The following is a 72089-nucleotide window of genomic DNA, read 5'->3' as shown; positions in this document are numbered from 1 at the left end:
TGATAATTTTGATAATGATGATGACTGGTAATTGATGGTGGGCACAAGCTCTGTCTTTCATTTTTAGTCTATCTCTAGGAGGGGTGACTACATTGGGGGAGGAAGGTAGTCAGTGGGCAGTATGGGCATAGCAATCACCCGTGACCCCTGCCATCACAGGGGGGCCCAGAGGCTTTGGGGGCCCCTCCTCCCCCTTCTCCTCAACCCCAACTGCAGCCAATTAGCGGAAAAAATCCTCCCTGTTCGATCACAAAAACAGTGTGCAGGAGCATGTGTATTTTTCCCTGCTTCCAGACGCTGCTTAACAACACTCTCTGCTGTCATTCGCCGGCTCCCGATCACGTAACCTGCATGTGGTTTGGGGACAAGGGGGGCCCCATGCTATCATTTTTGCAGGAGGGCCTTGTTAACTCTAGTTATGCACCTGGTGGGCAGCTAGAGGTTGCTTAGTAGGATATAAGGATTTAGGAAGTGGTTCAGCAACTTTTTGTAGCAAAAAATTGTTGTGCATAATTACGTTTGAAGAGGATCTGTAATGTAAAAAGATCTCACTGGGGGATACTTACCTGGGGAGGGGGAAGCCTCCGGATCCTAACGAGGCTTCCCCTGTCCTCCGGTGTCACGGCAAGCCAGCACTGTGTCCCCCACGATGTCAATTACCTACCGCGATCCTGTGCAGGCGCAGTAGCGGCTCTGCGATCGGGTAAGGCGGAAATAGCCAAACCCGATCATATCTGCTCTACTGCACAGGTGCGAGTACTTTGCGCCTGCCCTGTAAAGCGGATACAATCGGGCTCAGCTATTTCCACTTTACCCAAACGAAGAGCTGCTAGTGCTCCTGCGCAAGATCTCGGAGAGGTAAATAAATCAGCTCTTGTCAAGCTTGTCGGGGGAGGTTTCGGGGGAGCCAGCGCTGGATTCCCCCAAGCTACAGAGGTCGGGGAAGCCTCATTGGGACCCTGAGGCTTCCCCCCCCCCCTCCCGAGATAAGTATCCCCTAGAGGGGTTTTTACTTTAGAGCCTCTTTAAAATAAAATATTTGATACATTTTAAGGACAACTGAAGTCAGCAGAATAATGGAGGCTGCCATATTTATTTCCTGTTAAACAATACCAGTTGCCTGGCAGAACTGCTAACCAGAAGCAAGCATGCAGCCAATCTAGTCAGATCTGATAACGATGTCAGAAACACCTGATCTGCTGCATGCTTGTACAGGGGCTATGGCTAAAAGTATTAGAGGCAGAGGATCAGCAGGACAGCCAGGAAACTGGTATTGTTTAAAAGGAAATAAATATGGCAGCCTACACATCCCTCCCGTTACAGTTGTCCTTTAAAATAGCTTTTTTTGAGCTTGGAACAGGAATCTACCTGCAGCAATATAGAGTACTGTGACCGCTAACTGGGTCCTTGTAGTTGTTCGATAGCCATACACTGGAAGATCACGGCCAGATCTTATCAATCCGTGTCTGCGCTCAGCTGAGCAGCTCTGGAGGAGGTAAAGGTAGCGCAAATCACTTGTCTTACACCGCTGGCACGCAGTCTGTCCCCAACACATGGTCATTTTTTCAGCGTCCCTGCTCAAACTGCGCCACATAGTAACCATTGCACCATTCATGTAGTCGGCCATTTTGCTGCTCTGTAATGTGAATGCACATAGTTGTTGAATGTCTCCATGTCGCACAGCACTTGCTCACTCCCGTCCTTCATCCGCTCGCGCTCCCCGCATGGTTTGCTCCACGTTCCCCTTTAGCCTGGAGGTGCGACGTTACAGGGGGGTGTTGCATCTCCGCGGCCTTATACATAGAAGCCATATATACTGTGAATTTTATACAAGGATCCACAACAGTGTGCTGGCTACTTCCCACCCAGAAATTCTAAGCAGGAGGGAGTTGTATTTATTTGTATTTTTGTCCATTGGTGAATGTAAATCTTAAATAAATTCTCTTTACTGCAAGTGCACACTTTCGTTTCATTATTGTTTTTTTTCAGAGATGACAAATCTTTCCTTCCAGAGTTAATCCACCCAATTGCATAGATCATTGCATTTGTCGTAGATCAAAAGGATCTAATATCTAGGTCACCCCGAGTCCACCTCAAAACCTTTGGAGACAGAGCCTTCTGTCATTCTGCCTCTACACTTTGGAACTCCCTGCCACACCCAATCAGGACATCTCCATCCCTGGATGCATTTAAGTTCAAACTAAAAAGCCACCTGTTTAGCATCGCATTAACGAACATCTGACTATTTCCTCTCTTTTGTAAGGGCTTGTTCACACTAGGGGCGTTTTGGGTTTTTTTTTTAAGCACCGGCGATTTTGAAAATCGCTCTAAAAGTACTTGTGCAATGATTCCCTATGAGAGTGTTCACATCTGAGCGGTTTGATTCCGATCTGCTCACCAAAGCGCTGCCTGTACCATTTTTGGGGTGATTTGCCTCAATGGAAGTTATAGGGAAATCGCAAAATGCTTGAAAAAGCGCTTGGTATAGCGATTTGCCCAGTGGTTTTAAGAATAAATACAGTATTTATTCTTTTCCAGGTGAAAGAGTTCACTTGCGTCAGGAAGTGAAAGAAAATCGCTCTGCAAAAGTGCTTAGAATAGCCCTTTACAAAAAATCGCAACACGCAGGTAAGCTGTGGGAGGCGCTAAAAATAATCACGCCCAAAATCGCAAAACGCTGGCGTCAGCAATTTTTAGATGTGAACAAAGCCGAACACAGTCCAGCCACCACTATGTGCTTTGAGTCCTATGGGAGAAGAGCACTATTACAGTATTGTATTATTAATGAATCATATTGTCTTGTTTTCATATTGTGGGCTCAATTCAGTTTTGTTATGCTGGACTAGAGAAGGTCATTGAGATGCACAGTGATCATTTTGATTTGTCTAATTCTGATCTGCATACAATATGCATGCAAGACAGTTATTAGCATCTCATTATCATTGGGAAGTTTTGATTTACAATCAACATGTCAAGCTTGCCATACACTGGCAGATTGCCAAGGCTGGATTTAGGCCAAGGGCACCAAAGCAGCAGGCTAAACTGGTGCAGCATTTGCAAGCTTGCAAATGCTGCAATGCAGGGAGATAAGGCGAGTGCCTGACCGCTGTACTCTGCTGCTAGCAGCCTGTGCAGCAGCCATGTTACTCTGTGTACACTTGCATTGTATCTAGTGGCTATGGACTTGGGCAGCATTAACGACAGAATGGAAGAGGAAGCTTCTGCACAGTGGAGAAATGAGTGACGCTATTGGCTGCTGCGGTGGGAAGATGAAGACGAGTTGGCTGCCTATAATGAAAGGGGGGAGGGAGAGATTAAGGGATTCATCTGGCTACCTATACTGGAGGGAAAGGGGGAGGGGTCATCTGTCTACCTATACTGGGGGGGGGGGGGGGAGGGGAAGCACATCAGACTACCTATACTAGAGGGAAGGGGGGATGGGGACTTCTCGCTACCTATACTGAAGGGGAGCGGCTGGTGACAGTGGCCTTGGGCGGTAAAGAATACAAATCCGGCCCTGCAGATTGCCACTACAGCTTCTGCTCCATGGTGTCGCCAGCCTAGAAGTTAGAGGTGCTTCTGTAGAGAACTCAGCCCTGAACTTTCACCCCAGGGATCCAGTTTCTGCTTATTCGACTGGTGTAGGTTGGATACATTTAGAGGCACTCTGCTGGAATGGTGGACTGTAAGAGCTTCTGGACCATCCAGATCCCCCACTTCATACTGGCAATACACTTCAGTCTGCAATCTACAGTCCCTTCAGGGCAGATCAGTTTCCAATGGTGCATGCACACACACAATGGCTGTCGCTTGTAGGGATCAGGACTGAGGGCTTGTTCACACTAAGCGATTTCGCTCTTTTTTTAGCACTGGCCGATTTTAAAAATCGCGTTAAAAGCGCTAGTGCAATGGTCGCTTATGTGAGTATTGTCACATAAGCGATGAGCTTTCTATCCAATCGCAAACGCGGCTCCTGCTCCATTTTCTGAGCGTTTGCAATTCAATAGCAAGTATAGGGAAATCACTAAGCGCTTGAAAAAGCACTTTGAATTGCGATTTCCTGAGTACCTTACTGAATAAATACATTTCTGGGTCAAAGAGTTCATTTCCTGACTAACGTCAGACTAACCAGCAAGGTTATGGTGACCCAGAACTCATTGGAGTGTGTAAGGGACTACAATGGTCCTAAAAGCCCCCTTACTAAGATGTTAAGAAAAACAAAAGTTTGCTTTCTTAAAACAGAAAGAATTTGCGATAATTCAGGTTGGAGTGGGCTTGAGATGTCTCCCAAGTCATCACTGCTGAATGTATGCAAATTAACCATTGTTACCCTTAGAAGCTAAACACACCTCCAGAACCGCTGGAATGCAATGATGTGTCAGCTTGTTAATTTGTACAGAGCCATAATAATCCAACATGCATACAGACTGTTTCATGGTTAATTTGCATACATTCAGCAGTGATGACTTGGGAGACATCTCAAACTCACTCCAACCTGAATTATCGCAAATTCTTTCTGTTTTAACCACTTGAGGACCGCCCCCAGCCGATGGGCGGCGGCAAAGTCCGGGCCCAAACGACCGCAATACGCCCATCGGCGGGGGCGGCTGCGGGAGTGGCTAAAAGGCGATCGCGTCATTCGTGACGCGATCAGCCGCCGGGGACTGGCTCCGCCCACCGCTCGTAGTAACCCGCCGGCCGTTCGGAAGCGCCGGCGGGTTACTAGCACCCGGATCGCCGCTGCACATATGTATAATAGGCTTTGTAATGTATACAAAGCCTATTATACTGGCTGCCTCCTGCCCTGGTGGTCCCAGTGTCCGAGGGACCACCAGGGCAGGCTGCAGCCACCCTAGTCTGCACCCAAGCACACTGATTTCCCCCCCCCCCTGCCCCCTGATCGCCCACAGCACCCCTCAGACCCCCCCCTGCCCACCCCCCAGACCACTGTTTGCACCCAGTCACCCCCCTAATCACCCATTAATCACTCCCTGTCACTATCTGTCAACGCTATTTTTTTTTTATCCCCCCCCTGCCCACTGCCCCCTCCTGATCACCCCCCACCCCTCAGATTCTCCCCAGACCCCCCCCCCCCGTGTACTATATGCATCTATCCCCCCTAATCACCTGTCAATCACCCGTCAATCACCCGTCAATCACCCCCTGTCACTGCCACCCATCAATCAGCCCCTAACCTGCCCCTTGCGGGCAATCTGATCACCCCCCCACACCAATAGATCGCCCGCAGATCCGACATCAGATCACCTCCCAAATCCATTGTTTACATCTATTCTCTCCTCTAAACACCCACTAATTACCCATCAATCACCCATCAATCACCCCCTATCACCACCTGTCACTGTTACCCATCAGATTAGACCCTAATCTACCCCTTGCGGGCACCCAATCACCCGCCCACACGCTCAGATTGCCCTCAGACCCCCCCTTATCAATTCGCCAGTGCAATATTTACATCTGTTATTCCCTGTAATAACCCACTGATCACCTGTCAATCACCTATCAATCACCCCCTGTCACTGCCACCCATCAATCACCCCCTGTCACTGCCACCCATCAATCAGCCCCTAACCTGCCCCTTGCGGGCAATCTGATCACCCACCCACACCAATAGATCGCCCGCAGATCCGACATCAGATCACCTCCCAAGTGCAGTGTATACATCTCTTCTCTCCTCTAAACACTCACTAATTACCCATCAATCACCCCCTATCACCACCTGTCACTGTTACCCATCAGATTAGACCCTAATCTGCCCCTTGCGGGCACCCAATCACCCGCCCACACGCTCAGATTGCCCTCAGACCCCCCCTTATCAATTCGCCAGTGCAATATTTACATCTGTTATTCCCTGCAATAACCCACTGATCACCTGTCAATCACCTATCAATCACCCCCTGTCACTGCCACCCATCAATCACCCCCTGTCACTGCCACCCATCAATCACCCCCTGTCACTGCCACCCATCAATCAGCCCCAAACCTGCCCCTTGCGGGCAATCTGATCACCCACCCACACCAATAGATCGCCCGCAGATCCGACATCAGATCACCTCCCAAGAGCAGTGTTTACATCTCTTCTCTCCTCTAAACACCCACTAATTACCCATCAATCACCCCCTATCACCACCTGTCACGGTTACCCATCAGATTAGACCCTAATCTGCCCCTTGCGGGCACCCAATCACCCGCCCACACCTCAGAACGTCCTCAGACCCCAGCCCTGATCACCTCGCTAGTGCATTGCTTGCATCTATTTCCTAAATCTAATCACACCTTGAGACACCCATCAATCACCTCCTGTCACCCCCTAGCACACCTACCCATCAGATCAGGCCCTAATTTGCCCTGTGTGGGCTCCTGATCACTCGGCCAAACCCTCAGATCCCCCTCAGACCCCCTTCCGATCACCTCCCCAGTGCATTGATTGCATCTATTTTCCCCTCTAACCGCCCCCTGAGACACCCATCAATCACCTCCTGTCACCCCCCTAGCACTCCTATCCATCAGATCAGGCCCAAAACATCCTGTCATCTAAGAGGCCACCCTGCTTATGACCGGTTCCACAAAATTTGCCCCCTCATAGACCACCTGTCATCAAAATTTGCAGATGCTTATACCCAGGGCCGGATTTCTGGCAAGGCCACATAGGCCATGGCCTAGGGCACCAGAAGTTTAGGGGCGGCTCAGTGAGTGGCAGTAATGCTGTTCTATGCAGCCATCTCTATCTACAAGGACAGCTTTAACCTTTGAACTCTCTGTCCTGTACTTGTGCTGTCCCTGCAAGATATGTAAGCTCTATCCTCATGGTGACACATTGGGTCCATCATCAACGAGATGGCAAGCATACCATAAAAGTTCAAAACATAACATATAATCTATACGCATACTACTAAAATAGCTATTGTCTGTGACACCAATGATGGAAAGTAAGTTGAATTCTCGTTGGGGCACACAGAGCTAACAACCATACAGACGATATAGTTGGCCTTGGGCGGTAAAAAGTACAAATCCGGCCCTGCTTATACCCCTGAACAGTCATTTTGAGAAATTTGGTTTCCAGACTACTCACAGTTTTGGGCCCGTAAAATGCCAGGGCAGTATAGGAACCCCACAAGTGACCCCATTTTAGAAAGAAGACACCCCAAGGTATTCTGTTAGGTGTATGATGAGTTTATAGAAGATTTTATTTTTTGTCAAAAGTTAGCGGAAATTGGATTTTTATTGTTTTTTTCACAAAGTGTCATTTTTCACTAACTTGTGACAAAAAATAAAATCTTCTATGAACTCACCATACCCCTAACGGAATACCTTGGGGTGTCTTCTTTCTAAAATGGGGTCACTTGTGGGGTTCCTATACTGCCCTGGCATTTTAGGGGCCCTAAACCGTGAGGAGTAGTCTAGAAAACAAATGCCTCAAAATGACCTGTGAATAGGACGTTGGGCCCCTTAGCGCACCTAGGCTGCAAAAAAGTGTCACACATGTGGTATCGCCATACTCAGGAGAAGTAGTATAATGTGTTTTGTGGTGTATTTTTACACATACCCATGCTGGGTGGGAGAAATCTCTCTGTAAATGGACAATTGTGTGTAAAAAAAATCAAAAATGTGTCATTTACAGAGATATTTCTCCCACCCAGCATGGTTATATGTAAAAATACACCACAAAACACATTATACTACTTCTTCTGAGTACGTCGATACCACATATGTGACACTTTTTTGCAGCCTAACTGTGCTAAGGGGCCCAAAGTCCAATGAGTACCTTTAGGATTTCACAGGTCATTTTGAGACATTTGGGTTCAAGACTACTCCTCACGGTTTAGGGCCCCTAAAATGCCAGGGCAGTATAGGAACCCCACAAATGACCCCATTTTAGAAAGAAGACACCCCAAGGTATTCCGTTAGGAGTATGGTGAGTTCATAGAAGATTTTATTTTTTGTCACAAGTTAGCGGAAAATGACACTTTGTGAAAAAAAACAATTAAAATCAATTTCCGCTAACTTGTGACAAAAAAAAAAATCTTCTATGAACTCACCATTCTCCTAACGGAATACCTTGGGGTGTCTTCTTTCTAAAATGGGGTAATTTGTGGGGTTCCTATACTGTCCTGGCATTTTAGGGGCCCTAAACCGTGAGGAGTAGTCTTGAAACGAAATTTCTCAAAATGACCTGTGAAATCCTAAAGGTACTCATTGAACTTTGGGCCCCTTAGCGCAGTTAGGGTGCAAAAAAGTGCCACACATGTGGTATCGCCGTACTCAGGAGAAGTAGTATAATGTGTTTTGGGGTGTATTTTTACACATACCCATGCTGAGTGGGAGAAATATCTCTATAAATAGACAATTGTGTGTAAAAAAAATTAAACAATTGTCATTTACGGAGATATTTCTCCCACCCAGCATGGGTATGTGTAAAAATACACCCCAAAACACATTATACTACTTCTCCTGAGTACGGCAATACCACATGTGTGGCACTTTTTTGCAGCCTAACTGCGCTAAGGGGCCAAAAGTCCAATGAGCATCTTTAGGCTTTACAGGGGTGCTTACAATTAGGCACCCCCCAAAATGCCAGGACAGTGAACACACCCCACAAATGACCCCATTTTGGAAAGTAGACACTTCAAGGTATTCAGAGAGGAGCATAGTGAGTCTGTGGCAGATTTCATTTTTTTTTGTCGCAAGTTAGAAGAAATGGAAACTTTTTTTTTTTCTTTTTTTTGTCAGAAAGTGTCATTTTCCGCTAACTTGTGACAAAAAATAAAATCTTCTATGAACTCACCATGCCTCTCACTGAATACTTTGGGATGTCTTCTTTCCAAAATGGGGTCATTTGGGGGGTATTTGTACTATCCTGGAATTTTAGCCCCTCATGAAACCTGACAGGTGCGCAGAAAAGTCAGAGATGCTTGAAAATGGGAAAATTCACTTTTGGCACCATAGTTTGTAAACGCTATAACGTTTACCCAATCCAATAAATATACACTGAATGTTTTTTTTTTATCAAAGACATGTAGCAGAATAACTTTCGCGCTCAAATGTATAGGAAATTTTACTTTATTTGAAAAATGTCAGCACAGCAAGTTAAAAAAGTCATTTTTTTGCCAAAATTCATGTCTTTTTTGATGAATATAATAAAAACTAAAACTCGCAGCAGCAATCAAATAGCAGCAAAAGAAAGCTGTATTAGTGACAAGAAAAGGAGGTAAAATTCATTTAGGTGGTAGGTTGTATGACCGAGCAATAAACCGTGAAAGCTGCAGTGGTCTGAATGGAGAAAAAGGCTCTGGTCCTTAAGGGGCGAAAAGACTGTGGTCCTGAAGTGGTTAAGAAAGCAAACTTTTGTTTTTCTTAACATCTTAGTAAGGGGGCTTTTAGGACCATTGTAGTCCCTTACACACTCCGATGAGTTCTGGGTCACCATGAGCTTGCTGGTTAGTCTGTCCCTCTCAGTGTTACAAGCCCTACTGCATAGAGCCAAATTAATCCATGTCATGCACTGATGAGGATCAAACAATCCAAAACAGTCTGTATGCATGTTGGATTATTATGGCTCTGTACAAATTAACAAGCTGACACATCATTGCATTCCAGCGGTTCTGGAGGTGTGTTTAGCTTCTAAGGGCTACAATGGTTAATTTGCATATATTCAGCAGTGTTGCTCTGGGAGACATCTCAAACTCACTCCAACCTGAATTATCGCAAATTCTTTCTGTTTTAAGAAAGCAAACTTTTGTTTTTCTTGACTAATGTCAGGTAGTGAAAAAAAAAAAATGGCTCCACTAAAGCGCCTTTTTTATAAGCGAAAATCACTCGGAAAGAGCTTGTAAAAGCACTTAAAAAAACCCCTGTAAATCGATCAGCGCTTAAAATAGCACTGGTGATTTATAATGTGAACAAGGCCTGAGGGAGGCTTAAGTCAAACAAAAAAATGATTTTAACTTACTTGGGCTTCTTGCAGCCCCCTGCAGTCATCCTGTGCCCAAGAGGTTGGTCTGAGTTCCTCCAGCAAGCAGCGGCGACCCCAGCAAATCTGGCTGGTTGCCGTCAGTCAGCGGCTACTGCACATGCGCAGGCCCCCGAGCGACACACGTCCTGATCTCGCGGCCGGAAGTGCTCTGCGCATTCACAGTAGCGGTTTTCACATACTGTGCATAACGCTTCCGGCTGCAGAAATGTGGTGAGGAGGTGCGTGGCCAGTCTGCATTGCTGGGGTCGCCCCTGCTTACTGGAGGGACTTGGATCAACGTCGTGGGCACAATACAACTCCAGGGGCCTGTGAGATGCCCAAGGTAAGTTAAACTATTTTTTTATGTACCTTAAGATTTCCTTTAAGCCTGGTACACGCATCCAATTTTCATTGGCCAATCACTGGCCAATTTTACCACTTCCATATAGTATGAGAGCTGACCTTCACAATCTGTTCATAATATTCAAACTCTGTTGGCCCTCATACTTCATGTAGGTGTTAAAATTTGCAAGCAATTTCCCAGTCAAGATTGGATGTGTGTATGTGCCCTTTGGCCAGTGTTCCCCAACCCAGTCCTTAAGTACCACCAACTTGAGGTGGTGGTACCTGTTTTGCAGGAATCCACAGAGGTATTTAATTAGCTCTGCTGAGACACTCATTTAACAGTTGAGTGCTGCACCTTGCTCTGTGTACTGTTTCTTTGGTGTGGGTATGACAATGCACACAATGGTCTCTGACTCAGCGGCACCTGTACACATGATTGATTACCGTTGTTGTGAAATATGCGCTCCCTAAGGATTTGCCTTTAAAGCGGCACAATGACAGTCTACCGATTGGATCATTAAAGGACCGATATCTCGAAAATCGTAAAATTTAAAATACATGTAAACACATACAAATAAGAAGTACATTTCTTACAGAGTAAAATGAGCCATAAATGACTTTTCCCCTATGTTACTGTCACTTACAGCAGGTAGTAGAAATCTGACATTACCAACAGGTTTTGGACTAGTCCATCTCTCCATGGGGGATTCTCAGCATGGCCTTTATTCTTTATAAAGACGCTCCTTGAAAAAGATTTATAAAAAGATGCTGGCCAGCCTCCCAGCTTGCTGCACGCTTTTTTCTTTGAGCAGTTGGACGGAGCAACTGCTTTTCGCTAAGTGTTTTTTAAACTAAACCAAACCACGAGAATCCCCAATGAGGAGATGGGCTAGTCCAAAACCTGTCGGTTCTGTCAGATTTCTACTACCTGCTATAAGTGACAGCAACATAGTAGAGAAGTAATTTTTGGCTCATTTTACTCTGGGAGAAACATACTTCTTATTTGTATGTGTTTAAATGCATTTTAAATTTTACGATTTTAGCTATAGTGGTCCTTTAAAGGGAACCTTAACTGTAAAAAAAAGTTTTACTTACCTGGGGCATCTACCAGCCCCTGCAGCCATCCTGTGCCCTCGCAGTCACTCATGGCTCTTCTGGTCCCCCGCTGCCAGCTAGTTTCGTTTTTGCCGACTGGGAGTTGGTCGGCCGCCATGCGTACATTTTTACGCATTCCTGCTAGTGCAGGAAGCTATTGCAGACATCAACAAGTACATTTTTACGCGTTACGGTGGTAATGCGTAAAATTTTACAAACGCGTAAAAATGTACTTGTTGATGTCTGCAATAGCTTTCTGCACCAGCATGGATGCGTAAAAACGTACGCATTGCGGCCGGCCGACTCCCAGTTGGCAAAAACAAAACTAGCTGGCAGCGGGGGACCAGAGGAGCCATGAGTGACTGTGAGGGCACAGGATGGCTTCAGGGGTCTGGTAGATGCCCTAGGTAAGTGAAAATCATTTTTTTCCCCTTTAAGCAGAAGCGTTAAACTAAAGCAAATTAGAATAACGTGATCCATTACTGTGAACAGGCCCATAGAATTGTATGGGCAGTGAGTTGACCCGTCCCACCCAGGTTTCCGCTTCTTTAGTATGCTCCCCCTAGGCCGGAGATTCCGATCCATCTACACCAGGACCACAAGACACAGGAACAGTTTCTTCCCCTCAGCCGTGAATTATCTGAACTCTTAGATCCCTCCTCATCCTACCACGACAAGTGGTGTCTAGTAGCACCCAGCCTGACCGCATGGCTGCACACTTCATATATACGTGTTCAAATGTGTTCAAACGCTGTAACTACCCTTTATATTGTCTGTCTGCTTACATATATGTATCGTTATGTCCTGCTTGTTCTCACCTAGCCCTGTACTTGCCAAACCCAATTCCGGGCACGGCCCAGTCGTGCTTGGCGAAATAAAAGATTCTGAATAAAAGATTCTGATTCTGACATGCAGATTTATTCTGCAACACAACTGATGCAGTGTGAACTAGTCCTGAAATGCGTAACTAGCCACGCACGAGCTGTTTGAATGAAGCGATTGTTTGAACAGATTAGCCAGGACGAATCAGTCTACACGGACGATAATTGCTACCTTTTACTATCGTTGGAGTATATATATATATATATATATATATATATATATATACACACATATATATATATACACATACACATACATATATATATGTACATGGTTCTGGCCCAACATATCGTTCCTTTTAGGCAATGGCAGTTGAGCGTATGCACATCCATGGCCACGAGGGACACACATAGCTGGGTTATGCGTAGCATGTACAGAGCTTCATTCAGAACTTATGTTATCAATCTGCATTGATGTCCAGATGCTTAGAAATCATGCTGGTAAGTTCAATGTGCTGGATGAGAGATTGGGAAAGATTCATACATTACATTGTAGCTTTGCTCTACTAATCTGTACAGTCTGCCAATAAATGGTTTTCATCTATTTTTCATACTTCACATTTGCAAAGTTATTTCCTCCAACATTTCCCGACTCCCTGGTTAGAATCCCAGACAGGTCAACATCTGCAAGCAGTTTGTATGTTCTCCGCGTGTCCCCTAGATCAGTGTTCCCCAACCCTGTCCTCAAGGCCCACCAACAGTGCATGTTCTGTGGAAATCCAGAGGTAGCTAAACAGCTCTGCTGAGAAATTAATTGCCCCACCTGTGAATGTTTGTGGTTTCCTGCAAAACATGTACTGTTGGTGGGCCTTGAGGACAGGGTTGGGGAACTCTGCCCTAGATTACAATACACATATAGTGAGCTCCTCTGTGAGACAGTTAATGACAAGACAATATATGCTGTAAATCGCTGCAGAAGATGTTGCTGCTATATAAACAATAATAATTTCTGACCATGCTGTGTGCTGTGCCTTTTAGTTGCAAAGTTTGCCTGCTGTTTTTTTTATTATTACAGATTGGCCAGCTAGGAGTACATTTGAAATCGGCTCTGGTAGACTTGGGCTCAGGATACAGCTGTTATATGGCTGATCCTGCTTCTGCACAAGTCCGGGCCGTGTTCATTACTATTCCCCCTCCAGGCCGCCATTGATAATGGGGAATGATATAATTCGGTTTCCAGCGATTGCTGGAGGCCAAATTATTGTGATTTTTAAGCAACCTCGGCTCCGTCTTCTGACGGCGCCGACGTTACTCTCTGAGCGCCGCTATAGACCGATTCCCATTATAGTCTATGGTGGCTCCGGCTGCGGCCAAATCTACCAGCGCCGAAAAGTACTGCTCCGGCCAGCTAGCTTAGGGTGCTCCAGAACTCTTAGGACTGTGTAAAGGGGTAAAACGGATGAAAAAGCCTCCTTACTAAAATGCTATGGAAAACAGATGTTTGCCTTCTTAAAACAGAAGGTATTTCCAATTATTCAGATTGGAGTGAGCATATGACATGTCCCACAATGCATCACTGCTGAATATGCAAATCATCTTTGTTGTCCTGATGGCTAAACACACCTCCATAACCTCTGGAATGCAATGATGTGTCAGCTTGTTAATATTACAGGGCCACAATAATTTTACATGCATTCAGACTGGTTGATCCTCATCAGTGCATGGCATGGATTAAAGGACACCTGTAAGATCTTAAAACCAGGAGTTTAACCTACCTAGGGATTCTACCGGCCATTTGCAGACATCCTTTGCCCGTGCAGGGACAAACTGATCCTCCGCCTCCCGGTTGTGGCTCACTTTTGTTTTCTTGGTCGGCGGCCCTGCGCCTGTGTAGCCCTGGCCACGTGCGTCCTCACTCCTGTTAACATCCTGTGCAGGCACAGTACAAGGCTTTCTCGTACAGCGGCTGCCCTGGATGCTCCTGGCGATGTGAGCCGGAGCGAGGAAGCATGCGGCCAAGACCGTTGACTCGTAAATTGGTGGTAACGAAAGTGAGCTGCGGCAGGGTACCAGAGGATCAGTTTGTCCAGGCGCGGGCACAGGATGTTTACAGTGGTCTGGTAGAAGCCCCAAGGTAAGTTATTTAAAGTTTTTTTTTTTATTACACACAAGTGTCCTTTTATGTGGCACTATTGTGGTAGAACTTTCAACACCAAGTTCAGATTGCCCAGCAAGCTCATTGTGAATGTGAAACAGAACTCCTAGGAATGTGTAAGTGGCTACAAAGGACCAAAAATGTTTTCATTATGTGAAGCATGATGGTCCTAGGAATGTGTAAGTGGCTACAAAGGACCAAAAATGTTTTCATTATGTGAAGCATGATGGGAGTTGTGGTCTCCGAAGAATGACCTCACTCTTCTGTTTGGTTTTCACACTGCCGCGAAGCATCATGGGAAATACAGTCCCACTACGGCTGCAGCAAAGCCTGAGCGATCACCCAGCGCACCATATATGGATTGAGGGGGCGCGGCCAGCAATATCGCTTCTTCCCCGCCCCTACAATGCGCACACAGCTGTCGACGTCACATCACAGCCAGTGGGCGTCTCCCATCTCGCGAGATCTACTCGTTCCTTCCTTCCTCCAATCCCCCGCGCTTTTTTACGTCACGTGTTTCCCGAGGCGGGGCGGAAGTGCATTGTAGGGAGTGTGGTTCCGGTGCGCAGAAGCGGTCCGGGGGTTCCGGAGAGGACTACAACTCCCAGTTTAACGGTCTCCCTTAGCTCCGGCTACGCGCCCTCAGCGATCCCCTCCCCCCCGGAATAACCGTCGGAGCAGCCCGATCATGAGGGACAAACAGAAGAGGCGGAGGGAGCGCACGTGGGCCGAGGCCGCCAAAATGGTACCAAGAGCGAGGGGGGAGGAGGAGGAGACCACAGACTGAGGATATGGGAGATATATAGCAGAATAGGGGAGGCTGGAGGGGTGTGAGGAGAGACAGCGTGTCATACAAGAGGGGGGAGGGTACAAGGTGCACAATAAGGGGGAGCTGGGATATGAGGGGATACATGGTGAAGAAAATGAGGAGGTATGTGGTGCAGAATGAGAGTAGGATAAACTGCAAAACTAGGGGAGTGAGGCAAATGAGGGGATAAATAGTGCAAAAGGAGGGATATGAGGGGATAAATGGTGTAACATTAGGGGAAGGATGTAAATGAGGGAATAAACTGCAAAATTAGAGGGTGGTGTATGAGGGGATAAACAGTGTAAGATGAGGAGGGATATGAGGGGATAAACAGTGTAAAATGAGGGGGGGAAGGATATTAGGGGATAAACAGTGCAAAATAAGGGGGAGGAAGGATATTAGGGGATAACCCGTACAAAATGAGGGGGGAGGAGGGATATGAGGGAATAAACAGTGCAAAATGAGGGGGAGGAGGGATATGAGGGGATAAACAGTGCAAAATAAGGGGGAGGAAGGATATTAGGGGATAAACAGTGCAAAATGAGGGGGAGGAGGGATATGAGGGGATAAACAGTGCAAAATGAGGGTGAGGAGGGATATGACGGGATAAACAATGCAAAATGAGGGGGAGGAGGGATGTTAGGGGATAAACAGTGCAAAATGTGGGGAAAAAACAGTGAGGGGGATACGACCCTTAATGGTGCAGTATGAGGGGGGATATATGGTGCAAATGATGGAAACAATAGTGCAGTGTGGGGGAAAAAAATGGAATATACTAGTGCAAACGGGGGGGTTGGGAGAGGGTTGAAGGTAAACAGAGTGCAACATGAGTGGGGAAGGGATAGAAGCATGAGTCAAACTTGGACAAATCACTGGCATTTTTCTGCAGCGTGAAAATGCAACTGATGCTTTCCTCTGGGGCCGCTGCATATTCAGGAGCCAACTGCGATTCTGTAGAGCTGTGTTTAAAAATCCAACCTGCATTGCTTTTCTGCACACAACATGATAATCAGTGGCTACTGTAGTAAAAACACAAATGTGCATATGTGGAAAAATACTTGCAAGAAATTGTCTGTATTCTCTTTTGTGATCCCTCCCAAAATGTGCAAAATGAGTGGGTTGGGTGGGATACAAAGGAAGGTGAGTGGGGAATTTTTTCTTTTTTTGGGGGGGGGGCGGCACATGGAGTGCATATGTAGTGTTTGGGAGGAAACTGGAGTGCCTGTGGGAAACCCGTGCAGACACGGGGAGTATATACAAACTCCGTGCAGATAATGCCCTGGCTGGGATTTGAACCAGGAACTGTGCACTGCAAGGCAAGAGCGCTAACCACTACGTTGCTGTACTGCCCAGCAATTTGAGAAAGTAGGAGATGTAGTGGAATTTGAGATAAGTGTAATTTGGGATCAAGGAAGAATGAGGGGATACATAGTGGAATTTGAGAGGGTGGAGGGATATGGCAGGATAGATGGATGTGACAGCTTGTACAGTAGTGTGAAGAGGGGGGGGGGGGGATATATTGTAGTTTGAAAGGGAGGAGCATATGAGGGGATATACTGTATAATAATAATAATGTACGAGTGCTGTAGCATACCTCCCCCCTTGACCCTGTCCCATCTGACTTACTCCATCCTCACTTTCTGGATTTGGCCCCAGTCCTTACTGCCCTGTTTAACCTTAGCCTATCCACAGGCACTTTCCTATCAGACTTCAAACAGGCCACTGTACTACTCCTGCTCAAGAAACACTCCCTCGACCCCTCATTACCTTCCAACTACCACCCTATCTCCCTCCTCCCCTTTGTCTCAAAACTCCTTGAGCATCTGGTTCACAAACGCCCGACCCGGTACCTCAATGCCAACACTCTGCTAGACCCACTGCAATCTGGATTTTGACCTGCCCACTCAATTGATACAGCTCTCACCAAAGTGGTTAATGACCTCGCCTTAGCTAAAGCTGAAGGCAAATACTCCATTCTCCTCCTCCTTGACCTTTCAGCAGCTTTTGACACAGTGGACCATCCCCTATTCCTCCAGTCACTCCAGTCTATGGGCATTCATGACCTCGCCCTAGCCTGGCTCTCATCCTACCTCTCCAACTGCACCTTCACAACCTCCTTCAATGAGTCCTTATCTACCCCTAACCACCTCTCGGGAGGAGTCCCCCATGGCTCGGTCCTTGGCCCCCTACTGTTCTCCCTATACACATCCTCCATTGGCAAGTTTATCTCCTCCATGGGTTTTAACTATCATCTGTATGCAGATGACACCCAGATCTACCTCCACACCCCTGATCTATCCACCACTACTGTGGACAAGGTCTCCTCCTGGAACTAAACCTGGACAAAACGGAATTTATGATCTTCCCTCCCTGGCCATCCTTGTCCCTCCCAGATGTGAATGTCACTGTTAACCACACTACCATTCACCCTAACTCTCAAGACCGCTGTCTGGGTGTCACGCTGGACTCCGCACTCTCCTTCACCCCCCCACATCCAAAACCTCACAGTCCTGCAACTTCCACCTCTGTAAGATCTGCTATTTCCTGACCTCTCACCACCAAACTCCTCATCCATCATTTCCCGCCTTGACTACTGCAACGCCCTTCTGTCTGGTCTCCCTATGACCTGAATTGCCCCGCTGCAGTCCGTCATGAATGTGGCAGCCAGAATTATCCACTCCTCCCATCGCTCCACCACAGCAGCTCCCCTCTGTGAATACCTCCACTGGCTTGTTATCCAGTCCAGAATTCGATTCAAGATACTGTCTGGCCTATAAATCTGTCCACAAAACCTGCCCAATCTACATTTCCAATTTTAGCCAGGGGTACACTCCTAGCCGTTCACTTCGCTCCTCCAATGAACTTCGCCTGACTGCCTCCCGCATCGCCCAATCCCATGCATGCCTCCAGGACTTCTCAAGAGCTTCTCCAACACTATAGAACTCCCTACCTCTCCCCATTAGGGTTTTCGCCTCCAACATCGAGGCCCTCAAAACCCACCTTTTTACTCTGCCCCCCCCCCCCCCCCACTAGTGCTCTAAACCCGCAGCTGAACTCTGGTCCCCTACCTTTTGTGTCCCCTCGTCTCCCTCTAGATTGTAAGCCTTGAGGCAGGGCCCGCCCCCTTATGTTTCCTACCTGTTTATGCACCTCCGTTACCGTACACACATTCTACGGATCTGAGTGAACTCGACTAGCCTAATCTCCATGCTCCCATCCAGTGTCTAAGCATTACCTTGTACTTATGCTGTGCTGTGTGATCTGGTTTCCATGTATTCCTGTATTATTGCTGTATGTCACCCCTAAATATTGTCTGTAACCTTAACTAATGTCCAGCACTGCGTGATATGTTGGCGATTTGTAAATAAAATATGAGCGTGTGGGAAATCAGGGTATCTGTATAGTGTGTTATATTGGATGGTGTATGGACATGAGAGGTTACTGTATATAGTATAATGAGATTTAGAGGCTGGAGATAATATTTTTAGAGTTACATTTAACATTTAAAAAAAAAAAAAAATACATGATAAATACAACTGAACTGTGATAGTGTGTTCCTTTTGTATATGGTGAAGATGCATGCCGTTAAGCATTGGATGTAAACAAAATGTAAAAGATATAGTATGTGACCTGATGAATCCCCTTAAAGGAGTTATCAGGCAATTAAAAAAAAAAAGCTTTACTCACCTGGGGCTTTCTCCAGCCAAATGTCCCACACTGACCTCTCCGCCGGTCTCCGTACATGGTGCGGAGGTCGTCCTCACTGTGCCTGCGCAAACCGCCGCTGTCAATCAAGCCCACATTGTACGTGGCTTACTACGCCTGTGTACAACGTGGGTTTGACTGCGGCGGTTCGCGCAGGCACAGTGAGAACCACCTCCGCGCCGTGTGTGGAGAACGGCGGAGAGTGGAGCGGTCGGCGTGGGACAGTCGGCTGCAAGGGGCTGGAGAAAGCCCCTTGTGAGTAAAGCTTTATTTTTTAATTGCCTGATGACTCCTTTAACCTTCCCTGTACTGAGCAGTGTAGTGTACTAGCTTGTGCACAATTTTCAATAAAATTTACCTGTAAAAACAAACAAAACACAACTAAACCCTATCATACTCATACACCCCACCCTTGCACCCCTGTGTTCCCTAATCCCAATACTTCTATACAACGCAGATACTGTAAACCAAAATATTGTTTGCGTTTAGAAATGTGAATAAGGCTTAAATTCACAGTGCATTAAAGAGAAACTAACAAAGGATTGAACTTCATCCCTAGAACAAGCTGATACCCCCTTTCCCACGAGAAATCTTGACCTATCTGGGGGCTCTGTATGGCAGATATTGGGCTCTATTCACAATCTATTCTATTCTCTCTATTCTATTCACACATCTCATAAATGACTTATCACTTACTCACTCAAAGTAAGTTGTCCCTGATTAACTTCGATATTACTTTTCTTACCTTAATTATATTATTGCTCTATGGGGGCTTAAAAAAGTAACATAGATAAGGGGAAAACAGTTGAAAAAAGCTTTGTGAATCTTGCCCATTGTGGTGAAACCTCTCCCACAGTGATGTCAGGACCATGATGCTGACATTACACTGTGGGAGCCTTGTTGCATTGTGGAAAATCACAGCTGTTTCCAACTGCCCAAAATGCATCATCTCTTTCCACTGACATCACCTGCCAAGCAGTAAGAGCGTCGCCATGTGATACAGTAAATGTCAGCATGTAATTCAGGGAAAGGAAAGATTTTACAATGGGCAAACACTAAAGAATTTATAAATGATTGTAAAAATTAAGCACTTTTGGCATTTTCACTGCAGTTCCTCTTTAACCATTTAAGCCTTTTGGACGTAGCTCCAACGTCCAAAAGGCTGCTGTGCGCTTCTGCGGCCTATCCCGCAAGCTCCCGTGCAGCCTCCTGTTAGCCCGGAGATCAATGAATGGAAATGCAGTTCCCATTCATTGATCTAAGTCCCCGTTAGAACGATTGTGGCTTCTCATAGAAGCCGTTGGTCTTTCTAAGTTCCATGTCCCCTCTTCACTTCCTGTAAGCGTGCATGTTACGCTTACAGGGCGCATACAAAGACAGAGACCATCTTGTGACCAAATAGTAAATCTACATCTACTACTCTCCTTCATACTGCTGGGGGCCGGAGTATACATAAAATGATGTCTTTGCGTGCCAGACAGTGAAGCATACCCAGGTGACAACCTGAAGTCCAATTGGACAGCAGTGTCACATGATGTGGAATTTGATTGGAAACCAGCAAAATTACTGCTTTCTGGCTTCCATGTGGATGGGTGGGCCAGCACTGCTATTCTATATGTGGATTACCAATATTTGAAGATGTAGCTGACCAGGTCTATAAGTAATACATTTTGTGTGTGGAGGGCGGGTAAAAAAACCTCAGGGGGCCGCATTCGGTCCGTGGGCCTTAGTTTGAGGACAACTGCCCTAGACTTATCTGGAACCTCTCAATCCCACTTGCCCAGGCTGGCAGCTAAGTGGGAAAGACTGACATGCTGTGGATGAGATTCAGCATTTGGCTCAAAGCTCTCACAAGACCCAACTCTGCGTAATCCGCAGTGTTCGGATGGGATTGTAGTGCTGATTCTCCTGGTAAGTTCACTGGTGAACCTCCTGATGGTTACTGGTGACGTCAAACTGTGGCAGCCAATCGCTTATGCATTTTGGGAGGTCTGAGCTGGCTGCAGGGGGATCTATAAAGCCTGGTACACACCTCCAGCTTTCATTGGCCAATCACTGACCAGTTTTACCACAGCCATGTAGTATGAGAGCTTACCTGCACAATCTGTTCAAAATCTGGCCCTCATACTACATGAAGGTGGTAAATTTGGCCAATCAAAATTGAAGTGTGTACTAGGCTGTAAAGTAGTGCTTTAACCACTTGCCGACTGCCCACTACCAATTGGCGGCAGCAAAGTGGCACCCCCAGGACCGCGTAATTTCCGATCGCCGGCACCTGGGGGACTGATCAGCCAGGGATGCGCGCGCATCCGCCGGCATTAGGCTCCGCTCACCCGCGACATCAACCTGCCGGCCGATTAGCAGCGTCAGTGGGTGGTTAACCCCCCGATCTGCCTCATACAAAGTGTATAATACACTTTGTAATATATACAAAGTGTATTATACAGGCTGCCTCCTCCCCTGGTGGTCCCAGTGATCAAGCGACCACCAGGGGAGGAGGCAGCCCTACTTGTAGTCACACAAGCACACTGATCCTGCCCCCTGATTGCCCACAGCACCCCTCAGACAACCCCCCCCCCCCACCCCTGATCACCCCCTCAGACCACTGTTTGCACCCAATCACCCATCAATCACCCCCTGACACTATCTGTCAACGCTATATTTTAGATTAGGTCCTAAACTGCCCCCCCTGGGGCTCCTGATCACCCCCTCGCCCCCCTTGTACTGTATACATCTATTCTCCCCTGTAATCACCCACTGATCACCTGTCACTGCCACCCATCAGATAAGACCCTAACCTGCCCCTTGCGGGCACCTGATCACCCGCCCACACCCTCAGATCGCCCGCAGACCCGACCTCAGATCACTTCCCAAGTGCATTGTTTACATCTGTTCTCCCCTCTAATCACCCACTGATCGCCCATCAATCACCCCGTCACCACCTGTCACTGCTACCCATCAGATCAGACCCTCATCTGCCCCTTGCAGGCACCCAATCACCCTCCTATACCCTCAGATCGCCCTCAGACCCCCCTAATCACCTCCCAGTGCATTGATTGCATCTATTCCCCCCTCTAATTACACCCTGAGACACCCATCAATCACCTCCTGTCACCCCCTTGCACACCTGCCCATCAGATCAGGCCCTAATTTGCCCTTGTGGGCTCCTGATCACTCGGCCAAACCCTCAGATCCCCCTCAGACCCCCTTCTGATCACCTCCCCAGTGCATTGATTGCATCTATTCTCCCCTCCAATCACCCCCTGAGACACCCATCAATCACCTCCTGTCACCCCCTAGCACTCCTACCCATCAGATCAGGCCCTAATCTGCCTCTTGCAAGCTTCTGATCACCCGGCCAAACCCTCACCCGCCCCACTGCAGTGACAGATATTTTTCTTTTTCTGGTCACTGCAAAAAACTCTGTACAATAACTGTCACTGGACCGCAGGAACAGACTCAAGGGCAGCAGAGTGGTGCTAGCGCTGATCCGAGTTTTCTTGATGAGGCATGCACCAGCAGCTTAGCATCTCCTGGACCTAGCACCAGTACTACCATAGACCCTGGTGAAGTGGCGAGCACCAGCGTGGTAATAGAAACTGGTTCGGTGGCACGTGCATTAAGACCCGAGTCGCAGCCACCAGCAAAATGGACCCGTACTACCCATAGTCTCCCAAAGGTGTTGGCAAATCCCAATTGGCAATCCCCTGGTTCCTCCGCACCCGTATTGCCCCCTTTCACCGCCCAGTCTGGAGTCCAGGTGGAGACAGATAATCTAGGATCGGCCCTAGACTTTTCATCTGTTCTGCTAACTTGTGACAAAAAATAAAATCTATGAACTCACCATACTCCTAACGGAATACCTTGGGGTGTTGTCTTTCTAAAATGGGGTCACTTGTGGGGTTCCTATACTGCCCTGGCATTTTAGGGGCCCTAAACCGTGAGGAGTAGTCTGGAAAGCAAATGCCTCAAAATGACCTGTGAAATCCTAAAGGTACTCATAGGACTTTGGGCCCCTTAGCGCACCTAGGCTGCAAAAAAGTCACACACATGGTATCGCCGTACTCGGTAGAATAATGTGTTTTGGGGTGTATTTTTACACATACCCATGCTGAGTGGGAGAAATATCTCTGTAAATGGATAATTGTGTGCAAAAAACAAAAAGAAATTAAAAAAATCTCATTTACAGAGCTATTTCTCCCACCCAGCATGGGTACGTGTAAAAATACACCCCAAAACACATTATACTATTTCTCCTGAGTACGGCGATACCACATGTGTGGCACTTTTTTGCGGCCTCGGTGTGCTAAGGGACCCAAAGTCCTATGAGCACCTTTAGGCTTTACAGGGGTGCTTACAATTTAGCACCCCCCAAAATGCCAGGACAGTAAACGCACCCCACAAATGACCCCATTTTAGAAAGTAGACACCTCAAAGTATTCAGAGAGGGGCATGGTGAGTCCATGGCATATTTCATTTTTTTTGGGACACAAGTTAGCAGAAATGGAAACCTTTTTTTTTTTTTTTTTCTTTTTTTGTCAGTGTCATTTTCCGCTAACTTGTGACGAAAATAAAATCTTCTATGAACTCACACATGCCTCTTAGTGAATACTTTGGGATATCTTCTTTCCAAAATGGGGTCATTTGGGGGGTATTTAGGGCCTTTTTCCACTAGCAGTCGCTAGCGTTCACGCTGAACGCTAGCGATTGCTGAATCGCAAAGCTAAAAAAATTACCAGCGATTTCCCGACGTTTGTGGCCGCGATTTTGCTATGCTATGCACTGCATAGCAAAATCGCGGCAAATATCGCGCCGCGATCGCGCTTCAGGCAAAAACTAATCGCTGTAGTGGAAATACCCTACCGCGATTTCTATGTTATTTAGCAAACCCTAGCGATTGTAAAATCGCTAGCGGTTTGCGAATTTGCGATTCCGCTAGCTCTAACGCGCTAGTGGAAAAGGGCCCTTATACTATCCTGGAATTTTAGCACCTCATGAAACAGGACACGTGCTCAGAAAAGTCAGAAATGCTTAAAACTGGGGAAATTCACTTTTTGCATCATAGTTTATAAACTCTATAACATTTACCAAAACAAAAAAAAAATCCAATAAGTTTCTGTTTATTGATCAGACATGTAGCACAATAAATTTAGACAAAAATGTATATAGAAATTTTACTTCTAAAAAAAGTCAAACGCTCAGTGGGAAGGAGCCCTGTTTTCCTATGAGAGTGTTCACATGTGAGTGTTTCGATTTCTTTGAAATCGCAAATGCGCTACATGTACCATTTCGTGAGCGCTTTGGCTCAATGAAAGATATAGGGAAATTCCAAAGTGCTTGAAAAAGCTCTTTGTATAGCGATTTCCCGAGCGCTTTTATGAATAAATACGTTGTATTTATTCTTTTTCGGGCCAAAGAGTTCACTTCCTGACTGATGTCCGGAAGTGAAAGTCTCAATCACTCAACCAAAGCACTTAGAAAAGAGCTTGGCTAAGCACGTGGAAATGTGCTTTTAAAAAGCTCAATAAATCGCTTAGCGCTTTCGATACCGCTGGCGATTTATAATGTGAACACGGCCTTATGCTGGGAATACACGATTCGTTTCTGCTGTGGTTCTCCTCTCGATCGTTTTTGCCGTTTGATTCCACAGCTGATTCTCTTCCGCTCACTCGTTTTTCTTCTTTTTCCATTCACTTCTATCAGAAATCGAGTGGCAGAAGAATCGAAAGGGAGATTGGACATGTCGGAAATTATCTATCGAACCATCTAATCACCTAAAAAAGGAACCTTGTATTCCCAGCATTAGGGCCAGTTTAGACGGACATCTGAATCAGCCACCCCCGGGGCAGTCCTACATCTCGTTACAAATGTTTTTTTGCAAGCATGCAGAAAAGCATTTGCTGCCGCTTCCTGGCATGTGGCGTTTTTGCGTGCTTGAGCACAATACAGATCTCTGGTTTGCGATAAACAAATGACATTGGCGTTGATTCATGTTTGAATTCAGTGACTGTACAGTGGTCTACTTATTCGATTGTTAGCCGATCCAAAAGTGTCTAACTAGCCACGCGAGTTGTTTGAATGGAGTTATTGTTTGTGATTTTATAAATATTTTACACCATTTGTCCTGAACCCCTGGATTTAGAGGAGGGGCAGCTGCAGGCTTTTTGAAATGGAGTTTTATAGTCAGTCTGAATGTGTTTTTAGCAGGGCTGTGGAGTCGGTCCAAAAATCCACCGACTCCGACTCCTCAGTTTAGGATTCCACTGACTCCGACACCACGACTCCGACTCCTCTAATTTGCATATTACAATTTTGTTGATTAAAAGTATGTAACATGAAATTCGTCTCTTAACTGCCAACGCTTAGGAATTTTACAAAACAACTGAAGTGAGAAGGATATGTAGACTACTATATTTATCCCCTTTAGACTAAAACTAGTCCTTGGTAAGAGTACTTGTAAAAGGTACAAACCGGAACAAAGAACATCTATCAGGCCCTAGGCAATGTAAGTGTGGGTACATGTAAGAATGATGTGCAGGTACTCTGCAGGGGAATGAGGAGATTGTAAACAGACAACACCTCTGTGTTCAATGTGCACAGCATTCTCAGTGGATTCCCTGCAGCTCTGTGGGGAGTGCATATGTAGAGTATAGTACTACTGTGTAACAAAGTAAACCTGAGACAGATGAAATTAGTTTTATACATACCTGGGGCTTACTCCAGCCGCCTTCAGGATAATCAGTCCCTCGTTGTCCTCCCCCACCACCTGGATCTTCTGCTATGAATCCAGGTACTTGAGCCAGTCAGGCGTAGTGCGCATGCACACACTCCGCCGCCAGGAGCATACTACACCTGTGCAGCAGTATTGCGCAGGTGCAGAATGTTCCTGGCCGTGGGAGCGGCATGCGGCCAGACAGCGCTGACTGGCTGAATTACCAGGACTCCTAGCAGAAGATCCGGGTGGTGGAGGACAGTGAGGGCCCTGATTAGCCTGAAGGGGGCTGGAGGAAGCCCCAGGTATGTATAAAACTTTACTTTTCATCCATCTCAGTTACCCTTTAATTTGTAGTCACCAAACCAAAATTTTAATAACATATCAAATTATTTGATTTCATCAGCAAAGGGAGTGCATACATTTGCATAAATCAGCATCAATGCAGAATTATTTCCATCTCGTTGACCATCTCTATTAGTGACACAGCTACACATCAGGCTTTATTCTTACAGCATAGATGTTATTTAGTATATATAAGAGGTTCCTGTGTACACATCATATATACAGTCACAATCAGATATGTATATCTGTCCTTAAAAATATGGGGACTGCTTTTTTTGAAGCAGTACAAGTAACTAATTTTGATTGGTTTATTTCATTTTTGTGGACTAAGCACAGCTATTACTGTATATATACTGTGTATATATACATTATTTTTAATGACTATTATCTGAGAAATAGAACATTTTATCATATTTTCTATTTTAATTACAGTTACAAATTCATTAGGAGTCGGAGTCGGTGCATTTTTTCCCGACTCCGACTCCAGGCACCCAAAATTGCACGACTCCGACTCCACAGCCCTGGTTTTAGTACTGTTGTTTAAAGAAAACCTGTAATATATTTAAAAAAAAACCTCTGGGGGTACTTACCTCGGGAGGGGGAAGCTTCTGGATCCTAATAAGATGTCCAGGCAATCCAGCGCAGCAACTCCCTAAACACAGGGCTGTGGAGTCGGAGCCATTTTTGGGTACCTGGAGTCGGGAAAAAAAATGCTCTGATGCCTAATGAATTCAAACTAATTAAAATAGAAAATATGATAAAATGTTCTATTTCTCAGATAATAGTCATCATAAATTAAATATACAGTAATAGCTGTGCTTAGCCCACAAAAATGAAATCAAAAATAGTTGTGCTGCTTCAAAAAAGCAGTCACTGTATGTTTAAAGTCAGATATACATATCTGACTGTATATACTGTATGATGTGTACACAAGAATCTTTTTATAGATACTAAATAACATCTATGCTGTACTAATAAAGCCTGATGTGTAGCTGTGTCACTAATAGAGATGGTCAATGAGATGCAAATAATTCTGCGTTGATGGTGGTTTATGCAAATTTATGGACTCCTTTTGCACATGAAATAATTTGATGCGTCATTAAATTTTAATTTTGGTTACTACGAATTAAAGAGTACTTGAGATAGATGAGTTTTATACATACCTCCAGCCCCTTTCGGCTAATCAGTCCCTCGCTGTCCTCCTCCACCTCCTGGATCTTCTGCTGAGTCCAGGTACTTCAGCGCACTACGCCCGACTGGCTCAAGTACCTGGACCCATAGCACAAGAGCCAGGTGGTGGAGGACAGCGAGGGACTCATTATCCTGAATGGGGCTTGAGGAAGCTCCAAGTATGTATAAAACTTTCATCTGTCTCAGGTTTACTTTGTTACACAGTAGTACTATACTCTACATATGCACTCCCCACAGAGCTGCAGGGAATCCACTGAGAATGTTGTGCACATTGAACACAGAGGTGTTGTCTATCACCCATAAACCTGGTTCAGATTTTACATGAATGTGTAATAGAGGAAGAATCCCCTCATTCCCCTGCAGAGTACCTGCACATCGCTCTTACATGTACCCACAGTTACATTGCCTAGGGCCTGAAAGATGTTTTTGTTTCTGTCTGTACCTTCTACAAGTACTCTTACCAAGGACTAGTTTTAGGCCTCGTTCACGTCTATGCCGTACGATCGCACACCATCTGCGCTGCAACCCGCTGCACTGCTGATCCCATCCATTGACAGTAAATGTGTCGGCTCTACGCTTGCGGGCAGAATGCATGCAGCAGTACGTAAGCGCATCATAGCGCATTGTACTGTTGCGCAGTGCATTTGATGTAAACAGCAGAAGGGCTGTCTATACCCTTCTGTCGTTCTTGCATGTTACCACGTCATACGCGCTTCCAAATGCGCACGGAAGCGCTTATGATAACGAGGCCTAAGTCTGATTAAAAGTATTAGAGGCAGAAGATCAGCTGGACAGCCAGGTAACTGGTATTGTTTAACCAGCTTAGCGTCCATGACTGGGGTCCTATTGAGGCTTCCGCGCTGGGAAGCCTCAATAGGACCCCAGAGGGTTGTTTTTGCTTTGTTTTTTTGTTATAGGGTATCTTTAAAGGAGTCATCAGGGAATACTTAATAAAATAAGTGCTACTTACCGGGGGCTTCCTCCAGCCCCAAGCTCCCAGGCACGTCCCTCTCCGCAGCTCTCCCTTCAGCCGTTCGCCGCAGCTCCGTTCTCTGTCCCCGGCGATGTCAGGGCGGCCTCCAGGTCGGCCTGTACTGCGCCTGCGCGAGCGGCGCTGTCAGTCGCCGCCATGTGGGCCGGAGCGGACTGCGCAGGCACAGAACTACTGCGCAGTCCGCTCCGGCCCACGTGGCAGTGATTGACAGCGCGCAGGCGCAGTAGAGGCCGACCTTGTGGTCGCCCTGACGTCATCCCCGGGGACCGGGACGGAGCGGCGGCGAACTGCTGCGGGGAGAGCTGAGGCGAGGGACGTGCCTGGGAGCTGGAGGAAGCCCCCGGTAAGTACCACATATTTCATTAAGTTTCCCTGATGACTCCTTTAAGGCACAATTTTTGTTGTGATTGAATTTCTGAGAGATGAAATTCTGAAAAAAAGAAACCGCGAGCTAGTACTAAAGTGGATGTTATGTAGTACTGAGATTAGGGCAGTGACCACCTTGTGTGTTTCAGGTTTTAGAGAACTATTCTGATGCTCCAATGACTCCAAAACAGATTCTGAACGTGATTGAGGCCGAGGGCCTGAAGGAAACGAAAAAGTAAGCTGATGGCGTGTAGAATTTTTTTGCCTTTTTATTTCTGTTCTGCTTTTTATTTGACATATATATGTTAGCATTTCATGTTTAGCAGTTGTCGCTTGAAAAGTTAGTGTGAGGGTAAATCCCCTCCCCATTCATCACCTCCACCATTCACTGTGACACATTTTCCCACCTCCCATTCCTGCTGTCGTTTGGCTGTAGCCAGCGTGTTTGTACAGCATTCTTTCCCTAGAATGCCGCCCCGACACTCCATGATCCATTAGGTCCATATTTCTGAATGCTTTGTGTATGACCTAAAAGCTTGATAGATACCTACAGTCCTTATCCTTCTGTTTCAAAACCATTTTATTGGTTTATAACAAGAGAACATGATGTATAATAAGTGCCATATTCAAGTATTGTCCTATACAGTGACAACAAAATAAGAGGGAACAGTACAACATGTCTGAACATTAACAAGTGCAGTTCTGCTATTCTACAACGTATGCACTGATTTGTCCTTTTTCAGGAATAAAGTTGCATTGGATAGAGCTCAGTAATAGGGCCTGATTTGCTAAGGAATCTCCAGTGGGGATATCTTAAATGTGCCCAGAAGCTTCCTCGATTTTGTTGGCAGACTCGATATTATGATCCAATCTGCCAGAGATCAATGTCATCACGCAGCAGTCCAATCATAATTTCTTTCGGTTCTGGCCAAAATCAATCAACATTATAGATCAGACAAGATGGAAAGATTTTGCTCGAATGGAGGCAGTCTGTTGGTTTTGAGGCAGTAGCAGCATTTGGATGAGGAGAGATCCTTGGCTGGTCTTCCACCATCTAAAATGTGCTCCCCCTGCGCTATGTCGCGTGTTGCAGCAGAGCGTATACTCTCCTATCTGCCAATGCGCCTTCTCCTGTGTCTTCTCTCTTTTGCATCTGGGAGTCCTGTACCCTGTGACCCGACTGGATGTATGGACCACCAAGTCACGGGGTACAAGTGCCCAAGAGGCAATGAGAGGAAGGTACAGGAGGAGGAATGCCAGCCGATAGGTAAGTAATACACTCCACTGCAACACTCTGCACATCCTGGGGTTGCACGTATATGGGGGAGATCTGGGGGGCCGCTAGATGCAGGTGTTTGGCAGGTAACCAGTAAATACATTGTGCTGAAGTAAGCCATCAGCAAGATCGTTTCATATGTATTGTATGCCCTTTGTAATTTAATTTTTTTTTTCTTCCTTTCTCGCTCTGTTTTTCTTTGGCATCTGCAGAAGGTAAGGATCACCTTATTAGGTCAGTATAGGGAAGGTATCGATGGTCATGTGACTTAACCAGTGTTTCCTGTTGCAGCGGATCCTCCCCACTGGCCTGCCTGAACTCCATGCTACATTCTAACTCCCGGACACGAGAGGCCCTCTTCTACAAACTGCCAGGGCGCATAAGTCTCTTCACAATGAAGGTGAGAGGGGCCTGTGACTGCAAAAAGGCACCTGGATGGGCGAGTCCCTTGACTGCTGAGCGCAGTGGAAGGGCTCCTCAGTTTGATTACACTGACTCCTACTCCTTTAATTAGAAAATAATAATTATTATTAATTGTTGATTCAAGGTATGTAGCATGAAAGGCATTTCAACACTACCAATGCTTAGGAATTTTAAATCTGTTAAGATTGCGTCTGCTTTTAGGAACAAAAAGATCCAGGCCAGAAAGCTGACACTTTACCCTGTCGGCCATCTCAGCCTGTCATTGCCAATGTGAATACCCCTGTATGCAGGGCTGTGGAGGAGGAGTCCGAGTCGGAGCAATTTTTGGGTGCCTGGAGTCTTGAGTCGGGAGAAAATGTAATCGAGGAAGAATCTCCTCATTCCCCTGCAGAGTATCTGCACATCACTCTTACATGTACCCACAGTTAAATTGCCTAGGGCCTGATAGATGTTCTTTGTTCTGGTCTGTACCTTTTACAAGTACTCTTACCAAGGACTAGTTTTAGTCTATGACTAAGGGCTCGTTTCCACTATTGCGTTGCGAAATCGCTGCGGCTAAATTCGCATGCGGATGCGAATTTCACATGCGTGCGCATGCAAATTTTCGTGCGAATTCGCATGAAAATTCGCATGGATGACGATGTATGCGAATTTAACCATGGCAGTGCCGGTGTGCTTTTTCCATTGATTTCATGCGAATTCGCATGAAAATTCACATACCAAAACAGCATGCGAATTTCCTATTAAATACATTAGCGGCGATTCGCATGCATTCCACTCGCAGGCGAATTCTGTGGCTCTTTTGTGCGTTTTTTCACCGCTGAAAAAAACTCACCTCAACAACGCTACAGTGGAAACAGGCCCATATACTTGCATTACATGTGCGAATCCGCATGCGTTGGACGCATGCGGATTCGCGAAAGTGAAAACGAGCCCTCAAGGGAATAAATATGGCAGTCTCCATATCCTTCTCACTTCAGTTGTCTTTTAAAATAACTAAGCGTTGGCAGTTAAGAGACGAATTTCATGTTACATACTTTCAATCAACAAGATTGTAATATGCAAATTAGAGGAGTCGGTGGAATCCTAAACTGAGGAGTCTGAGTCGGTGGATTTTTGTACCGACTCCACAGCCCTGGTTGTTACGATAAAAAATGTCAGTTAAATATATCATATAGGAGACACACACAGCGATATTTTAGAAGTGAAGGAAGAATCTCCTCATTCCCCTGCAGAGTACCTGCACATGATTCTTAAGGTGCGTATACACGTCAGATAAAAGTCTTTGGAAAATGAAAGATCACAGACCAATTTTACCCCCTTTCATGTAGTATGAGAGCCATGCTCTACACAGTCTATTCTATGGAGCTGAACTCCCCATCAGATAAAAAATTTTGCAAGATGCTGCACACAAAGATGCTGTACACATTCAACAGATCAGTATCTGCAAAAGATCTGTTTCTGCAAAAGATCCATTCCTGCAAAATGCATTCATAGTCTATGATATCTGCAGATCCCATACACACCTTGTTTAATGGACATTCATCTGCAGATCAGACAATTTATCTGCCGATCTGAAGATCCAACCTGGTGGATCTGATCTACAGATAATTGTCCGTTGAACAAGGTGTGCATGAGATCTGCAGATATCATAGACTATGAATGCTTTTTGCAGGAATGGATCTTTTGCAGGAACAGATCTTTTGCAGATACTGATCTGTTGCATGTGTGCAGCATCTTGCAAAGACCGCAAAGCTTTTTATCTGATGGGGAGTTCAGCTCCATAGAATAGACTGTGTAGAGTATGGCTCTCATACTACATGAAAGGGGGTAAAATTGGTCTGTGATCTTTCATTTTCAAAAGACTTTTATCTGACGTGTGTACCCACCTTTACATTTACCCACAGTTACTTTGCCTAGGACCTGATTCATGTTCAGATTGTGCATAAAGAATGTGTAATAGAGGAAGAATCTCCTCATTCCCCTGCAGAATACCTGCACATCACTCTTGCATGTACCCACAGTTACATTGCCTAGGGCCTAAGGCCCCGTTCACATCTGAGCGTTTTTCCGGCGATGTCAGCAAAAAGCTCAAGCGCTAGTGCTTTTTAAACTTTTCACTTAGGCGATTCGCATTAATCGCCGGCGATTAACGCAGATCGCCAAACGCAAATTTGTATCCTGCACCATTTTCAGGTGATTTCCCAGTCAACGCGTTTAGTGCTATAGAAGCACTAATCGCGAAAAAATCGCCAAGTGTGAATGGCTAGAGGCAGAAGATCCGCCAGTTATTCAGGTAACTTGTATTGTTTAAAAGGGAATAAATATGGCAGCCTCCATATCTCTCTCACTTCAGTTGTCTTTTAAAATGCCTAAGCGTTTGCAGTTAGTAGATGCATTTCATGTTATATACTTTCATTCAACCAGATTGTAATTTGCAAATTAGAGGAGTCTGAGTCAGTGGAATCCTAACCTGAGGAGTCGGTGGATTTTTCTACCGACTCCTCAGCCCTGTCAGTATGTTGTCTGCATAATTAGATTCCTTGGAGCCCCATAACCACAGTGTAGCCCTGCCACCTTGCAGAAAAAGGCCACTGCCTTTTCCACAGATGTGGAGTCAGTACGAAAATCCTCCAACTCAGACGGCTCTTCAGTTTGATTCCTCAGATTCAGACTCCTCTAATTTGTATATAAGTCTTGTTGATTGAAAGTATGTATCATAAAAGGCATGATATCACTGCCAGGGCTTAGGTATTTTAACCAGGTGAGGAGCACAGGCTTACACCCCCTTAGTGACGGGCTATTTTTTTACAATTCAACCCACTGCAGCTTTAACGGCTCGCTGCAAAGCCATACAACTTAGCACACAAATGAATTTTGCATCCTTTTGTTGCCACTAATAGTGCTTTTTGTTGGTGTCAGCTGCCCGCTGCTGCCATCTTTTTTTATTTTAAAGGTTTTTGTTTTTATAAAAATGCTTTTCTTTTTACTTTGAATGTATTCCTCCCCGACAGCCAATCACAGCAATCACCTCTCATAGGCATCAGCCTATCAGAGCGATTACTTTCTCTGAGTCTCCAAGGTACAGCCAAGTGAAAGGGCTGTCCCCAGTACAGCGCTGCAGTAAATCGGAGAATCTTTCCTTTTTTTGAGCTGGAATTGTGCTTAGTTTGGTCATTGCCCTGCCTGAATGATTTGCATTGCCTACAGAAGGGTGTTGGCGCCTTTCCTCATGCTGTTGTTTCTCTTCACTTACAGAAGAATGCGGTGCAGTGGTCTCGTGTTGTCTCCCTACCAGATGATGGAGACACAGAAGACACGGCGGATGAGGAGACCAGCCAGTGGAGTGAGAGCAATACAGTCACTGCAGGTAAGCTTGCTGCAGCAGATGCAGTGTAGAGTGACGTAAAGTAGAGTCCCTAGTATCTGGCACCAGCGGGAATCGCTGGATGCAGTGTGCTTTCTGGTTGAGCAATCGGCCTAACAAAGCACATATCTTTGGAGGAAAGGAAAGGAGAGACCGCTGCACTCACGTGTATAACCAAAAGGGAGCAGGGAAATCAAATGCCAAAGTCCACATGCAACCAGAAAAATCCCGCTGCACCAATTGGTTGGGTGAAATTAGAAAATCCTTTTATTGCTCTTTAATCCATCATCAGTGTTACAATAAAAAAGCTCACGCGCATCGGAGCGTAGGATGGCTCCTTAATCATAGCTTACAAACAAGAGTATGTTCACAGGTTATATAGTGCATCAGGTCACACCCCTAGGGGTGTGGACCCCAGACTTAAAGGTATATACAACACAGTGCTATTAAAAAGGTGGTATATATCACCATAATGCATATATAAAAAACCTATTTAAAAACAAGTACAAACAGCATGATATCATAGCAACCTAACATGATAACTACCCAGTATTCATAGTTGTTAGCATTATTTTATATGTTGGATGATACCTAACCTTATTTATCATAGAATGTGTTTAGATCTAATCTGGAATTTAATCCTAAAGGGGAATGTGTCCCCAATTTCCAGATCCAGAAAGCTTCTCGCCTTAAGTCTCCCATAAATGTCTCCCCCCCCCTCAAGGAATGTGACACCCTTTCTATACCATGGAACCTGAAACCCGACATATTGCCTGAATGAACATGGAAAAAATGTCTGGAAACGCTCGAGGCACGGGTAATATATGCAGCGTTCCTGAGACATCTTCCAGCCCCATGATAGTGTTCGGAAATTCTCTGACGAAGGGGACGGGTAGTGCAACCCACATACTGCATCCCACACTCCACACAGATAACCAGATATACAACATTATGGGTATTACAATTGATATATTGTCTGATGTCATAGCTGGTATGTCTGGAGAGTGAGAGAACCTCCCGTGTTTGTTCGTGAACATCGCAGTACCTACATGTGCTATAGCCACATCTGTAAGAGCCTAAATATCTCAGCCAAGTAGGTCTAGGTCTGTCGGCACTTTGAAACAAGCTAGGGGAAAGTCTTGCGCCCAAAGTAGGAGCGCGTCGTGAGGAAAAGCCACAACCCTCCGCCAATACAGCTTGCAGTTTAGGATCTGAGTGAAGGACAGGCAAGTATTTTTTTAATGGTTTTAACGATCTGGGCATATTCCAGACTGTATGAAGTGACGAAGTTTATACCTTTATTAAATTGCCTGTTCCCACAACCAGATCCAGGAGTTAGTAGATCAGCTCTAGTTTTATGTAAAACCCGATCTCTGGCCTCCGAAATGAGGTCATCTTGACCGATGGCGAGAAGCTTTCTGGATCTGGAAATTGGGGACACGTTCCCCTTTAGGATTAAATTCCAGATTAGATCTAAACACATTCTATGATAAATAAGGTTATGCTGGGAATACACGATTCGTTTTTGCCTTCGTTTAAACCTTCGTTTCGATTGTGCCTTTTGTCCTTCTCGATCCCGAAATATTCGAACATACGATTAATATCACCACCCACGGTTTCGTTTTTTTTTCCGATTCTGATGGTTTCGTTTTTCCAATGATCGAAGGCTGCAAAGAAACGAAACGAAAATCCCTTTTTTCAGGGACGGACTAACATAAACGAATATATAATCGATCTGAACAGCCATCAAGCCTATCAATGGCTCGATTAGATGGATAAAGAGAGATAATATCAAACATGTTCGATCACTAGTCGTTCGTTTTTGGGGTCTATTAATCGAAACTATAATGAGATTGACTATTTTCACATACGTTTTCAACACTCGATTCGTTTACCGAACGAAACGAAGGCAAAAACGAAACGTGTATTCCCAGCATTAGGTATCATCCAACATATAAAATAATGCTAACAACTATGAATACTGGGTAGTTATCATGTTAGGTTGCTATGATATCATGCTGTTTGTACTTGTTTTTAAATAGGTTTTTTATATATGCATTATGGTGATATATACCACCTTTTTAATAGCACTGTGTTGTATATACCTTTAAGTCTGGGGTCCACACCCCTAGGGGTGTGACCTGATGCACTATATAACCTGTGAACATACTCTTGTTTGTAAGCTATGATTAAGGAGCCATCCTACGCTCCGATGCGCGTGAGCTTTTTTATTGTAACACTGATGATGGATTAAAGAGCAATAAAAGGATTTTCTAATTTCACCCAACCAATTGGTGCAGCGGGATTTTTCTGGTTGCACAAAAAGCACATATCTGACCCTCAAATACTCAGAGCCTCCAGCAAGTTCTTGCAGCTTTCCGGCTTCGCTCGTGCGCCGGGAGCTGTACATGGACGCTGGAAGCAGCTAGTAGCAAGATGTGGCTTGAGGCTCTTTCAGTATTTTAACCTCCCTAGCGTTCAGTTTTTGCAGGATTTCTGTGCAAAATGTGGTTCAATTAATTTTCGTGAAATTTTTGCTTGCAACTTACTAAAATCCGTCAAGCAAGGGTCTAGTATCTATTTTGAGTATAATATTTCTAAAATAAACTTTTTAACCACAAATTGAAAAATCCTCTTCAAAGATGGATGAAGAAATAAATCCTGTCCAGTGTTTACCTAAACATCTCTTTGTGTGGTACTAAGGGCCAGTTCACACGCACACTTGCACGTCATTTATTGCCGTTTATGCAAAAGCAGCATTTTGATCATTATTTTTTCCACTGTCTGGAAGCAGCAGGGTCTGGTCATTCTGGGGTAGCACCGCACTCCTGTGTCCCCCTGTGGGATGAAAAATGACGATCGCTGGGAATTGCCATTGAAAGTCAGCAAATACTTTTCTGCACTCTTGCAGAAAAGCATTTGGACAAGACACTGGGCAGGTGATTGAGACATCCACCTGAACCAGCCCTAAAGGTCCATACACACGCTGGTCTGAACTCTGAGTGGTGCACCATAACGACTGCCATGGCGGAGGTGGTCATTATGGTCAGACCGGCGGGACTACATCAGACGCACAACGATTGCATGACGATCCGGTGTGTTACATTAGCAATACCCGAGCACAGCACAATAGCATTGTTCTCGCTGCTCCCACCACCAGAAACTTCATTACACACGCTGATCGTTTCTCCCCCCTGCATAGCAAAAGACACATTGGGCTATATTCATAAAATAATTTGCGGTAAAAAAAAATCTTGGAGGGAAAACGCCGCATGGGTATTTTAGACTTTTGTGTGCTAATTCATAAAAAATTTAGTTGCGATAAAAGGTTGGAGAATTCCTGAACTAAACAGCGGTGCTGCCTGAGTTGATACATTTTCTCTATGCAGAGACAGTTACAATAAAAGAGGCAGCCCCAACTTCACTTTAGATGTGCATTTTTTTTTAAAACTGCCTCTCCTTGCCCTGAATCTTCTCTGAATCTGTCTTAGTCTTTCTTTCTTTTCTTTTTTTTAACTTCTTTTTATTGACATAAAAGAATAATAAAATCCAACATGACTGGGACATATCAGGAGTATCAGATCAAATTTACATTTACATACAGATCATATGAGTCACGGTTACATGCAGTCATGAAGGTATATTGCACAGGAGAGCATCATAAATTGCCGGGTTATTTAGCAGGGTCAGTTATACAACCCAAGTGCTAACAGGGCACTTGTATAACAACCTACTTCTACATGAGGGTATGTCGTGTAGTCACACAACACTTGTTTAACTAAATGTATAAGGATCATTCTGGTAGTCTGTTTCCTGGGAGTGGAGCCAAATATCCCAAATTTTTCCAAATTTCGCGGGTGCGCCTCTATGTGCGAAAATCTTCTCATACTGAACCACTTCATTAAAGTGAATGTTTACCTATTTAAAAATCGAAAAGTCAGATACTCGCCTAAGGAGAGGGAAGGCTCGGTCCTAATGAGACTTTCCTCTCCCGGTACCCGGTCCCGCGCAGGATCCCCCGTGACAGTATTCGACCAGTTCGGTCAAATACTGCCACTTCCGCATGCCGAAGGGAGCTTTCGGAAGCCTTTGGGAGCACTCGGGCTCCCGAAGACGGGCCGCTCCATACTACGCATGCGCGAGCGCCCTCTGACGCACTCGCGCGTGCGTAGTATGGAGCGCCTTGTCTTTGGAAGCCCAAGTGCTCACGAAGACCTCCGAAGTCCCTGCGGCGGCGGACGCCAACGGGGCAGCCAGCGCAGCACCGAGGGCACTGGGAGAGGGAAGGCTCATTAGGACCGAGCCTTCCCTCTCCTTAGGTGAGTATCTGACTTTTTTATTTTTAAATAGGTTACCACTGGCTTTAACTAACTTTTTCCAGTGTTGAATCTGGGGACAGTCAGCAGCTAACCATTTAAGTATTATAGTTTTCCGAGCTAGAAAGAGTGTTTCTCTCCAAAAGATTTGTTTATATCGCTGATTGTCTTTCTCATCCATTACACCAAACAGGCATAATAAAGGAGCAAGGGGGACAGGGGTACCTACTATGTTAGTGAGACATTGAGTTACCTGTACCCAAAAGGAGGACACTTTGGGACACTGCCAAATAAAGTGGAAGAAGTCTGCATTCGAGCTCCCACATTTAGGACAGTCTGCTGTGTCTCTAAGATTTTTGGATTTCAGAGCCAAAGGTATCCAATATGCTTGATGAACAATGTATAATTGGATTAATCGATTATGAGCGGCTGGGGAGGCTAAGCGAACTGAAAGAAAAATATCTTCCCAGTCTTCTTCCTGTATTTCTAAGTTCAGAGTATCCCATTTGGCAGGTCCCTTCATGTCCTGTCCTTCAAATTTAGCGTTCAGTAAGTGAGTATATAAATATGTCTATTAGTCTCTCTAAACAATCTATTTAATTGCTGCAGCTTAGAAAAACTTAAAGAAATGTTACACATGCAGGCTTTCTGATGTGAAATTTATCTGAAAACAGGTACCCAAGAGGTTAAAAAACACAGCCTGGGTATTCCGGGATGCCTTTTTTGTTCTGCTCTCACTGCTGCTGCCTGGGAGGTCTGTCTTCATTAACTTAGCTGTTATCCGCTGGATTATCGCCTTTTCTAAACCGACGGTATTCTCCGTCCCAATTCCGCCTGCTCTAGCCTGTATGAATTGACATGTAGTGATATGTGTTGAGATAATCACTGCACAAGGTGGTAATTTTCCGCACTGCTGAGGAATGTCAGCTTTTCATGCGGAAACAGCTTTTATGAATTGACACTTTGCTAAATGGTCGGTAAAGTCAGCTGTTTTGAGCATTACCGCATGCGGGAATGCTTTATGAATAGAGGCCAATGTGTGCGAATGCTGATGACACTTCTGTACAGTGTTGTTAGTGCACTGTCACCTTTGGCTGATGATGCCTCTGTGGCGATGCGCGGGGGGCAAAGGGACAAGTGCATCTCACAGAGTGGCTTCCAGCTGGTGGGGAGGTGCCAAGAACAATGCCGTTGGGTCATGCTTAGGTGTAGCTAAAGGTCTGGCATGCCAGATCTTTAGGGATCATCATTGGGTCACTGCACACACTCTGGTCTGCTGCACAACTCTTAGCCATGGTGGTCGTTATAGTCCGTCACGGCCGAGTTCAGACCAGTGTGGCAATGTGCCATTCTCTGTACAATATACAGTATGGTATTAGATTCCAGAACTGAATTTTCTATAATGCTGTAATATCTGCCTTCTGCCAGTAGGTGGTGCACATACACCATTATAACTCTTTCCAGGCCAGTTTCCATCGCTGACGAAGGAAGCTAACTTGTCCATACAATTTGTAGCCAGTTTTTTAACGAGTCAGCCTAGTCCTTACCACCAGGGAGATTAAAGCCTGCAAACACCCCAAAAACAAAGTCCCCATTATCCCTCAGGCATGCTGGATAGTTGAGACTTCCGGTTGTCTAAGTTCCGGATAACAGGGACTTTGCTGTAAGTGAATAGGCCTCATGGCAGAGCAGCTCGCAGTTCCCAGAGCCTGAACGACTGCTTACTCCTCCTTCTAAACCACAGCTGTTTGTTCTCCTGCAGGAGAGTCTTCTGGGAGCGCCTCCTCGTCCCAGGACTGTCACATGAGGGAAACCAGGTCTCTGGTCCAGGTAATGTCCTATGTGTTCCGATAGCTGCTGAGTTCCGGGGACTGTCTGTTCTTTGTGATCCAGATATGCTTATTCTATAGGTCAACAAGCAGAAGAGGAGGAGCGGAGTGCTGCTGCCTCGCGTTGTCTTAACACCCCTGAAAGTGAACGGCGCTCACTTACCATCAACCTCTGGTGAGGCAACTTTATTAAGTCTAAACCCTAAATTCAAAAGGGGCTACAGACAACTTTATTTTTTTTTCTACTGTAATACACAAGCAGCACTATTCTAAAGCCTTGTAGACACCCTAGATGGCTCTCAGGTGATAGTGACCCTGATGCTACCTGATGCATCAGTGAGGGATCTGGTGTGCCAGATCATCCTGGCCAAGTGAATTGTTTACACCTTTACACCTCCTGCTCCATTGTACACTGTGTGTCATCCTTCACAACCGCTCCATTGCACCAACACATGTTGCTAGCCCATAATTGTTCTGTTATCTCTGAATGTGGGAGATAAAGCTTGAGAGAGAACGTCTGTGTGTAAGCGTGGGAAAGGAGGTCTTGTGCTAGGTACCACACCATACAATTTTGTGTTGGTTAAATGGTTAGATGGATCATGTCCCACATGTCCGATCTTATTTTCGATCGTTTACCTGATCAATTTCTCATAGGCAGTAAGAAGGTTCATGACGCTCTACCCCTAACCATCATACCAGTCGGTGCAGGATCAAGCAAGCCAGGCCATGGTAGTAGAGAAGTGCAAAAAAGGATCCGCAAGCCAGAACAGGATGAGGTAAAAAAAAGGGCTGAAATGTTTATTAGAAAAATCCACAGACAAGGCAATAAAATCACAGGATCAACTAACGCGTATCGGGCCTACCATCTGCCCTTAGTCGTAGAACTACGACTAAGGGCAGATGGTAGGCCCGATACGCGTTAGTTGATTCTGTGATTTTATTGCCTTGTCTGTGGATTTTTCTAATAAACATTTCAGCCCTTTTTTTACCTCATCCTGTTCTGGCTTGCGGATCCTTTTTTGCACATCAATTTCTCATAGAAGTGAATGGAAATAGATAAGAAAAGATAACAGAATTGAATCGGAAATGGATCGGAAAATTGATTCAGAAATCGATCGGACAGAAAATCGACCAATAAAACGCATCGTGTTTACCCAGCATTATTTCTAGTACACTCCATGCAATTTCCTATTAGATTGGCGGGTCAAATCAATAATTTCCAACAGGTCCAATCCGGTTTCCGAACGATTTTTGTTCAGAAATGCAGCAAAGCCCCCGTTATCTGGATCCCAGACAACTGGAAGTCTCCCCTAACCAGCATGCCTGTAGTGTTAACGGGGACTGTGCTTAGTTTTGGGGTTTTTTTTATGGGGGGGGGGTCTGGGGGTGGCAGGGCATAAAACACTGAGCCTCTGGGCTGTCTTCTAACCTTGCTGTGGCTCCTAGCAACTTTCCAGCATCCGTCACAGCTCCCGCCAATGTCACTTGACCCAAAGCGTGTCAGGTAGGGTTGCAACGGTATGAAAATCCACGGTATGATACCCGTAAAAAAAAAATCGCGGTATTACACAATTCTCACTTCAGTTACCCTGAGCCTGCATGGAAATGCAACAGGTTCTCTTTAAAAATGAGCTTATCTGCCGTGGTGGCAGTCAGGTCACAGGTGACATGGGGAGAGAGCAAACACATTAGACTTTGACTATGGTAGGATTAGATTGTGAGCTCCTCTGAGGACAGTCAGTGACATAACTCTGTACTCTAAGTGCTGCAGAAGATGTCAGTGCTATATAAATACATAATAATAATATGGTAGGACATTAGACTATGGTAGGGTTACATTGTGAGCTCCTATGAGGGCTATCGGTGATCTAACTATAAACGTTAGAAAATCTTAACTGAAGCATTGTAAAATAAATACATCATAATCATAATAAAGGTCAGAGAGATGAAAGTGAGAGTGAAGGAAGGGAAATACACAGCAGTCTGTGAGAGAAGGCAGGTAGGGACAGTTAGAGATAGCAGAGACAGATGCAAGAAAGTGGAAGTGTCACAAAATTGAGGTAGAGGAAAAGGAGTGGTGGGGGATGTAAGGCAGATAGAGGAATGTAGGAGGGACAGATGCTGAGAAATGTGTGAGAGTAGGAGGAGACTGAGTGAGAGAGATGTCTCACCACAGGTGGTCCAGTTCAGCAGGGCAGGGGTTATAAAGCACAGGGAAGGAGGATACAAGGAGGGAGGGTGAGAGGAGCATATGGGATGTAGAAAAGCAAAGCAGGACAATAACAGGGCAGCCAGACACAGGAACTTCCAGTGGCAGGTTAGCTTGCTTATGTAAATATAGTGCAGACCTTCCACCATGCTTCAATGTCTCTGCTTCTATCACTGGAACATCACGCTCATCTCTCCCCCACCTCCTGTGCAGCGCTGTCATCTTAGAATCTCTGCAGCTGATAAACTCACCACTGCTTGCTTGCATTCTGGTGTCTGGCACTTTCGAACGAGCCGGGAATGAGGGGGTGGTGCTCATCCTAAGAGCAGAAAGCTCTACAGTGCTGTAATGTGAGCTCCGTCCGCATATGCGCTCCAGCCGCGGCATCACATCCTGTCCTGCGTGTCACCATCCGGCGCCAGTCAGCAAGCTTTGGGAGCTCGCTTTTCTAATGGAGGGAGACAGCACAGGGCAGTGGCGGGGAGGATGCGGAAGGCGGCGAAAGCATAAAAAAAAATGTATTTTGAGAATCTGCATGGTATGATTACCGCGACAACCCTCGTGTCACGTGACGCATCTGCAGCCGTACATTGTAAAATCAGATCAGACCTGTCAGAAACCCTTCAGTCTGATTTCAATTTGCATGGTGTGTACCAAGTATTACAGTGAGGAAATCTTAACTGGCTTGTGCAAAATGCTGCAATATTTTTTTATTTTTTTTTGTACAAACTAAGATCTACTTTAAATATTGCTGAACTTCAGAGTATAAAGGGTGACTGAGCATGTGCTGTTTGATTGGGCCACCCATTTAGTTTCCTCCCAACCAGCCAAGCATGGCCTTTTTTTTTTGGGGGGGGGGGGGGTGTAATTTTGTGAGTTCTTCGGGGATGACTGGCTGCACTCCTGCCGGCGGTGACAACTAAACTGTCAGATATGTTGGATTATTCTTATTTTATGGTTTGTTTTTTTTTGTCTGTTTTCAGGATGTCACAATAACATTGTTGAAATACTGTATAATTGAGTGATTTAATGGTGTGAAAATGGCCTGTGAAAGAATGTTCTGCTCTTCCCTGGCAGTGTGGGGATCCTGGCTTTATCAGGTGAATTCCTGTGTGATTCAGGAGTGTGGGAAAATAGGAAAATGACAGTAGCCATTCTGTTACTAGAAACTGAAGGTATTCTGGTGATAGACAAGGCTAAATGCATACGTATGTAATTAAGGGAGGAACAAGTACATAAAGTAGCAGAGTATAAATGTGGAAACTTAGATTTAGTGGGGGTTGCTGAATCTACAAACTGAAATGAGAGCGATCGAACGAGAAAGAATCAGAGGGGCTGGTAATGTACTCATATGTTTTTGCTAATGTAATTTTGACAACCAATTGTTTTCTAATGGGTCTCAATATTTTTATTTAAATGCTATTATAATCCTGTTCTATGCAATGTTTGTATATTTTGTGTATATAATTACAGTCATATATATTTACATAAAATGATTCTGGTCTGAGTGTTCTAATTATTTCAGTGAGGGGTAACTGTTACAAATCCATATTGTGGCTAACTGCGGTCTTGTAACCTGAATAACTGGCTTTGGGGGGATTAACGCCTTGAGTTAAGCTTCCATAATAAATCAGTTAATAATCCTAACATTTGTACAGCGCTTTTCTCCTGTTGGACACAAAGCACTCAGGAGCTGCAGCCACTGGGATGCGCTCAAGAGGCCACCCTGCAGTGTTAGGGAGTCTTGCCTTGAACGCCTTACTGAATAGGCACTGACTACAGCCAGGATTTGAACCCTGGTCTCCAATGTCAAAGGTGGTGCCCTTTAAAGAGAGTCTGAAGCGAGAATAAATCTCGTCTCATAAATAGCAGGGGCACGTGTGCCCCTGCTAAAACGCCGCTATAGCGCGGCTTAACGGGGGTCCCTTCACCCCCAAATCCCCCTCGATACACCCGGGGAGCGCTTCCTGGTTGGGGCAGGGCTAGCCGCGGCAGCCCTGCCCCACGCGCGTCTGTCAGCGCGTATCTCCGCCTCTCCCCGCCCCTCTCAGTCTTCCGTCACTGAGAGGGGCGGGGGAGAGGCGGCGATGCGCCGCTGACAGACGCGACTGGAGGCAGGGCTGCAGCCGTTAGCCCTGCCTCCAGGAAGCAATAAATCACGACCAAATCTGCGACCAAGTGTCGCAGTGGTCGTTTTGGGGGTGAAGGGACCCCCGTTAAGCCGCGCTATAGCGGCGGTTTAGCAGGGGCACACGTGCCCCTGCTATTTATGAGCTCTGAAGCGAGATTTATTCTCGCTTCAGAGTCTCTTTAAGGAGGAACTGAACCAAAAAAAAGTCACTAAATTGAGCCTCCTTATCCCTTTGAAATGAATGATTAGACACAAAACACTTGTGAAGGGCAATGTAAAAGTACATATATTTGTGCAATACAACTATGAATAAAAGAGAATGGCGGGCTCCATCTTGCAACTCTCTCCCTCCATTTTGCAGCTCCCACTCCATGGGAGGTGCAGAGTCTGATTCTGTGGGCGGTGTTACAGTTGGAGTTAGACATGCCCATTCACGCCCACAGAATGAAATTTGCAGCCCAGTGTCATGAGGTCATCATCAGTCGCCTTGTTACAGGAAAGTGACACCTGTGGCTTCTGCTGCTGCCCTGAACTGTACTGGCACATGCCTTGATAAAGTACTATTATTTTTTCTCTAACTATGCCTCCTGCAGTGTGAGATCGTCTGCTTGTCATCCTGTAGCTATCCCCATTCGTTTTGTGCCAGATCCCATATCATGTCCTGTAATCATGCAGCTCTCCCCTTTCGTATCCTGTCCAGCAGAGGTAGGGGGGTAACACTGCAGAGAGAATCTGCTCTTATGTCAAACACCCCCACCCCCCTTCTCCTTGTAGGAATTACGCAGGGGGAATCCCCTCTTACATCATCCAGCCGCCCTTGTCCTCCCCTGTAGGTAGCTTGACAGAGGGAATCCCCCTCTTATATCACCACCCGTGATTACTTATGATTCACGTCGGTGATCATCCCAGCTCTAATACACACTGAGAGGTTTGGCACTTCACAGTGTAAAAATGACTGAACAGGTTTTTCCCCAAAATCATAAATATATATGCTTCACTGTTAATGCTTCACTCTTTATAAAACGGACAAAATGTCCACTAAAAAAATGACAGGCACCCATATGCTTCACTGATATTACTTCACTCTTGTTAATTTCAGGAAAAACTTTTTTTTTTTTGCCAAAAAACAACCCACAATCTCCCCCTTTCGCTATCAGTTCACATACACACTAATAGAGGTTTGGCGCTTCACAGTGTTTTAAAGGACTGTTATATTATTTTTATTGGGTATTTGTTTAGTTTTATACGAGTGAAGCATTAACAGTGAAGCATATATATATGTATTCATGTTTTTTCTAGGAAAAACTTGTTCAGTCCTTTTTACACTGTGAAGCGCTTCACTGATATTACTTCACTCTTGCTAATTTCAGGAAAAACTTTTTTTTGCCAAAAAGCAACCCTTTTAGATATACATTGGGCTTGTTTCACAAAGCCGTGCTAAACAGCACGTGAAGTGCCGCTCGCGGACTTTTGCGCGCGCAAAGCGCAGACATTTGCGTGCGATAACGTGGACTTTTGCATGCGCAAAAGTTCGCGTTACCGCGCACAAATGTCTACGATCGCGGCACTTTGCGTGCGCAAAAGTCCGCGAGCGGCACTTCACGTCAGGGCTGTGGAGTCCGAGTCAAGGAGTCGGAGTCGGGGCAATCTTGGGCACCCAGAGTCGGAGTTGGAGTCGTGGTTTCAGAAACTGAGTCGGAGTCGCATGATTTTTGTACAAAATCCACAGCCCTGTTAAGGATTAGACTAAGGAGTTGGAGTCGGAGAAATTTTGGGTACTTGGAGTCGGAGTCGTGGTTTCAGAAACTGAGGAGTCGGAATCGGAGTTGGAGTCGGAAGTTTTTTTGTACCGACTCCACAGCCCTGCTTCACGTGCTAACTGTTTAGCACGGCTTTGTGAATCAAGCCCAATGTCCCCCTCTCGTTATCAGTTCACATACACACTGAGAGGTTTGGTGCTTCACAGTGTAAAAAGGACTGTTATATGTTTTTAGTGGACATTTGTTTAGTCTTATATAGAGTGAAGCATTAACAGTGAAGCATATATATATATATGTATTCATGTTTTTTCAGGGAAAAACTTGTTCAGTCCTTTTTACACTGTGAAGCACTATAAGCGCTTTTATGAGCACTTTTTAGCCAGACTTACATTAACATCGCGGTAAAATCGCTCAGTAAAAAGCACTTATAGTGTATCTGAGCCCTGCAGAGAAGGGGAGAAATGGTGAGGAGAGAAAAGCTGAAAGAGAAGGAAAAAGATAGTTAAGTGACAAGACAATATGCTCTGTACAGCACTGCGAAAGATGGCGCTATATAAATCCTATATAATAGGTAACTGTCCCTGCGTACAGCAGGGACAGTTGTCTCTGTGTAGCTGGGTCCGTGTTTTTTGCCACTGCGCATGTGCGCAGCACGGACCCAGCCTCTCACATACAGGAGAACGGGGCCAGGGAGCCGAGCGGGCGGCGTGTGAGTGGACGGCCGGATGTGTGGCGGGTGAGCGGGCGACAGACGCGTGTGGCTGGGTAAGCGGGCGGCGGACACGCGCGGTGAAAAACAGACCTAGAGCCCGTTTTTAAACCAAGAGTACTTCTGAGCGTTTTTCAAATCAACAGTGATTTGAAAAGCGCTTGGCTAATGTTACCCTATGACTGTGTTCTCACAGCAGCGTAGTGATTTTTTTCAAAAGCGCAAACACACTGCATGTAGCATTTTTTGGAGGGATTCATTCAAAAATCGCTCTAAAAATCGCACTCACAAATTGCTAGCGATTGCTATTGTGATTTTTTGGCTGGCACTAGTCCAGAAAGAAGAGGTATAGGGAGAAATTGAGAATAGCCTGAGATGGAGCAAAGATCTTATCTGTATTGCAGACCCACATCACACAGAGGCTACTTGCCTGTAATGTGACTCCCTGCCAGTCACTCTCACAAGTCAGAAAGCAGCCCTCCTGGAGTCTAGGGACTGTCAAATACTTTTCAATTTGTTTAACACCTTATCCAAACATACAGTCATTATAACAATGGGCAGAGACCAGACAGATTTTTGCCCTTGGACCCTCCATGCACAGCTCTGCATCCTGCTGCCCTCTAATTGCACTTTTATCAGCTAGCCCAGTGTTTCCCATTGCCTTACAACAAAGTTAAGTTTCTACAGTCCCTAAGCTGGCTGTCAGGATTCTCTTTTCATGGCCACCTCCTGATGACTCACTGTGTCAACAAACAAAGCTGCAGGGGATTTGCATAAGCAGGAGAAAGTCTCCCATTGATCTCTGGGAGCCTTGCAGTGGCAGAGTAAGTCACAGGGTGTGTGGCTTATCAATATAATAGTATATTATAGTTTATTCACATATTTTTGGACATTTATTGTACGGTTTTTGCCTACAATTTTTAACATGGATTGCAATGCTCCGTTTTCATATTCTGAGTTCAGTTCCTCTTTAACCAGTACACTATCCAGTCACACAATATCCTATATGCTATCTTGTATAGGAGCTATCAAAACCTTCTGTTTTCTAGCTCTCAATCATGACCTGTTCCCTCACCAGGCTTGTCTGTCCGCCGAGTGGAGAGCGAGTCGCCCGTGAAACGTGCTCTGGGAAGCAGCTTGACCTTTCACAGGCGGGCAGCCTTAAGCGGAAATAACACCCATCATCTGCGATCTATAAAGAGTCCGTCAGTTCCAGGTTGGTGTGTGTGTCTTAACTTGTGTGTTAGTGATGTCAAGTCATGCTGTGGCTCTGGTTATCTTACAGATTATTTCGCAAACATCAACCAGAATGCTAAGGGAAGATAGTCTGCCCATTATTCAGAAATGTTAAAGTGGGTTGAAACTCAAATTTAATCTGTGGTTTGAAACATTAAACACAACATGAAACTAATAGTGGAAGAAATGCACCCTTTTTTTTTTTTCTTGCTCCATAACGTACACTATTCCTCTCCAGATTGCAAATTCAGGGGCGGTGCTAGGTCTCCAGTCGTGCACAGTTTTTATATCTGTGTTTTTGCCATGTTTACTATTTTGGAGCAAAAATGTAATTTTGAGTTTCATACCATTTAACAAAGTGTTATTCACTCCCAGTCTAATCACACTGTGGAGTTCTCTTGCTTTTTGTTTTCTCTTGTCTTGTAGTTTGTCGCTTTCCCTTAATTTTGTGTTCTCAGCTATGCTCTTCTGTCTCCTCGCAGGACATGTAAAGAAGAACAAGGATGAAGAGATTGATTTTGAGACTCCGGGTTCCATTCTCGTGAACACAAACCTCCGCGCCCTCATCAATGTGCGGACATTTAACGCCCTCCCCCACAACCTCCAGCAACAGCTGTTGCTGCTTCTGCCCGATGTAGACAGACAGGTGGGATCACATTGTCTTTTCTCTTTAACCGCTTGGACAGAGTTGTCATAATAATTTAAAGGAATACAGTGTTCTCCCCAGAATTTTTTTTCCAGCCGGTGGCATGAAAAAGTAGCCGGTTGGGGTGAGTTTTGAGATTGCGCTACTCTGCACAACTCTTACAGCAGAGAAGGTGAGCTTATGACAGCTGGGTGCTCACCAAAACTAGCCGCGTGGAGCACCTGGGGAGAACACTGGAATACTATCGATGCCCAAGTGTTCTAAAATGACAACGTACAAATAATGTCTAAGTAGCTGTGTAAACATTTTCCTACTATTCATGTTAAAGAGAATCTGTACTCTAATATTCTTACAATAAAAAGCATACCATTCTATTCATTATTTTCTCCTGTGCCCCTCTGTGCTGTTTCTGCCACGCTCTGCTGCAATCCTGGATTGTAATTAACAGTTTTAGGCAGTGTTTACAAACAAACTAACCAGCTTCTAATAGGCTCAGCTAAGCATAGTGTATGAGTCATTCAGAGTATGCAGGGGGCCTGCAGAGGGTGTGTATCGCTTCTACCAATCACAAGCAGCCCTGCACATTCCACACAAGCTTTAGCCCAACAAACAGGACAGAGGAAAGATACATTGATTTATTACAGAGACAGTGCAGTTAGGAAAGACTGCAGTAAGCCAGAGCAGATTAGAACAGGCATAGGAACTTATAGGATAGAAGAACTAAGGCTGAAAAATTTGTTACAGAGTCTCTTTAAATATCAGAGGCAAAAGCTTTAATTCATTGTGCGTAGATTTTAGCTACGTTTGGAATGTCTCATTTGCATAGGTATCTGGTTTCACACACTACAGTATAACAAATGTTTAGGTTGCACATAAGATGCATTTCCTCTGCTCTCTGTGAGAGAAAGCTCTGCCTGTCTCTGACTGAGCTCTGCACACAGTTAACAGATGCACTGTGAGGGAATATCCCCCCTCCCCTCATGGCTGAGTATGCTGTCTGAATTTCAGCAGACTGCTGTCAGGAAGATGTGAAAGGAATCCGATAATAGTAAGCCAATAGATAAGCAGTGAAATGTATACACCAGTACTTGGCAGCACTTCCCAAACATTTCCTATCTCAATTGAAGAAAAGAAAAAAAAAAACGTTAATCGATAGTGTCCCTTTAAAGGTGGCCATACACTGGTCGATTTGCCATCAGATTCGACCAACCGATAGATCCCTCTCTGATCGTATCTGATCAGAGAACGATCGTATGGCTACCTTTACTGCAAACAGATTGTGAATCGATTTCAGCCTGAAACCGTTCACAATCTGTTTCGGCCGGCGTGAGTCCCCTGGTCCCCGCTGTCTTCTTCTCCGCTCCGGGCTCCAGACCGTTCATGCAGCTACTGAACTTCCTATCCAGGGGAAGTTTAAACAGTAGAGGGCGCTCTGTTTAAACTTCCTGCCAGGACAGGAAGTTCTGTGTAGCTGCAGCCGGTCCGGGAACCCAGCGCGGAAAGAAGACAGCGGGGACCAGGGGACTTGCGCCGGCCGGAACAGGTAATGTATACCCGCTGTATTGCGTCGGGCATTCGAAAGCTGCTATCGACGCACTCCCGAACCCGGCGGCAATCGAGAAAAATCTTCCGAACGGACGGATCGACAGGAATCGGCGGGAACGATCGATTTCGGACAGAAATCGATCGTTCTGTCAGCGGTGTGCGCAGCGATTTCACAGCTGATTCGATCACTGATAGAATCGGCCGTATATCGGCGGTAAAATCGTTAGGTGTATGGGCCCCGTAAGTCTTTTTAAAGAGTAGCTGTCAGCCATACTATCTCAGAAAAAAACACATATATAAGTAGATAAATACTTGCTCTACTTACATAACATATATATTGCACTGTCCACATTTTGATGTTAGTGATTTTTCTGTAGTAAAAAAAGAGAAAATCCTTTTTAGTATTCTCCATTTTAACTGTCTATTTTGAAACCAATTCTGATGTCATTTACCCCCTTACTCTCCTCTGCCTGCAACAAATCTGCAGCGTGTCTACTTACTGCTTTCATGGAAGCAGACACAGGGTTAAAAACCAATTTACAAATTATCTCTTTCCGTGGCAGTCAGTCGGGGTGCATTTCTCTGTTTTCTGTCCTGTGCAAGAGTTTGGGTCCACTTCAAGTTACAGGTGTTTTAGAGAGCGATATACTGGAGTATAAGCCTACTTTTGGGGTAAAAAAAAAAGTGGGGATCTCAGCTTATACTCTAGTCACTACTCTTTTGAGAAACCCCCACAGTGCCCCCACTATATGCACAGTGGTGCATCATCTGAGGGAGACCACACACTTGACATTTCCATGGGAGGTCCTAGTTTACCTCACCTAGAGTTGTAACCTTGGAAGGCATACAGGGACAGTGTCTACTGGGTGGTGAGAATCCTTGCATTGCCATTTCAAGTTTTAGATGCATGACTATGTGGCTCTGCATTCCTTGCTTTATCTTTATGCCAGCTTAACAATAGGAGTTATTTGCATGTCCATCTACATTGTAGGTCTATGTTCTGGCTTATTATTGCAATCTGCTGAATTTATGTTGCTTTTCTAATATATGGTTGTGGATGGTCATGGCTGTGAGTGGTGTTGTGGCTTTTGCCACCCAGGCTTATACTCGGGTCAATCATTTTTAGATTGATAGATATGCGTGATAAAAAGTACAATGGATAGAAACATCTCAATTGTCCATCTAGACCAAAACTATATAAAACAGGTATGGGATAATCGGTAAAAGGGAAGTATTGTAGTAAGGTAGAGCAGCCCATCACTCTATGATGAGAGAGAAGAAAAGAGACAAAACAAATTGTTTAAATACACATAAAAATTGGGTAATGAGGAAGTAAACTCCAGTAATGCACACAATGATACAATATTCGTTGCTTAGTGTGTTGCTGTTTTCTCTTCAGGTCACTCCAGACGGACAGATGAAGATGAGCGGCAGTGCTCTGAATAATGAGTTCTTTGCCCACGCCTGTCAGAGATGGAGGGAGAGGCTGGGGGATGGTAGGTAGATGTTGCGCACCTTTCCATGGGGTAAAAAGTCATGTTTAGTTAACCATTACTGCCCCCCAGACTTGAGCCTTATGTCCGTGGCAACCTGTCTATTGGGGTTGCCTAGGCAGCTAATAGAAGGCGGGGGGAATACACCCGTAAGTGTGCTGCATCTGGTCAATAACCTGCAATGATTTTGTCTACAGGTCCCGTGAGCCATAATACATGACACTTTATGTTGTTAGGGTTGGAATTAGTCGCAGCAATTTTTCACTGACCTGGGAAGAAAAAAAAAAATGTAAGCACCGCTGAAGTAAGAAAGATATGGAACCTGTTATATTTATTTCCTTTTAAACAATGCACATTGCCTGGCTGTCCTGCTCATCCTGTGCTTCTAATAATTTTAGCCATAGACCCTGAACTAGCATGCAGATCAGATGTTTCTGACTAAAGTCTGAAACACACACTGGAAACAAGCTTGCAGCTAATCTTGTCAGACACCACTGATGCATGAAAAATCAGCAGGGCTGCCAGGCAACTGGTATTGTTTTAAAGGAAATAAATATGGCGGCCTCCATATACCTCTCAGTTCAGATATCCTTTAAGAGGAACCCGAGATGTGAGACCTATGGCATCTGCCATATTTTCTTTTAAACCAGATGCCTGGCTGTCCTGCTGATCTTGGTCAGTCTAAATCAAAAATCTAAAACGAGCATGTGGCTAATGCTTGTTCAGGGTCTAAGTCTTTAAAGTATTAGAGGCAGAGGATCAGCAGGACAGCCAGGCAATGTGTGTTATTTAAAAGGAAATGATTATGGCCGCATCCATATCCCTTTAACCTCAGGTTCCCTTTGAGTCCATCAAACTAAAGTAGCTGCTGATCAATTAACCAGGTGCTAGAGGCATTAATCGGCTATATTTAGAGGAGGAGAGATGCCTGCCCTCCCCCTGGACTCTGTTTTTAATTCCTTTCCATTGTCAGTAGAGATTTCCATGGATGGAGAGTTGTAGCTTTTAACCAATTGGCACGTACCAGAAGTCCTGGAGTACTTTCTGATTGGTCTTATGTCGATGCTTCAGTCTGACTTGCTGTCTTCTATTCCTCCTAGGTGAGTTCACACCAGAGATGCAGCAGCGGATGAAGCAGGAGATGGGCAAAGAGAAGAAGGTGGAAGATTGGAAGGAAACATTCTTTGAGGACTTTTATGGACAGAAGTGAGTAGCTGATGTGATGTTGAAATCCTCTGATAATTGGGAAGAGTGAGCACCTCTGTAGTGTATCTGTGGCCTTGCTCAAGAGGTCCGGCAGGAATATAAAGGGAATCTCCGCACTGGCAGGGGAAGCCCACACGTGACACCAGCAGGGCTGTGGAGTTGGTACAAAAATCGTCCAACGCCTCAGTTTATTGAAACCACTGACTCCAGGCACCCAAAATTGTTCCAACTCCACAGCCCTGGTCACCAGGATGGGTTCTATAAGGAGAACTTCTGCGGCTTTTTGTTTCTCACCTCACTTCCTGTCATTGAAAGGTAGCGCTGTATTTTTTAATTTTTTTTTTTTGCTCACCTCACTTCCTGTCTGTCATTGAGAGGAAGTGAAGGGATTTCTTATCGGCAGTCTGGCGGACACTTCAGCAGGGACACAGATAACAATAATCACCTGACAAAGGCTCAAACCCTCCTCTGCCCCCTTCAGTTCCTTCCATAGTTTAATCTTAGAGTGGGTTCAGACGGGCAACTGCCGGCGGCCATGCATGCCGCGTAACTCCGTGATTCACAGCGTCCCGGATTGAGATGAATGGCAACGTTCACCTCAATGCATTTAACATCGTTTGCACCGTGGTCTGAGATGCGTCTATTTTTGGCTGCATTCGCGGTGCCGTGTCTCCCTGGGGGCTCAAAACACCAGGAACCAATGCCAAACACTTTTCTTGTTCGATAGCATCGGCTAAAGGGCAGCAGTCCATCTGAACTGGCCCTTAAGCTTTTCCTAAGGTACTTCTTCCATGTAGTTGAATAGTTTGGTTGAAAAAAGACATTCGTCCAAGTCCAACCATAATAAAAAATAAAACCCCATCCTGAACCTGCACAAATCCCAAGTACAGAAGCTGTATTCCCATGAACAGGTGTATCCCTCATGCTGGTCCTTTTCAGCGTTCTAAAATATTCTCTCTCTCGGCTGTTGTCTGGCTTCCTGCTGAAGCGAGGCTATCTCCTTTCTGTGTGCCGCCTGATTCTTCTTCTGTCTAGTAACTCGCTCTGACCTGAATGTTACCATGGTGATACTGTTCATTAGGTATTGGTTGGGGGTTGTCACACAGGATCTGGTACATTTAGATATATTTTTAAGGATGGGGTTAAAAGGTCTTGCAGTATGTTCCAATGCCACTTTAGTGGTTCTTGATTTTATTTTGGGGTTTAAAAATGGAGAGCAGTGAACACGTTCCCACATTGCAAGGACCTCTTGTAAAATTTGACATGTATTAAATGGATAGGCTGCGTTCTCCATCAGGGCTGTGGAGTCTGTGGAAAAATCTGTGACATCACTGAGAATGCAGCCTATCCATTCACTAGAGACCAGTGACATCACTGAGAATGCAGCCTATCCATTCATTAGAGACCAGTGACATCACTGAGAATGCAGCCTATCCATTCACTAGAGACCAGTGACATTACTGAGAATGCAGCCTTATCCATTCACTAGAGACCAGTGACATTACTGAGAATGCAGCCTTATCCATTCACTAGAGACCAGTGACATTACTGAGAATGCAGCCTTAAAGAGACTCTGAAGCGAGAATAAATCTCGCTTCAGAGCTCATAGTTGCTAAACCGCCGCTATCGCGCCGCTAAACGGGGGTCCCTTCACCCCCAAACCCCCCACTGCAACACTTGGTCGCAGACTTGGTTGCTCCTGGAGGCAGGGCTAATGGCTGCAGCCCTGCCTCTCAGCGCCGCATCGCCGCCTCTCCCCCGCCCCTCTCAGTGAAGGAAGACTGAGAGGGGCGGGTGAGAGGCGGAGATATGCGCTGACAGACGCGCGTGGGGCACGGCTGCGGCGGTTAGCCCTGCCCCAACCAGGAAGCGCTCCCCCACTGCACCGAGGGGATTTGGGGGTGAAGGGACCCCCGTTAAGCCGCGGGATAGCTGCGTTTTAGCAGGGGCACACATGCCCCTGCTATCTGAGGTCTGAAGCGAGATTTATTCTCGCTTCAGTCTCTCTTTAACATACGCGTATGTCATAGCATATTACATCATCAGAAATAATTTCTGGAATGCAATCTGCTTTCACTTTCTCTTTCTAACCTATGAGTCATACTAGGAGACCTCTGCCAAGTATTAGCTAATGTGCTTGCTAAAATATTTCAGCTATTGGCTAAGTCATTCTCAGCGTGGAAATAAATGAGCATAATTTCACATCATTACACTTTAAGCCAGATACACAAACTGGTTATACAAGAACTGATTATTAATCATTTCAACAGTAATTTTGAGTCTATGACCTAAAAGAAAATCAAAAGATAAAAATTAATGAAATAGGGAAAGAATACAATGTTATATATTTGACATATCCATTCACTAGAGACTGGTGATATCACTGAGAATGCAGCCTATTCATTCACTAGAAACCAGTGACTTCACTCGAGACTATCACTATTGAATGGATAAGCTGCACTCTGTGATACTGGACAGGAAATGGGTGAGGGTGGACGTGGACCTTGTAATGGAAACCTTGGTACTATATGCTTCTTCTAATCATACATGTGACTTCAGGTAACCTTTAATTTTACCTGTATTTTGTAAACTTAGGCTTGGACTGTCTGAGGATCTGGGTTCTGACAGAGATGATAAATGCAGCCAGTCAGATTCCATATGTGAAGCTGTGCAGAGGATAAGCCCAGAGCCCATTCACGTAGAGGAGCCGGTTCCAGAGATTCAGGTCAGAACAAGACGGGCCATTTACAGAAATCGGGCGAGACTGCGGCAAACCCGGGCTTCAGCTTCTGAAGTGAAAACTGTGGCTCCTCCTGAAAGTTCCAAGGATGCCTTTCCCGCCCTGGAGGACAGACTGTCACCTGCAGAGGCTGGAGCACTTCCTTCCACTTCTGACCGAGTCCCAGACCTCCATCCCGAGACCTCTGAGCAGAAGAGAAAGATCACCGAACCTGAGAGCTCCAACCCTTCCCCCGAGAAAAGGCCACGAATGGAACAGCGTCAGTCCTTTCGTAACACAATTACAAGTGTACACCCAGAAAAACCACAGCCCACCAAAGAAGAGCCAAAAGTCCCTCCAATCCGGGTATGAGATTGTGTCATGAGAAACTGTAAGAATGTCTGCGTTCTTCTGTTGGGGGCAGTGGATGCCTTCTCCTCTGATTTTTCTTATGCCTGGTACACACCATGCAATTTCCCATCAGATAGACGGGTCGAATAGATTTCCAACAGGTCCGATCTGATTTCCGATCATTTTTCTGATCTATTTTGTGTAAAAGTCATCAGAAATCATATCAGACTTGTCGGAAATAATCTATTTGACCCATCTATCTGATGGGAAATTGCATGCTGTGTACCAGGAATTAAGAGGTTTATTCTTTTTTCCAGGCATTTTTGTAGCGACTTTTCATGGGCGTTCTTATGTTTTTGGTTTTTTTTTTTATTATTTTGTTTTTCTATATTATATGAACTCATGATATACAATGACACTAAAAATAAATTGGATATGCAGCAACCAGTATGTTGGGAACATGCAAATCGCTTCCAAGTGTGAACCCCTGCCTCAGAGGAATTGATCTTACTATGTCCTTTTTTCTTTAGCGTGGGGATGAGCAAATGTCTCCTGAGGAAATGCAGTGTTGTAATGTGGGTTTGTTTTTTTACAGTTCCAACCCTAACCTGGGAACAGCCCGTAGTAAATCCCACATTTGGTTTGTGGTTGTTAAACCACTTCACTACTGAGGGGGTTTTCCCCTTCTGTACCAAAGCAATTTTCACCTTTCAGCACTCATTCCATTAATTTGCCCATAACTTTATTACTACTTATCAACAAAAGATCTATATATTTTTTTTTTTCTGCCACCAATTAGGCTTTCCTTTAGTGGTACATCTGGTACATTTTTCTAAGAATTATTTTATTCTAGAAGCATTTTAACAGGAAAAAAATGGGAAAAATTAATTCTCAGCTTTCGGCCATTATACAGTATAGTTTTAAAATACTGTACATGCTAACATAATTAAAACCCACATTGTATTTGCCCATTTGTCCCGGTTATTGCAACGTTTAAAATACTTCCCTAGTACAATGTATTGCGCCAATATTTTAGTTAGAAATAAACGTGCATTTTTTTCAATTTTGTGTCCATCACTAATTACAAGCCCATAATTTTATAAATGACATTAATATACCCTTTTGACACGCATATTAAAAAGTTGTCCGTAAGGTAACTTTTTTTTATATGCATATAATATACAGGTCCTTCTAAAAAAAATTAGCATATTGTGATAACGTTCATTATTTTCTATAATGTGCTGATAAACATTAGACTTTCATATGTTTTAGATTCATTACACACAACTGAAGTAGTTCAAGCCTTTTATTGTTTTAATATTGATGATTTTGTCATACAGCTCATGAAAACCCCAAATTCCTATCTCAAAAAATTAGCATATTTCATCCGACCAAAGAAAAGTGTTTTTAAAACAAAAAAAAAGTCAACCTTCAAATAATTATGTTCAGTTATTCACTCAATACTTGGTCGGGAATCCTTTTGCAGAAATGACTTCTTCAATGCGGCATGGCATGGAGGCAATCAGCCTGTGGCACTGCTCAGGTGTTATGGAGGCCCAGGATGCTTCGATAGCGGTCTTAAGCTCATCCAGAGTGTTGGGTCTTGCGTCTCTCAACATTCTCTACACAATATCCCACAGATTCTCTATGGGGTTCAGGTCAGGAGAGTTGGCAGGCCAATTGAGCAAAATAATACCATGGACAGTAAACCTTTTAACAGTGGTTTTGGCACTGTGAGCAGGTGCCAGGTCGTGCTGAAAAATTAAATCTTCATCTCCATAAAGCTTTTCAGTAGATGGAAGCATGAAGTGCTCCAAAATCTCCTTATAGCTAGCTGCATTGACCCTGCCCTTGATAAAACACAGTGGACCAACACCAGCAGCTGACATGGCACCCCAGACCATCACTGACTGTGGGTACTTGACACTGGACTTCAGGCATTTTGGCATTTCCCTCTCCCCAGTCTTCCTCCAGACTCTGGCACCTTGATTTCCGAATGACATGCAAAAGTTGCTTTCATCCGAAAAAAGTACTTTGGACCACTGAGCAACAGTCCAGTGCTGCTTCTCTGTAGCCCAGGTCAGGCGCTTCTGCCGCTGTTTCTGGTTCAAAAGTGGCTTGACCTGGGGAATGCGGCACCTGTAGCCCATTTCCTACATGCACCTGTACACGGTGGCTCTGGATGTTTCTACTCCAGACTCAGTCCACTGCTTCCGCAGGTCCCCCAAGGTCTGGAATCTGTCCTTATCCACAATCTTCCTCAGGGTCCGGTCACCTCTTCTCGTTGTGCAGCATTTTCTGCCACACTTTTTCCTTCCCACAGACTTGCCACTGAGATGCCTTGATACAGCACTCTGGGAACAGCCTATTTGTTCAGAAATGTATTTCTGTGTCTTACCCTCTTGCTCGAGGGTGTCAATTATGGCCTCCTGGACAGCAGTCAGGTCGGCAGTCTTACCCATGATTGCGGTTTTGAGTAATGAACCAGGCTGGGAGTTTTTAAAAAGCCTCAGGAATCTTTTGCAGGTGTTTAGAGTTAATTAGTTTATTCAGATGATTAGCTTAATAGCTCGTTTAGAGAACCTTTTCATGATATGCTAATTTTTTTTTTAGATAGGAATTTGGGGTTTTCATGAGCTGTATGCCAAAATCATCAATATTAAAACAATAAAAGGCTTGAACTACTTCAGTTGTGTGTAATGAATCTAAAATATATGAAAGTCTAATGTTTATCAGTACATTGCAGAAAATAATGAACTTTATCACAATATGCTAATTTTTTGAGAAGGACCTGTATATGCATATAATATATATGGGTCTTTTTATTAAACTAAATGTATGTAGGTGCAATTTTTAATGTGTAGGTGAAATTTTACTGTTTGGCCACAAGATGTCCTCGCACATTTCCTATTAACGTACGAGAATAAATCTCGCTTCAGTGCTTATATTCAGCAGGGGCATGTGTGCCCCTGCTAAAACGCCGCTATCCCGCGGCTGAACGGGGGTCCCTTCACCCCCAAATCCAGACCCGCCCCCCCCCCCCCCCCCCCCCCCCCCCCCCTGCAAAATCCACGACCAACTTGGTCGTAGATTTTGCTGCTCTTGAGGCAAGGCTAACTGCTGCAGCCCTGCCTCTCAGCGCCGTCTATCAGCGGCGCATCGCCGCCTCTCCCCCGCCCCTCTCAGCGAAGGAAGACTGAGAGGGGCGGGGGAGAGGCGGAGATGCGCGCTGACAGACGCGCGTGAGGCAGTGCTGCGGCCATTAGCCCTGCCTGAATGCGGAAGAGATCCCCGCAAAGAACGGAGGGGATTTGGGAGGTTAGCCACGGCATAGCGGCGTTTTAGCAGGGGCACGCATGCCCCTGCTGAATATAAGCACTGAAGCGAGATTTATTCTCGCTTCAGTGTCTTTAAAATATTTCAACCTGTGTGTTGTTTTCACCTTATGGTCGAGAGGAATTTTCACATTTCAGTGCTCCTCCCTTTCATTCTCAAATAACTTTATCACTTCTTATCACATTGACCTGATCTATACCTTGTTTTTTTCCGCCACCAATTAGGCTTTCTTTGGGCAGTGCATTATGCTAAGAATTATTTTATTCTAAATGCATTTTAACGTGGACACAAATTAAAAATACAAGATTTCAGAAATAAAATCTATTTTCTAAATTATAATAGCAGTCTTTTTTCAGCTGCATGATGACAAATATAACATATTTTACATTTATTGGAGGAACCCCTCCTTTCCTTTCATATTGCCGGGACATAATCTGGCAAACTGGTGGAGTAGGTGGTGTCCGGCAAAGGAGGAATTGCTAATGGCTGCCACCTGTATAACCCTAGCTATGAAAAGAGAAGGGTGAAAAGCATGCACTGAAATGCTCATAGGCTTGAAGGAGTGTTTATCTTTGTATGTGTCAGAGTGGTGCAACTAAATATTTTGGATTAAAACAAATCTTGGTTTGGGTCCGCTTTAATGGTAATAATAAAAAAAGGTAAAATTCCTTATGTCTTCATTTTCGGTCATTATAGTTTTAAAATAAAATGTTCTAGTGTGGATAAAAGCCACACACTTTATTTGCCCATTTGTCCCGTTTACGTTTAAATTATATCCCTAGAAGATGTATGGTGACAATATTTTATTTTGAAATAAAGGTGCATTTTTTTTTTTCAGTTTTGCATCCATCCCTAATCACAAGCCCAAAATGTAATGATATACCCTCTTGACATACATCATAATAAAAAAAATGTATTCCCTAATTTATAGGTGTAATATTACTATTTGGCCACAAGATGTCCTCGCTCATTATTTCCTATAAGTGTACAATAAGTACGCTTAATAGGAAGTAATGCATAGCTTTGTTGGCAGTGACGCAGGCCTAGAGGGGCTATCCGCGGCGCCGGGACCATAGATCACGCGCACAGCCCCGCAGACTGCACTGACTTGAGCCTCACGTCCCTGCAGTTACAGCAGCACCTGCTGCGGATGAGAGACTCTCTCGCCTGGGCGGCTGAAGTGGATAAGTACGCTAAACAAAGTAATGTGTGGATGTTACTTCGGAAGGTACAAATAATCGCGGCATCTCATTGATGCCAGAGATCATTCACACGGGGACTTAGATTGAGTGGGAACTGCATTCCCATTCATTAATCTCCCCTCTAATGGGCGGCTGCAGGAGCGAGCTGCTGCCATCCGCAGCCTTTGATGATGATCTACGTTGCTGGGCAGGAACTGAAGTGGTTAACTGCTTCCGGACCTCGCGAGTTGAAATCAAAGCCCTGTTTGGGTAAGATTATCCCTGACAGTGTAGATGTCAACTTGGGAGCCGATCTGATTGGCTCATATTGGTCACAGGTTCAGGAGCCAATTAATGCGATTCCTGACCGGCTCACAGTGCTTTGCCATCATAGCTTCTGCAATGGGAGGGATCGGCGGTAGCAGCAAATCTGTGAGGTGTGACATCTCTCGGGCCCCGTTTTTCGTAGTCCTAAGGGGCCAGAGACCGCTGGTGCCAAAGGGATTAAACCTGATGGGACAGGATATTATTTACAGACCTGCTGCTGTACACTCCCACCACGCAGCTGTCATTTAACAGCTGACATCTCCTGGCATTGATCAGGAGCCATGCTGATTGGGCACATAGGTAGTGGCTCTCTTTCCTCTTTAGGGGATGAGCATTCTGTACTGAATTTTAAGCTCAGCGGATGAAGGGGGGGGGGGGTTGTCAACGCACCCTTTATGCTGCCTCTCTTCGCTGCCCCCATGGTGCATTCTAGCTCTCCAGCTGCTATCTCCCTCTGGCTGTAAATGAGAAAGTATTGAGCTTGAACGCCTCCGATGGTGAGAGGTCACTACCTCTGATACGGAATGCTTTTGCAAACTCTTATCTTTTTGCATGATTGTTGCTCCCCTCCATTAAGAACCTCGTCTAGCCTTGCACTGCCTCTAGTGTCAGGTCCCAGCTTCATCATGGCATCAGTCATCATGAGAAGCTTCTAGGCCACCACTAGATGTGAGGGAAATGTATCGGAGGGTCACTAGACTAGCAGGGATGCATATGAGGGGGGCACAAGATTATTAGGTAAGCATATGGAAGACCACCAGGGAAATCTTTGGGGAATGAACTAGATCAACAGGAAAGCTTATAGGGGACGTTTTAAACTACCAGGGAAATGTATGGGCAATCATTATACGACTAGTCCTGAATATTGATGATCAATGAGATGCAAATTTCTCCTTGCATTCAAATTTTATGCAGCTTGAAAGTGGACCAATTAGAATAACTTCCTGTCAGATTTTATTGGTCCAAGTTCAAGCTGCATAACATTTACATGAACTTCGGTTGCAAGGAGAAATAAGTATGGCAGCCTCCATATCGCTCTCACTTCAAAGAGAACGTAAAGTGAGAGGCATACGGAGGCTGCCATCTTCATTCTCTTATAAACAATGCTGGTTGCCTGGCTGTCTTGTTAAGGTTTTGGCTTTAGTTGTGTTTTAATCTCACACCTGCAAAAAGCCTGCAGTCAGTGGAATCACAGCATCTGATCTGCTTGCTCATTCTGGGATGGAAACTTACAGTATTAGAGGAGGAGCAACAGCACAGAAGCCAGGCAACTGGCATAATTTATTAGAGAATAAAGATGGCAGATTCCATATTCATCTCACTTTAGGTTCCCTTTAAATTTTGCAGTTGAGGTTTGCTTTAATTTTTTTATTTGACAACATTCTGGCCCCAGTGCAATTCGTATTTCCTCCTGAGTTACCTCCTAGGAGAACATTTTTCATCTTCTCCTAAAATACCTTTTCAGCACTTTGTAATTTGAAAAAGTACCAAAAAAGTACTTTCAGAATTATTTTGAGTATTTTCTTGCTTGCTGGTACTTTAAAAGGCATTTGACAAGTTGTGAAGTTATCACCTAGGAGAAAAATTAATTGCGTATGGGGCCTCTGTGCAGTATTTAGTCTTACACGTTGCAGTTTTTACAAGCAGCAGTCCATTTCGATAACTTGTGAGTTGGGGGACTAATGCCCTTATTGGTGGTAGCATGAGCATTTTATGTTTTAGACACTATCTAATGTCCAAAGTCATTTGTTTGTAAGTTAGAAATAAAGATCATTTTGCCAGACTCTTGCCTAATTTTCTTCTTTTCTTTTGTAGATCCAGCTTTCTCGCATCAAACCTCCCTGGGTGGTTAAAGGTCTGCCAGCTTACCAGATCTGTCCCCGGATCATCCCAAACACTGATCCCCCTGGGATGCAACCTCCTCCCGGCTCACCTTCTGACAGTCAGACCAGTGGCCGTGATCTCCAGACCTCCATTGGTGGAGGAGGTGGTCCGGGAGGGGGTAAGGATATTGGAGAAAGAAGCAGCAGTTGGTCCAGAGACTCCAGAAGGAAATCAAATAAGCGAAGACATGGAAAGAAACCAACAAATTGCAGCAGAACACAATTACTGCCGTCCACTCCAGTGAGGGACACCTCAGAGAAACCTCAAGTCCCAAGAGTCAAAATCACCTGTACTAAGAGTCCTCCAGAGGCTAAAGAACATGGCTTCCCTGGTGCCATGACCAAAGAATGGCATGTCAGTGAGGTTGTTGCTTCTGAAGTTGGGTCTGGGACCCCATCTTCAGATTGCTGTACGGTTGGTAGCTGTGAAAAAGCTACGAGCCTTGGCGACCAGGATGCTACAGCTAACCAAGTGATGGAGAAACCAAGAGGTGGACCGTTGGCTTCTCTGCCGGTTGGGGAATCGGTGGGACATGGCAATCTTGGACAGTCTGTCGAACCTTTGTCCTCTGTACTTGGGGATGTATCGAATACCTTTCAGAACAGAATCCAGTCCATCACGTCAAACTTGGTGGAAAAGGAATCATTGGAGAAGAACAGCGTCATGATTTCCTTGCAGCCAAACCTCCACGAATCCTCACGTTTTTCTGCCGTTGACCTCCATCCAGTAGAAAATGCACAAGCCACACAGACCTCGACAGAACCTTGGTTGGCGGAATGCAGTGAGGGCACGAGCACTTCAAAAGATAGTGAGCATTGTGGCTCTGCATGTAATTTTAGTGATGGTGACCCTGTCCCTGAAAGTGTACCTTGCAAGCCCTCAAATGCATCGTATGTTCTGGACATACGGAAGGCGAGTGTGTTTGACTCGCTAGACAGAGCTGTATCAGATCAGATATACGAGCCAATGGGGTCCCTCTGCTCGCCCTCATCTGAAACGGGTGAACATGTTCCTGGCCAGACTACACACCCGTGTAGTCTGCAAACAGACATGAACACTGTCATTAGTGCTGGAGGTTCTTTATCTCTCAACGCTCCAAGTGAGCATCTCAAGGATTCTTTGCCCCCTAATGCCACCTTATCCTCCAAAGATTCAGATTTTTTAGCAAATGTTGATGAGCCCATCAGGTCTTGCTCCCATGCCAGTGCCCTGTCTGTCGAACCAGTGTGTCCTGGAAAACCGTTAAGTTTTGAAGGGGGCAAGTTAGAGATGCAAAGTCCTCAAGGGCGTTCGCCAACCCTTTACTCAAGACTGGACATATGTGAAGAGAGGCTTATGGGAGTCAAGGACAGCTGTGGAAAGCGGAAGCACTTTCTGGCAAACTGTGCTGACTCCGTTGACCAAGACCCCTTGTTTCTGGATGTCCCATTCATGCCATTTACAAAGGGGGTCGATGTGCGAGTTGAACTTCCGGTGGACTTGTCGTCACTGTCTCCGCCAAACAAACCGCATCAGAGTTTACTGGGGAAGCTGACGAAGCAAGCGCAGGATGTGGCTTCCTACTGCTACTCTGCTGGGGTCCGGCTCTCTGCCTTTCACGGGGAATACGCGGTCACCGGCCGGGCCTCCCTTTCCGTGGAAGTGTTTGCCGAGCACGAGAGCGGGGAGCAGGTGTCGGTGCGCTGCTCTTGCAGTTTCAAAGCCATGACCATCTGCGAAGGGTGCGGAGCCTTCTGTCACATCGACTGCATAGGACCCTCTAAGCTTTGTGTGTTGTGCCTTGTTATAAGATAGTAAATGACCACCCGGGACCTTCTATAGTACAGTGTCTGTATTTTCATAACCTTGGAAGCCCGAAGGTCATTTAATATGTATAATGCTTCATTTTGTTAGAGGTTGAACTGCTGATAATTCTTATTATTCAGCTTTTATTGTGATATGGATCTTTTTTTTGAAGGGGCAGTAATGGCAAAGAGCGGAAACATTTTGGTTGTGTTACCCTTTTCAGTTCCTTTGGACTTTTGCTATGAGGGATGTAGGCAAGCTTTTTTTTATTTTTTTTTCTCTATATCGGATTGTTGGATTTTGGGATTTGTGGTAGCCAGTCAGATTTTGGCTTCAAGTAGTTAGGGTAGGAACTCCTTGGCGGCTATAAGAGGTAGCAGTGATGTTTATACATCTAAAGATGCTATAACTGCAGTGATGTACATGCAGTTACCAGGCTACACAATATTCAAAGTGTAAGTCTTCTATCCAGAGAAGATCTCCATGATGTGTCAATGGACTGGGCATTGATTACAAATAAGTAATTTATATCCTGTCCTTCAAAAGTCACCACCTTTATTGGAAACCTGAAGTGTTTTTAAAATAAGAGACCTTAGGAGAGGGAAGGCTCTGGGTCATATTGAGACTTTCTCTTCATCTAACGGTCCCCTCATTCCAGTGTTGTCTCTCACTTTCAAATCCCCCGCTGCGAGAGGCTTTGGAAGTCTTCGGGAGCCTGAGTGCTCCCAAAGACTGGCGGCTCCGTACTGCGAGAGAGTGGCTCGTGCATGCGCACTACAGAGCCGCCCGTTAGCACTCGGGATCCCAAAGCCTCTCACAGCAGGAGAGAGTACTCTCCGACCATCTGTTGCTAACGGGGATGACAGCGCCGGAACAAGGAGATAAGAGGAACGGGGAGGCTCTATAGGACCCAGAGCCTTCTCTCTCCTTAGGGTGTACGTATGAAATAGGCGCAGGATACAGCCGATTGTAAGGCTTACTGTGCTGCTGCTAATAACTATTTCCCCTCTAGGTCCACGTGGATGGTGGGGAATGATGTAATTCAGCTGTTGCTGGCGGCCGAATTAGTGTTTTAAAAGTAACTTCAGCTCCGTCTTCTGACGGCGCCAAACTTAATTACTGTGCATCGCTATAGCTGCAGTTCCTATGGTGGCGCCGGCTGTGCACAAATCTCCTGCGCTGTATTCGCCATGTTCGTCCTTTTGGGTATCTGTTTTGTGTATTTTAAAAACTCTTCAGGTTTACGTTGAAGAGCCATGAGCAGCTCTTTACGAAAATATATAAAATGAATCTCCCTGTAAGAGAAGCTTGTAATAGAGTAGGCCAATGGCAGGCGTGAATGGCATTACTTACATAGGAGCCTCCTCTCCTATGGGGTCTACCATCCCTTCCCAGGGATTTCCATATATAGGCGCTAACTATCTCTATCCAGCTAGACAACTCTGCTATTTCAGCAGGTCAAAAACGAACCACTAGATTGTTTGATTTCTCCGACTACAATAGTGATGAGAAGGCTGCTTATCATTATCGTTGTATGAGGTATAACAAAGAACATTTCATTTCAACTCGCTCCATCAATGGTGTTTACAGAAAATGCTTCTTTTTACATTTCAATGTTTTTATGGAGTAAATGTGTTTACAACTATCGCAGTATGAAAAATGCATTGAGATAGACTTCCTGATAGCAATGTTTCTTGCAGACTTTTTCTAGCAAATTCAAATCTAGGGAAAAGTGTATTAAAAAAGTTATTTGGGGTTTGTTAGAAGTTTGGTCTCCTTTGCCCTGTACAAACATACCTTGTGCTGGGAGAGAGAAACTCCAACCTAGAATTGAACTTTATCCCAATCAGGTGCTGATACCCCCTTTTACATGAGAAATATGATTTTCACAAACAGACCATCAGGGGGTGCTGTATGACTGATTTTGTGCTGAAACCCCTCCCACAAGAAGCTCTGAGTACAGTGGTACTCTGGGCAAACTGCCACAATGTAACAATGTTCACAGACAGGAATTAGCGGTTTACAGCTGTCTCTAACAGCCAAAACAGCTAGGAGCAGCTACATAACCTGCCCACAGTAACAATGTCACCATGTAATACATGTCAGAATGTGAATCGGGGAGAGGAAAGATTTTACAATGAGCAAACACTGACTAAATCATTTATACATAATTATGGTAAAAAATGAAGCACTTTTTTTACTACATTATTTTCACTGGAGTTCCTCTTTAAACTGTTGGGATGGGTACGGTTTGTGTTCCAGACTAGAAAGAGGTAGCATAGCCAGTGTATAGATTTTCTTTATATTCCATCCTCCTCCTGTTCAGCAACAGAATCCACTTCTCTGGGATGCTTCTTGCTCAAGTAATGTCTGGTTAAAATAAAAAATCATAGGGCAGTTCCTCCTAGTAATGTCTGTTCCAGACTACAGTATAAGAGGGAACAGGGAAATTCCTCATACTGAAGTGCCTGACACAGTTATTACTACAAGATCATAGGGCAATTCCTCATACTATAGCATCTGGCACAGACATTACTAGAAGATCAAAGCGCAGTTAAAGAGACTCTGTAACGACAAAAAGATCCCCTGGGGGGTACTCACCTCGGGTGGGGGAAGCCTCAGGATCCTAATGAGGCTTCCCACGCCGTCCTCTGTCCCACGGAGGTCTCGCTGCAGCCCTCCGAACAGCCGGCGACTGTGCCGACTGTTCAATTCAATATTTACCTTTGCAGGCTCCAGCGGGGGCGCTGTGGCTGCTTTCGCTCCGAAGGAGGCGGAAATACCCGATCTCAGTCGGGTCCGCTCTACTGCGCAGGCGCCGGAGACTTGCGCCTGCGCAGTAGAGCGGACCCGACTGAGATCGGGTATTTCCGCCTCCTTCGGAGCGAAAGCAGCCAGAGCGCCTGCGCAGGAGCCTGCAAAGGTAAATATTACGTCACCGCTGTACGGAGGGCTACAGCGAGACCCCCGAGGGACGGCAGACGGCGTGGGAAGCCTCATTAGGATCCTGAGGCTTCCCCCATCCGAGGTGAGTACCCCCCAGGGGACTTTTAACGTTACAGATTCTCTTTAATAATGCCTTATATTCTGTCTGATAGACATTACTAGAAGATCATAGGTCAATTCCTCATAGTGTCCTGGCACAGACATTACTAGAAGATTATGGGGCAATTCCTCATACTGTAGTGTCTGGCACAGACCTGATTAGATTATAGCACTATTCCTAGAACTATAGTGCATGACACAGACATTACTAGAAGAGCTTAAGGAAGTACAGTTTAGTTAAAGCAAATCTGTAGTGAGAAAACAAAAAAAAACTTACTCGGCTATGGAGAGGGAAGTCTCTGGATCCTATTGAGCCTTTCCTGTCCCTTCAGTGTTCCCAGTTCCCCCTCTGTCCCTTGGCAAATTTACCCGCCTCTAGGAGGCCTCTGTGTGCCCCCATGGATGGGCGGCTCCATGCTGCGCAAGCACAGTACGGAGCTGCCCATCTTCAGGAGCATTGAGGGACACCAGCATTTCTGAACCCTTCTGAGGGCTCACAGAGGTGTATTCAACCAGTTGTGGGGGTGACAGAGCTGGAAGGAGAGGGTAGGGAAGGCTTAATAGCCATCCAGTGGTTACAGGTATCCTTAAAGGACAAATGTAGTGAGAAGAATATGGAGGCTGCCATATTTATTTCCTTTTAAACAATACCAGTTGCCTGGTAGCCCTGCTGATCTATCTGGCTGCAGTTGTCTGAATCACACATCTAAAACAAGCATGCAGATAATCTTGGCAGATCTGACAATGTCAGAAGCACCTGATCTACTGCATGCTTGTTCAGGGTCTATGGCTAAAAGTATTAGAGGCAGAGGATCAGCAGGATAGCCAGGCAACTGGCATTGCTTAAGAGGAAATAAATATGGCAGCCTCCATATCCCTCTCACTTCAGTTGTCCTTTAAAGGATACCACAACTGACATGTGACATGTTGAGATAGACATGTGTATGTACAGTGCCTAGCACACACATACCTATGCTGTGTTCCTTTTTTTCTTTCTGTACATGAGAGTTAAATATCAGGTATGTAAGTGGCTGACTCAGTCCTGACTCAGACAGGAAGTGACTACAGTGTGACCCTCCCTGATAAGAAATTCCACCTATAAAATACTTTCCTAGCAGAAAATTGCTTCTGAGAGCAAGAAAGAGATAAAAAGAGGAATTTCTTATCAGTGAGGGTCACACTGTAGTCACTTCCTGTCTGAGTCAGGACTGAGTCAGCCACTTACATACCTGATATTTAACTCTTTCAGAGGGAGAAAGAAAAAAAAGGAACACAGCATAGTTATTTGTGTGCTAGGCACTGTACATACACATGTTTATCTCATTATGTCACATTTCAGTTGTGGTATCCTTTAAAGGAAGGCAGGGTAGAGATGAGGCAAGATGAGCCAAGTGCTGCAAAATGTATGCTGTTAGAGCTGCCATCTTTCTTGTAGTGGACAGGAGTAATGCCAACACCTTCCAGGCGACTTGTCTGTGTAGTGCAAAGGAAACCTTATCTAATGATGATCACACTTCTGCACTGCAAAGCCTTTTGGGATAACTGTCCATAGAAATAACTTAGTTCTTTTAAGAATAAAAAGTTTGCTTGAGTGCTGCCTACATTTTCTAAATGTGTTTTTTTTTTTTTTTTTTTTTTTTAATGGCTACATTTTCTCCTCCTTTATTTCAAAACCATCCCTTGCAGGGTTGTGTTGCATCTCGATTGGCCACCACAGGCCAGGCTTTTAGCTAGGCCTAGACCGTGCTTTTGACAGCTCCCCTGAGACGGATACAGCCAATTCCATAGTGCTCCTGACATCATACACTTAGATGGGTGTGGCTGTTTGCTAATTTCACCTGTTGCATAAGAATAGTCGCAATGCCTTCTGCAGCTTATTGCTCGTGCAGGATGAGGGGAGTTAATGTGTATCTGAGATATCGTAATAAAGAGCCAGTCAGCTTTTCTGCGCGTGCACAGAGGGGCCATGCATGTGCAGAAGAGTCGACTGAGCCAGATTACCGGGAGTGATTACAGCTGAGCGGAGGCACTCTGGAGGACGGCGTCAGACTCATCTGTGCTCGTGGGGCTGGAGGAAGCCCCGGGTAAGTATCAAATCTTTTTATGACATCTCAGGTTTCCTTTTAACGATGAATCCGTAACTACACAAAAGTACACCAGGAAAAAAACAAAACCCTTATTTCGTGATTGGAAAACAAGTTTTTGGGCCTTTTTGACATGTATAGCTGGCTGCTAATTGAAATTTAAAGATAATTTTTAATGACCTTAAAGTACACATTGACTTGTGTATCGCTGTTATGACCTTTCAATCTTCACTTTAATTGGTATACGTTAGAGCCTTTGTGTTTTGGCATCCATTCTTATGGAATCTGCTGAATCCTCTGGTTTGTGCTGTTTTCGGAGCCTGCATCCAGTAAGCCTATTGGTGCTATGTTTTGAGTGCACAGGTTTGATACCTTTTTTGTGTTTTTCTATTTTTGTATGTGGACATTTGCTTTTGGAACATTACTGCCCTTTCAATCCCTCGCACAGCAGGAGGAGGCGGGAGGCTGGGCGGGGCCACGTAGGTGTGACTACAACGGTCACAGTCAGTGTTCAGGGGCAGGGATAGGGTGGGGCTGACGGGAGGGATGGGACTTGTCCATACTTTGTTCTGCATGGACGGTATTTCCTGCAAAGCGGAGGAACATCTTTTGAGATTTCAACAAGTTGTATATAAAGTAAACTATTTGGCTTCTGCATACCAGTGTTTTATTCCTGTATTTATGTTGTAAAACATTTCTGGCCCACAATATAAATGTATATTCTGTATAGATGGCAGTGCTGTGTGAGTCTCCGTTCCTGGCCTCCTGTTTGTGTCTGCGCTGCGTCTTTGTGAAATCATTATGGCAGATTGGGCCATAGAGAGTAGAGGTGCCACACACCGCACAATTATTATTATTTTTTAAATATCTTCTCATTTCAAGAATTGCAATCAATTTTTCTGACTGATAGCAACATATCAAAAATCTGACCAATGTACCACACACACGTTCAGTTTAAACTCAGAAAAACTTGCATGGGCCTGTACTTCAAGTAATTGACAATCTACCACACATCATACAATTATAAAAATTGATCATTAAAATCCAACACTACCAATATTATTGAATAAAAAATGTTAATGGTAAATTAGTACAGATTTCTTAAATGAATTTTTTTTTTTTTGGGACACCTGATCGTTTTTATTAAAATGCTGTAAAATTAGATCATTTTATTTTAAGGTGTGTAGGCCACCTTAAGTTTCTCATTCTGTATACAGAGAATCTGCTGATCCTAAACTGAACCTGAGGTGAGAGGGACATGGAGGCTGCCATATTTGTTTCCTTTTAAACAATACCAGTTACCTGGCAGCCCTGCTGATCTTTCATGCATCAGTGGTGTCTGAGTCCTACACCTAAAACAAGCATCCAGCTAATCTTGTCACACTTCAGTCAGAGCAACTGATATGCTGCATGCTTGTTCAGGGTCTACGGCTAACAGTATTAGAGGCAGAGGATCAGCTGGATAGCCAGGCAACTGGTATTGTTTCAAAGGAAACAAACATGGCCACCTCCATACCTCTCTCAGGTCAGTTGTCCTTTTTAATTCTCCTGCACTTGATTGGCTGTTCGAGGTGGAACTCTAGCCTAGAAAACCAAAGGAAAGAATTTAAGGTAAACGGTAAGTTGGATTAAAAGATCTGCTCCCCCTCCGTATTGCCTTAAGGCAGTTCCACTCCTTGCTGCGTTTTTTGTGTTTAATTTACTTTTTGACTGTTACTTTGTAAGCACTTCCAGGGTCGCAGCCATGCACAGCACGCTGCGGCTGTGCACCTCAACAAAGATAACAATATTTGTATAGCACTTTTCTCCCTGGGGACTCAAAGTGCTGTGACCCTGCATTATGCAATCTCAGAGGCTCAGGGAAAGAGGTGGTGTTTTTTTTTGTTTTTTTTTAAAGCTTTCCAGAGGAAGAGCCTCTCATACTGATTGTGGAAGTTAGTTCCATAGAGTAGGGGCTGCATAGGAAAAGGCCCGAGCACCAAATGTTAAGTGTGTCCTGGGAATAACCAGCTTCATCTTGTTGGCAGAGTGGAGGGTGTGTGGAGGGGCATAAAGTTCCAATAGATCCACTATGTATTTAGGTCCCATGTGGTTTAGAGTCCAGGCAGATCTTAAAATGGATTCTCCATTTTACTGGCAACCAGTGAACAGTTTGCAGTACTGGGGTGATGTGTGAGCTGCGGGGGGCATTGGCTAGGAGTCTGGCTGCAGCATTCTGTACTAGCTGTAAGCCCTTATCTGTAGATCCGATGAACAGGGCGTTGCAGTAGTCTACGTGGGAGGATACAAATGCATGAACCAGGGCAGGTAGGTCTTCAGCTGGGATAAGGTGTTTGATTCTTGCTATATTTCTTAGATTGAAGAAGGAAGACTTGACGACAGCTGAGATCTGCTGTCTGAGGTTTAGATTTCCATCCAGGATCACACCAAGGTTTCGCACAGAGTCTTTACACTGTTCGGTATCTCCCCCATTTGCTAGTTTGAGGTGGTGAGCGGTTTGAACTTTATCCATCATGTGTGGACCACCTACCACCAACACCTCTGTTTTGTCAGAGTTCGGCCTCAGCCAGCTGGTGTTCATCCAAATTTGTAAATCCACTAGACTCATCTGAAATCCAACTTTGTAATTTCAGGCCAATCACAGCACTCAGAAGCATTCAACCAATCAGAGAATGCAGAACTTTAAAACAGGAAATTGGATTGCCGCGTTAATTCTAGATCAAG

General features: G+C 45.0%; 1 protein-coding gene across 1 annotated transcript; it reads left to right on the top strand.

The window, feature by feature from the left end:
- Positions 1-14866: 14866 nt before the first annotated feature.
- Positions 14867-64267, top strand: ASXL1 (ASXL transcriptional regulator 1). The gene is made up of 12 exons (XM_068261914.1): positions 14867-15131; positions 28657-28742; positions 30075-30183; positions 33465-33576; positions 39652-39719; positions 39812-39893; positions 47606-47743; positions 48246-48409; positions 51354-51450; positions 52548-52653; positions 55249-55738; positions 62383-64267. Exons 1-12 carry the CDS (start codon positions 15075-15077, stop codon positions 64243-64245), a joined length of 3372 nt encoding a protein of 1123 aa, XP_068118015.1. The 5' UTR covers positions 14867-15074; the 3' UTR covers positions 64246-64267.
- The last annotated feature ends 7822 nt before the right edge of the window (positions 64268-72089 follow it).

This window comes from Hyperolius riggenbachi, chromosome 12 (assembly GCF_040937935.1).
Source record: "Hyperolius riggenbachi isolate aHypRig1 chromosome 12, aHypRig1.pri, whole genome shotgun sequence".
Classification (NCBI taxonomy): Eukaryota; Metazoa; Chordata; class Amphibia; order Anura; family Hyperoliidae; genus Hyperolius; species Hyperolius riggenbachi.
This window is presented reverse-complemented; position numbering and strand designations above follow the sequence as displayed.

What these genes read in the sequence shown, in the direction of transcription:
- ASXL1 (XM_068261914.1), top strand. Translation starts at nt 15,075, where the DNA reads ATGAGGGACAAACAGAAGAGGCGGAGGGAGCGCACGTGGGCCGAGGCC. An exon ending in AAACCAGGTCTCTGGTCCAG is followed by an intron (nt 39,720 to 39,811) that starts GTAATGTCCTAT and finishes GTCAACAAGCAG; the next exon opens with AAGAGGAGGAGCGGAGTGCT. An exon ending in TGCCCGATGTAGACAGACAG is followed by an intron (nt 48,410 to 51,353) that starts GTGGGATCACAT and finishes TTTTCTCTTCAG; the next exon opens with GTCACTCCAGACGGACAGAT.